We start from the raw sequence: 72089 nt of genomic DNA on the forward strand, positions 1-72089 counted from the left end.
GCCTTAAAGCCTTGGAAAAAGAAGAACAAGGCAAATCAAAAAGTAGTAGACGGGAAGAAATAATAAAGATTAGGGCAGAAATTAATGAAATAGAAACAAAAAGAACAATCCAAAGAATTAATGAAACAAAGAGTTGGTTCTTTGAAAGGATAAACAAGATTGATAAACCCTTAGCAAATCTGACCAAAAGAAAGAGAGAAGAGACACAAATTAATAAAATCAGAGATGAACAAGGTAACATCACAACAGATTCCAGAGAAATTCAAAAAATTATAGGGACATACTATAAAAGCATATACTCCACAAAGTATGAAAATCTGAAAGAAATGGATGATTTCCTTGATCTATATGACCTACCTAAATTAAATCAAAATGAGATTAATCACTTAAATAGACCTATAACAAACATGGAGATCCGAGCAGTTATCAATAATCTCCCAACTAAAAAAAGCCCAGGCCCGGATGGATTCACTGCTGAATTTTACCAGACTTTTAAGGAAGAGCTAACACCATTGCTTCTTAAGCTTTTCCAGGAAATAGAAAAAGAAGGAATCCTACCAAACTCCTTCTATGAGGCCAGCATCACCCTGATACCAAAACCAGGCAAAGATAGAACAAAAAAAGAAAATTACAGACCAATCTCCCTCATGAACATAGATGCAAAAATTCTCAAAAAATATTGGCAAACAGAATACAAGAGTATATCAAAAAGATCATTCACCCTGACCAAGTAGGCTTTATCCCAGAGATGCAGGGATGGTTCAACATACGCAAATCTATAAATGTAATACATTACATAAATGGGTTGAAGGACAAAAATCACATGATCATCTCATTAGATGCAGAGAAAGCATTTGACAAAATCCAACATCCCTTCATGATAAAAGTCCTACAGAGACTGGGAATAGAAGGAACATATCTCAATATAATAAAGGCTATTTATGACAAGCCTACAGCCAACATATTACTAAATGGGGAAAAACTGGAAGCTTTTCCACTAAAATCAGGAACAAGACAAGGGTGTCCACTGTCTCCACTTCTATTTAATATAGTTTTGGAAGTCTTAGCCATAGCAATAAGGCAAGAGACACACATAAAAGGGATACAAATTGGAAAGGAAGAAATCAAGTTATCATTATTTGCAGATGACATGATTCTATACATAAAGGACCCTAAAGACTCTACTAGCAAGCTGTTAGAGCTGATCAAAACCTACAGCAATGTAGCAGGATACAAAATAAATACACAGAAATCAGTAGCCTTCGTATATGCTAACAACAAACACACAGAGGATGAAATCAGAGAATCACTCCCATTCACAATTGCATCAAAAAAAATAAAATACCTTGGAATAAACCTAACCAAGGAAGTAAAGAATCTATACAATGAGAACTTTAAAACACTCAAGCGAGAAATTGCAGAAGACACTAGAAAGTGGAGAAACATCCCTTGTTCCTGGCTTGGAAGAATCAATATCGTGAAAATGGCAATCTTACCTAAAGCAATCTACACATTTAATGCAATCCCTATCAAAATTCCAAAGGCTTTCTTCATGGAAATAGAAAAAACAATCCAAAAATTCATTTGGAATCACAAAAAACCTCGAATATCTAAAATAATACTGAGCAACAAAAAAGAGGCTGGTGGTATCACCATACCTGATTTTAACCTATACTACAGAGCCATAGTAACAAAAACAGCATGGTACTGGCACAAAAACAGACATGTAGATCAGTGGAACAGAATAGAGGACCCAGATGTAAGCCCAAGTAGCTATAGCCACCTGATATTCGATAAAAATGCCAAAAATACTCATTGGAGAAGAGACAGCCTCTTCAGCAAATGGTGTTTTGAAAACTGGATAAATATCTGCAGAAGGATGAAAATAGATTCTTCTCTCTCGCCATGCACAAGAATTAAGTCCAAATGGATTAAAGACCTTAACATCAGACCGGAAACTTTGAAACTGCTAGAGGAAAAAGTAGGGGAAACCCTTCAACAAATTGGTCTTGGCAAAGACTTTCTGAATACAACCCCAATTGCTCAGGCAATAAAACCACAGATTAACCACTGGGACCTAATGAAATTACAAAGATTTTGCACCGCAAAGGACACAGTGAAAAAAGCAAAGAGGCAACCTACAGAATGGGAAAAAATCTTCGTCAGCTATATATCTGATAGAGGATTAATATCTAGGATATACAAAGAACTCAAAAAGTTAACCAATAAGGAATCAAACAAGCCAATCAAAAAATGGGCTAAGGAGCTAAATAGAGAGTTCTCAAAGGAAGAAATACGAATGGCATATAAGCACCTAAAAAAATGTTCTACGTCACTAGTCATCAGGGAAATGCAGATTAAAACTACATTGAGATTCCATCTCACTCCTGTCAGATTGGCCACCATCATGAAAACAAATGATCATAAATGTTGGCGGGGATGTGGAAAAAAAGGAACCCTTCTTCACTGCTGGTGGGAATGCAATCTGGTCCAGCCATTGTGGAAAACAGTGTGGAGGTTCCTAAAGCAGCTAGAGATTGATCTACCATATGACCCAGCTATAGCACTCCTAGGCATATATCCAAAGGACTCATCTCATTTCCTTAGAAGTACATGCTCAACCATGTTTATTGCTGCTCAATTTATAATAGCTGGGAAATGGAACCAGCCTAGATGTCCCTCAACAGATGAGTGGATAATGAAGATGTGGTACATTTATACAATGGAGTTCTACTCAGCGGTAAAGAAAAATGAAGTTATGAAATTTGCAGAAAAATGGATGGACCTGGAAAGTATTATACTAAGTCAGGTAACCCAGGCCCAGCAAGCCAAGCTCCACATGTTCTCTCTCATATGGGGATCCTAGCTACAGATGACTGGGCTTCTGTGTGAGAATGAAAATACTTAGTAGCAGAGGCCAGTAAGTTGAAAAGGAGACATAAAGGGTGGAGAAAGGAAGGGAGGAGGATACTTAATAGGTTGATATTGTATATATGTAATTACAATGATTGTAATGGGGAGGTAATATGATTGAGAATGGAATTTCAAACGGGAAAGTGTGGGGGTGGGGAGGGAGGGAATTACCATGGGATATATTTTATAATCATGGAAAATGTTAATAAAAATTAAAAAAAAATAAAAAAATAAAATAAACTAATTTTAAGCTGGGCAGGGTGGCGCACCCTCCCAGCACTTGGAAGGCAGAGGTAGGAGGGTCAGCGTGAGTTTGAGGCCACCTTGAGACTGCATAGTGAATTCCAGGTCAGCCTTGGCTAGACCTTACCCCAGAAAACCAAAACCAAAACAAAACAAAAACTAATTTATGTAGTTACATGTGAAATTTATAAACACTAAATTCAAATTTAGTAACAAAAGTTATTAATCTTCAGATGCTTCTCAATAATAGACAAGAAGCTACCTGTTGCTATTAATTTCTTGTTTATCACCCTCCATAAAATATATTTAATGATTTTTAAAAGGCTACAAATTAAATTGGATTCATTGGAAGACGGGGCAGAAAGAACCTTGGGGCCACAAGGTTGGGAGATCTATTATGGGTCACTGTCTTCCTGGCACGAACTGACTGGTCCAATCATTACTTGGAGTGATTATCAGTAACCCACAATGCCTGCAGTTCTCTGAGCCCTTAATCATTTTGACATACAGGAAGGAGGAGGATGAAAGGAATGAGACAATACAAGAGAGCAAGGACTCCTGTGAAAGAGTAGGGTCCTCAATAGAATGGGAGTTAAGGGAAGGAGCTAAAGAGGATAATGTGATGCAAAGAGCACCAAATTACAGTGTGTTCATTTAGTAAAGTTCCAAATAAAAGTTTTCTTCTTTTATATAAGTACATGCATATAAGCCTATATTCTAGTCCTGTTTATGTCAATTGTATTCTTTTTCTTCTTCTTTTTTTTTTTTTTTTTTTATGTCAATTGTATTCTTTGATATTAACCTGCTTTTCAACTTTATTAAAGTACAATTTATCAAAAGTAACATTCATTGCAATCATGAGAAAAGTTTTTAAGTGAAAAGGAGAAATATAAAAACAAAAATTATTAAAAGACACCAAAATCATCTTCAGTTGGTAAATAAGCTACCAAATTCATATAATGAAATAGTTGTCCCTAATAAAAAAGAAAAAGCTTATGAGTTGTACACTATCTTGATTCTCAGACAGGTTTTCTTAGGTGGAGAGGCCAGATCAAAATGTTGGCACATGTGAGAAAGCTAATTCCAGATCATTCTGGAGTCAGTAAGGCTTCCTGGCAGAGATAGTTTCACTGCCTGTGAGGTTTGGATTGGAGATGAAGATGAATACCATGAGGCATCAGAGGGAATATTTTGGTTGGATTAAAATTTTTTAGTCTTCCATTTGTGTGACTCCAGTAGTGCATACATGTACAAGAATGTGTAGATCTGCACCTCACAGTGAATATCCTGCATTCAAACTTAAAGCTAAATAGAAAATTGGCTAAATATAAGACAGAGTAGACTTGAATGTAAAGTGAAATCCATTTCACATATAATCATTATGAAGAGGTTTCCCATCACTTCTTTGTTTTGGATATTGAATATATTTGAAATTATTTCCCATTTTAGACAGTTCTGTTATGAAAAATCATTTGTATCCCTCTTCTATTTTTCTCAGTCTCTGGCCGATTTGGAATATATTAGAAATTTACTAAGAAAAGTGGATTCTGAAACTATTGTTTCATACAACTTCTCTAAAGTTGGACTAGTATTGACATGAATCTCATAACAAATACTAGACATAAAATTTTAAAAATTGTGAAATCACTTTAAAATGCTATCTCCATTATATTCTATGTTTTATAAATATATAATTGAAATGTTGTATTTGTGCTTCTGCTCATTCATAATCTTAATTAAAATAAATACTTATAAAATGAGACAAAACTATCATTTTGGAGAGGCTGTCTTTCTAAAAGTTTTCTTACTTTTTTTTTTTTTTTTTTTTTTTTTTTTTTTTTTTGGTTTTTCGAGGTAGGGTCTCACTCTGGCTCAGGCTGACCTGGAATTCACTATGTAGTCTCAGGGTGGCCTCGAACTCTCGGCGATCCTCCTACCTCTGCCTCCCGAGTGCTGGGATTAAAGGCGTGCGCCACCACGCCCGGCTAAAGTTTTCTTACTTTTGACACACATTAGCAAACAATATGTAGTATTGTATGAATAATAACATGCAAATGCTGCTTTCCCCTAATTTGCTTTCATATTAAACTAACTATACATTTGCTTATGAATAAACATACAGTTTGGGTTTGTTGATTTTATCTGCTATATAGTAATAATAATTCCATCAATTGTGCCCTACATTTTATCTCTCTGGCTCATTTTCTATGGATAGATTTTATTACAAAATTTCAAATATTTCACATTAAATGATGTTACTCTAAGCAAGTATTTTAAATTTCTCTCAGGCATATTTACAAGAATTTCTTAAGGCTCTACACTTAGAATTTCAATTTCTGAATTATATCATATGCACATTTAAAAAATACTCAAAATTCCTGATTTGCTCTCCAAAGTTGCTAAATATATTTAAACTGCCATAAAATGTTTATGATATGTGGAGCCCTTCATATGTTCGTTAACACAGAGTGTTTTTATTTGGTTTGATTTTTGCCAGTCTAACTGGTATGAAAGTATATAAACATAAACACAAGTTGGGAAGTGATTTGGGAAGCTAATCAGTAGACAGTTGTTACACCCTAACAAAATTTTCTTGTATATTTCTGTTAAACATTTTCCTAACTAATTTGTTCCTTAATGTTTTAGTGGGATATTTTTTCTGCAAATATATGGTAACCTTTTTTCTTAACTACTATTAAAGTTTTACTTACATGCAGTTTGCAAATTTTGATGTGAGCCTTTTGATTATTTAACTGATACAAAGCCTTCATTATGGGGAAGCAGTGACACATAACCAGCTTTTTAAAAACCTATTTTTGGTTCATTTTTATTTATTGATTTGAGAGTGACAGAGAGAGAGAGAGAAAGAGAGAGAGAGAGGCAGATAGATAGAGAATGGGCATACCAGGGCTTCTAGCCATTGCAAATGAACTCCAGATGCGTGCGCCCCCTTGTGCATCTGTCTAACATGGGTACTGGGGAATCAAGCCTCGAACCAGAGTCCTTAGCCTTCACAGGCAAGAGTTTAACCACTAAGCCATCTCTCCAGCACTAGCCAGCTTTTTTTAATCTTCAGACCCAGCATTCACTCAGGAGCCATCCTCCCTAAAGAGATTCAACTCTCCCCCTTCTCTCACTTAATGTATTAGTATAATGTTAATTATTTTTGATCTATTGTAACTTTTTAAGAATAATGTCATATTATTGATATTGTTGTTAAATAGTCATAATATCAGTATTGCTGGTAAATATTGATCTTGTTTCCAATTTGTGACTATAATGAATAAAAATATGGGCTGGAGAGATGGCTTAGCGGTTAAGCGCTTGCCTGTGAAGCCTAAGGACTCCGGATCAAGGCTCGGTTCCCCAGGTCCCACGTTAGCCAGATGCACAAGGGGGCGCACACGTCTGGAGTTCGTTTGCAGAGGCTGGAAGCCCGGGCGTGCCCATTCTCTCTCTCTACCTCTATCTGTCTTTCTCTCTGTGTCTGTCGCTCTCAAATAAATAAAAAAATTAAAAAAAAATATTAAGAGTACGTTTATGTCTTTATAATCACATAAATATATATTACTTAGAAGTTGGGCACATTGCTAAAGTTATAATGTCCAGGACATGAATATGTTTAACTTTGGTGTGTTCAGAGAAGCCCTTTTCCTAAATAACTGTACTAATTTACAATCATGTAGACAAGTTTTATTTTCTTTATGTATAAATTATAATGTTGTCTCCTTTCTCCAATTGCACAGTTTTTTTATTTTGTGGTACTATTCTCATTTCTAAATTTTGCTAAGGTGTGTTAATAGTTTTCTAACTATTTTCTAATACAAATAAGAACTAAACTCTATCAGATTGGGGGGGGGGGCTTTTTGTTTCTACGTTTTTTCTGCTAATGTAGTAAATTACATTGATTCGTGTTTTATATCTACAATTATACAAGTTATAAATTATATGAACCCTAAGAGAAATAGGAAATCATATGCTACGCCCTCTAAACTTTCCTTCAGCTCCCAAGACTCTCACCAAGTAAACAATTGATAATGGGCATGAAATGACAATGGAACATCCCAATAAAATATACTTAAAAACACATTAATTCTACCCATGTACAGAGAGAATTAGACAGAAAATTGTCTGCTAACAGTAATTACTTTCCTAAAGCAAGCTCACTGTCCATTGGAATAATGTAGATACAAGGTAATGATGTCACTGCTGGTGTAAAATAGATGACACTCTCTTACTGGTACAGGCACTGTGGAGAAGGTAAGGGCTCCTGGTCAGTTTGGCTGCTACTGGACTTTTAGCCTTCTGAGCAGAGGAGGAGGGCCCACGTGTGTTCTTCATGAAGCTGCATTGCTAGAAAGCTCATGTCCCCTGTTAGCTCTTGTGTCGAGAAGTTTCAATAAACATGCATCTCATACACAGCCTCCACCTTGTCTTCAGACTCTGTGACCTGCTCTACTTGCTGGTGTACCTTTGAATTAGCCGAAATACAAACTTTACAGTTATTTATGTGTTCTGTGAGCACAGCATCTACTTTTGCCATACTTTTTCAACTGTATTTTTATTTTTCTTTTACTTTCTTAATTTCTATTTGATCATCTTCCATTTATACATATTTCAGCTTTTTGGTAAAATATTTCTTCATTCCTTCCATTTCTTCAAATATAAAAATATACCATTTGTATCTCACGTACATTCCTATTTTGTTCAGTTATTAGTGATGCTACTGATATTTGTGGATATTCATTGTACATAAATGCTATTTATAAGAATTAAAGATGTTAGATTCAGTATTGTTTTCCGAAGGGAATGGCTAGAATCGGTATCTTAGAAATGTATGTGGATTAGCTCATCTTCCTTTTATGCATTGTTAGTGGAATGGTTCCTTCCCAGTTTGCCCTTGCTTTGGGCTGTGTTTTGCTCCCTGGCATGGTCCAGATTCAAAGGCTCTGGCTTATCTGATGCACCTCTTCCCTGGGAATTGTAGCCTTCATGTATTCTCAAATAAGATCCTGTAGGAGTGCCATGGCCTCTCCCATGTCAGCATCAGAAGACCACTCAGTTCTTTATGACTGAGCCACAGTTTCTTCCCTTTAGTTTGGAGGAACTTCATCTGAAGCACTTTTCCATGTCTTTTCCAATCCGAGATTGAGCCATCATTTTGTATCGGCCAGGCCACTGCTCTACCACCAAGCCGCTAGCCCAGGCCTATTTTGCATTTTAATAGTTTAATACTGTCAACATTACATTAAATTTAATATTATTTAATTAGTTTTGTAATTTTGTATGATTATATATTAGGTATGTCCCTAGCAAGAAGCGAACAAAGCAATACTTTGAATTAAACTCTCTGTCTATTGACAACTCAGTTGAAAAAATTTTCTGGGTTCTCTGACATGTGCAAGTTTAGTGGTATAGCGTTATTGTTCAGGTTCTGATTAACATAATTTCCCTTGACCCTCTTACTGGGTTTCTTCATGATATAGAACTTCCAATGTTTCTTCATTTACATTTTCCCTATTAATTTTATTCATATTATTTAGTGAATGTGGGGGTCTTCTATGAAATTTATGGCTCACAAAATAATCTTTTGCTTCATGTTTAGATCCCTCTGTATTTATGTTGGCACTTTTAGAGGACCAAAGCTGGTAAGCAAGAACTGACTAGCTGTTTTTTAATATAAAGCAACTAGAGGGCTGGAGAAATGGCTCAGCAGTTAACTGAGCTTCTTCCACATGAACGAGGTCCTGAAAGGGCCTGAGACTGCTGGAGGTCACCTTTTCCAGACCCTATACAGAACAGCTGGGTGGAGCCACAAACACCTGTAACCCACAGTTCTTCAGGTCAGTGGAGGCTCAACAATCTTGAATACCACAAGCTCTGGAATGTTTGAAAGGAGAGTTCTGCTCAAAACAAGAATGAGGGCTGGAGAGATGGTTTAGTGGTTAAGTGCTTGCCTGTGAAGCCTAGGGATTCCGGTTCAAGGCTTGATTCCCCAGGACCCATATTAGCCAGATGCACAAGGAGGCACATGCGTTTGGAGTTCGTTTGCAGTGGCTGGAGGCCTTGGCGCGCCCATTCTCTTTCTCCCCCACGCCTCTCTCTCTCTCCCTCTTTCTCTATCACTTTCAAATAAATAAGTAAACATAAAAAAATTTTTAAAAATGATGGAGGGAGGAAATCTGACATTCTACTCTGCAGTGAGCTCCCTCAATTCTGCCACAGCTGAGCATATGGGGACTGTAGGAACCGCAAATGCTTTTAGCATAAATCGATCAAGCTTTCCATAGATCTTGGTTTCAGGCAAAAGTTAAACTCCCAGGTCCCTTTTGAGCTGAGGCCTACAGCCTTTACACAGACCTTAAGTGTTTATCTTTCCAATACAATCTCCTCCAATTTCCTCTGTCTTGTTTGTAGCACCTGATTTTTTCCTTTATGAGAATGTTTGTTCCAACAAAGCAAGTTCATCGTTTTATTATAGTTGTTCTTTCTGTTTTTTTTTAAACTTCCACTTGATCTGTTTTAAATAGGAAGGGTATTTTATATATAATTTAGTATTATGATAGTTAATATCACAAGCATCATTTTCAAATTGAAAACAATGAGTTAATTTTTTAAATTATTTATAGAATTAGTAGTTCATACTTTTCCTTCTTTTTTCCTTTTATCCCATTATCTATCTCAGGTCTCTTCTGAGTTCTAAAATTGAAGTTATCCTTGTCTTTTTGATAATGATTGAGTGAACATTTATTTTACCTTCTTTTGTATGGAAACTTTCTATGTATAAGCCTAATTAAAATGGCAGTACAACCCTTCCAAATATATTATAATTTAAGAACAAGGTGCCAATTGTAGATTTGAATTTTGGGATTTATCCAAAAGGACTGAAAACGGTAGCAGAGATGGCACTTTATTGCTTGAGTCAGTCCAGTCATTTGTTTTAACTTTCCTGAGCGACAGCAGTACACTTGTCAATAAGTCAACCAGGAAACATCTAGAGACTCCCAGTACATTTTGGCTGTAGATGAAGCTAGTTGTGCCCCGTTGGGTCCTTTGTCAATGTTCTTTTTATTGTGAACTATATATCTCTGAGAACCAGAGATGAGTAAAGATTAAGTCATCAAAGCTATCTGTGACAGCAGGATGACCCTGCTTGCTTCCCTCACCCCTTCAGGTGAGCAATGAAAGAGTTGGATCCTGGATTCTGAAGGCACAGGTTTGACAAGATCCTTTGAGAGTGCAACTTCTGTGCTTGGCTGTGATGGTAATTCCACTTCCCCTGAAAACCAAATGTCATCTAGCATAGAACTCATCCTGAACTTGGCAGATGTGGCCTAATTCTAAACAAAAACAGATCATGTGCTAACTGCAGATTGCAGAAAAAGTGTGAGGAAACTGACTGTTGTGATGGCAGCTCACAGAGAATCCTTTTAGTTCCAAAAAGTTAGAAAATCCTTCTAGTACCAAAGTGTTGATAAAAAGCTATAGTCTGAATCGGATGCCCCGCCCCCCCGCAAAAAAAACTCACATGCTTTGAGTGCTTGGTCCACAGCTGGTGGCAATTTGGGAGGCAGAGTCTTGCTTGTAGGTGGGCCTTGTGATATTACAGCCAGCACTCCCTAGCCAGAGTTGGGCCCCCTCTCGCTGCTACCTTTTTCTAACTGTTGTGGTAGAAGTGATGCCCAGTCTTGGTTCATGCCACACCTTCTTTCCTCTGCCATCATCAAGGTCCCCTCATAGACTATAATTCAAATAAATCCTGCTTTGGATCAGATACTTTGTCCCACAAATGGAAAGTAAATTCAATAATAAAGAATTAAATTTTAAAAAGAATTAAATAGCCCTCACCATGTTATTCTACTTATTATTAAACTGCACCTTTTCTGAATTTCTTTTGTATTCCTTTAATACATTCAAAATGATATGGATATTGGATTCTGAATTAGAACTCAGACCTCATAAGACATGAAAGTTTACTAGAATTTTTTTTATGTCTCACACACATTTTTATGTGGCTTATAATTTTGCCTATTTTTACATTGAAAAAAATCCTTATGTAGCCCACAATTCTTTCCTACATACTGTTGCTTGCATTCCTATTTTCCTTTCTTTTTCATATGGAAATATATATACGTGCTCTAGAATGTAACCTCATGGGAGAGGATGGACCATCACTATTAGAATTCCATGTTATTTTGAAAGTTCACAGTGTTTTTAGTTCCTCCGCTGGAGACAGTCTCAAATAGGTAGGCAAAGTTTTTAGTTTGCAATGAACAATGGGCTGTAGTGTGAAGTGAAAAGGCATTTTGTTTTAGGCGAAAAGAAGTTAGCTTTGAAACGCTGAAAGACTCACTTAGCCACCTCCAATTTCTAGCAAATAGTGTGTTGCAGGTCTACAGAAAACACAATTCTGCAGCTCATCTTCAAACATATGCCGCAGTTAAAAGCTACTGCTCTGATGTCATGTGGAGCAGTCGTAGAGGGAAAGTGTCTTTCCTGAGGCATGAGGAAAGAAATACAGTTAACCAAAAAGAAATGTTTACAGGGAAATGTTCTAAGAATAATGAATGCTGAAGAAAAGCAATGATCATTTTCACTTGGAGTGTTTTGTCCTTTGCCTTCCTATCCTAATGTACGTGTGTGGTTTAGTGATCAGAATCTGGAATGGGTGGATTTCCATCGAGTTTCTGAACAAGATCCATAATTGTCAGAGAGGCATGACTGAAGCACTGATAGATAGATGTGCTAGACGCGATTGAGTCACATACAAATTTTATTTTCTTTTCTCATAAATGTTCTTTCTTTCCCCCCAGTTCAGAACTTCCTTCACCTATTACTATAATTTTTATTCATATTTATTAGTTTTTAGAATGCACACACATATATGATATCATATATAAACATATATGTGCTATATTAAGGCAATATTTATGTAAAATATCAAAAGCCAATGACCGGGCTACTTGTTACATAGTGCTTGGCTTTTACTGTCTGGAAGCTTTAAGATCTCCTCTTTGTGCCTAGTATTCTGATAGTTGATGATATTTGTATTTGATTTTGGTGTTGCCTATATCGATGAATATTTGCTGATTATTGCTATGTAGAAATTCACGTCTTTTCAGTTTTGAGAACATTAGCCTCATTCCTTAGCTGTGAATCACTCCTGTCTCCATGGGTAATGCACAGCTCCCCTCATCCCATGGAGCACTTTCTGCACTAGCCCCCTTAATTGATCTCCTATTGTGCAATGCATGTATTTGTATGTGTTATAAGTGGAGGAATTTTTCCCAGTGTTTATCATTCAATGCTTCCATCTTCTATTCCATTTAATTATATCTTACTTTTATTTTAAATACCAATTTTATAAGCTAAATGTACTTCCGTTCTAGGAAGATATTTGCTTTTGCCTGCACGTGTCCTCTTGAAGTGTATGACCATGTTTTGTTTTACATTACTTAACTTGTCTTCTGAATTGTCGGTTTCTTCTGTGTACTTTCTTTCTTTATCTTCTGTTACTCATGATAAGAATCATCCTCCCTCAAAAGAATAGACACTACAAAATAGGATAAACTCTGCATTCAAAATTGGTGGACTTTTCTATGGTGTGAAGTGGCTTGAGCATGGTGAAGTTTCCTTTGAGCTGATTAACTTCTATAGCACTTTCATAACTAAGTATAATATATGTGTATCCAACTAGAGAAATAAGGGTTTAAGTTCCTTTTATTATTTAATTCCATACTTGCAAATTCACTGACCATTTTATAGTATTTCTTCAATTCTTTTTTGTTGTTGTTGTTGTTTTTAGGTTTATGGTTTTTGTTTTTCGAGGTAGGGTCTCACTCTAGCCCAGGCTGACCTGGAATTTACTATGTAATCTCAGGGAGGCCTCAAACTACCTCTGCGTCCCAAGTGTTGGGATTAAGGGTGTGCGCCACCACACCCGGCTCTTTCTTCAATTCTTTTTATCAGATCCATGGTGCTATGAGTCGCAATTCATTTAGAATTAAAATTCATGTACTCATATTTCTCTCTGTGTATGTGTTATACACATGAAAGTACAAACACACACACACACACACACATTCCTTATTCACTATGAAAATCTCCAACTATGATCTGTAAGTCCCTTGTAATTCAAACTTCATGAGGGATACATGTCTCCCTAGTCCTCCCTGTGGGATGTTGGTATCTCACCTAGTCTATGAACATTTCTATAGATACGTTTCACACTGTGGTGCTCTAATCTGCACACAGTGTTGGTCATGAGCTTTCTCTTCTGCTGGCATAATTTTACATTTTTCTTATTTTTCAATCTGTTTCTTTTTTGGATCTGATTTGCAAGTCCAAAATTGTTTTTCTGGCATCTCTAGTCTCATTATATCTGCCCTAGAATATTTTACCTTTTATAGTTATGATAAAATTGTATCCAAGGAAATTAAATGTTTTGCCAATAAGAAATGAAGTTTCATATGCATTATAAAGTTTAATCAGCAACTCAGTAAGTTTGTACCCACTGCATATCATTTTGCACCCTAGTCTCAAGTAACTTACATTCTATTTAGAGAAACACATCTTGAGCTTGAAAAATAAATCTAGAACAGTATACACATACTAATTGGACAGTCAACCTAATTGCAATTCAAAGAAAGAGAAAAATAAATAGGGGCTAATTATTTAGAAGACAGAATGTGAGCCTTAGGGTGATTTTTAAAATATGAAATACACTTGATCTTTATTCAATTTAAGAATAAATTAATAACAATGGAGAATATTTGTAGAATGCTTACAGTTCCAGAATATGTTGACCCTGCATAGAATCATATCTTATCATTGAAACAAATATGTGAACTAGTTATAATCATGATTTGCACTTTCATAGTCAAAATAATATCATTATATTTTATGTTTCATGGTGATTCCTATGTCAAAAGATTTATGTTATTATGTTTCATGATATTTTACTACTGAATTCAAATTTAAGATAAATGACAAACAAATTATAAGACTACGGATGACAATAGATAGATTACAGTTGGATGATGATAGCTAAACCATGACAGGTAAGCAGATAAGTTGAAAAGTCACACATTTGCCTATGACAAACTTTACTCGGTTTCAGTTATTGTTTCTGTGGTAGTGTAATGTTATACTACTTTGCTACCAATACACCTCATGTAGGAACTATGACTTATTTAACTATCCTTTAGTTTATTTCCAAGCATATGAGTGGAGTCATGGATAGGACAGTTCAGAGTTAATCAATTTTTCTTTCTTCAGTAACTTGGAAGAAAGGCAATTGAGTAAAATGTAAGCATGAGGCAGAAAATGTGAAGTTTCCCATAGCTGGCAAAAACTCAGAATTTCATCATATTTAGAGAAAAATGCATTTTAAAGCTCAGGAGACTGGCTCTACCAAAGCCATCCACACCACATATTCTCCAGAATGGCCCTGCTTGTCTCAAGCATAAACATGGCCGCTTGAGGACATCTGTTATAAAGCACAATTCAGTCTTCCTCCCCACCACTCCTCAAAATTACTTTGCCTGTTGACAAGGTTAGGAATTATTGAGTGAATATAAATGGTTTATTCAGAAAGACTTTAATACATCAACACAGTCGCTTACACTACCTGGTCAGGAGGAAGTATTTGCTGATACTGATTGGATTCAGCTGAATTTGATTAACTACTTAAAGGGAACTGTCAGCATCTCTGTGAAACTCATCTGAAAAACCTGTTTCCTTAAGTTGGCTTAATTGTGTTGGGGCCTCAGGGTATATTTTTACTACACTTCCTCCTTTGCTTCATACCCAACGCCTTGTCCAGACAATTTCAAAAATCTGTCCTTCCATACTCTTCCATCAACCCGTATGTCTCACAGAAGCCCCCCCACCCCCACCCCCCACCCCACCCCCCGCCGCCTTTTTTTTTTTGGTTATTCAAGGTAGAGTCTCACTGACCTGGAATTCACTATGTAGTCTCAGGGTGGCCTTGAACTCAGAGTGATCCTCTTACCCCTGCCTCCAGAGTACTGGGATTAAAGGTACGCACCACCACAGCCAGCTACATAGTAGCCTTTTTGAAGATATGAGTGCACAGAAAATGAGAAGCCACAAGTTATACCAGCATATCTCCAGTTAAAACCTATACCGATTTAAATTATTATGGAAAGCATATTTAGGATTGAGAGGTGATGAGAGAGAGAGAAAGAGGGGAAAGACAAAAAAATCAAGCAACATCTGGTTAACTAGAAAACATCCATCAATGCCCACAGCACCTTCAATGTGCCAATCTCATCAGAAAGCTGAAAATCAAGGATCAAAAAATTACTATAAAAACTCCAGTACTGTGACCCATTGCTCTCCTGCCTTTTCTTTTCTCCCATAAATTGATATTACACATCTAAAATATACAACTATCTTAAAATAATAACATGTGCTTAATAACAATTTAAACACAAATTTTGATTAATTAAATGGAATACTATACAAATTAAATCTACTTGACTAAGAATTTCTTATGTCTAATCACATTAATTGAAATATCTTTAAAGGACAGTTCATCACAAAAAAAAAAAATCAATATAAATGAAGATTGACATCCACTGGAAAATTTAAAGCTTGAAAATGTAAACATATACATAATATGCAATTAAAATTGAAAAAAATTGACAAGAATCTATTATTAGTTGAAAACAGATACTACCTATATTTGTATCTAAGGAGGTAATGTGTGCCAGGAGAAATAACTAAGTGTATAAAGTGTTTTCCTTACATAAAAGAAGGCCAACCTCTACATAAAATGCAGGTCATGTAGGCATGCACCTTTATTCCCACACCTGGGGAGAAGGGGATAGGAACATTCCTGGAGCTTGGTGGTCTGCTGATCTAGCCAATTTGATGAGGTTCAAGCTAATGAGAAACCTTGTCTCAAAAAGAGGTCGAGAGCTGCAGTTGAGATCTGGCCTCCCCGTGCATACACACCCACACATGCACTTACAGGTGCCTCCATCCATGTGACCATGAACGCATTCACATACGCTTCATAGGTGCAAGAGGAAAGCAGTGTAGAACAAAGCGATTATGAAGACCATAGGTATATGCGCACACATAGATATGCGCTACCTTCAGTCTGAGGAGCGCCATGGTAACGAGGGTGAAGACTTGGAATTACATTTCCTTATACACAAGATATCTTTAGCATTTTCATTACAGGTACAAGTTTTTGTAACCCAGAATTGTAATCATTGTTTTCTGACCTACATTATCACATGAAAAGATTCACTCTGGGTATGATTTTCTGCCCTTTTGAATGAACTATTGGCATTGTTTATAAGTCTGAATCTGAATAATTTTTAAGTAATGACTTTTGAAAATAGATTATTTCCTCTATTTGATATATATATATATATGTGTGTGTGTGTGTGTGTGTGTGTGTGTATGTATATATGTACATACCTATATATGTGTACCTAGATATGTGTTTGTATGCATTCATATATATATATATGTCCCATGAGTAAACGAGTGTTCATATCTGGCTCAGAACTTGAGACTGTCAAACTTGGAGAGGGCTGTTTGGACTTGGTATAGACATGCCTGTCCCTCCTCAAAGCATCACTGCTATCTGTGGATTTTCATTATCAATCTGATTTGTAGTCATTTTCACCTGTTTCAGCAAGATTCCCTTTTAATGAGCCATGCATGGGTTAGCATAAAATATATTCAAATGCCATATTTTGTTTAAAATGTAACAAATAAAATGACATCATATGAAAACTTGACTTATTGCATTATAGATTATATGTGACATGACTTTTAAAAATGCATATCCTTGCAAGACTCTGATGAATTTATAGTAGCAGAGAATTCCAATACATATCCTACTCAGGTGAACATTTACTTCTATCCATTAGGATAAAATGAATGAAGAACACGAGAGAGCTGGAGAGATTGCTCATTGGTCAATGTGCTTGCCTGCAAAGCCTAAAGACCAGGGTTTGATTCCCCAGTACCCATATAAAGCCAGATGTACAAAGTGGCACATGCATCTGGAGTTTGCAGTAGCTGGAGGCCATTCTCTCTGTCTTTCTCTGTGTGTAAATAAATAAAAATAAATATTAAAAAAATAAGAACACTAGGATCTCTGAGAAGGCGTCACTCTCTGTTTTCTACATTGCACTGTGCGTACGTTACACTGCAGCAGGCGAGTGTTACTCACCTTGACACGTGCTCACTTTCCTGGGATATCCCCTCGCTGTGTTTACTTTCTTTCCAGGAACTAAATACTCCTCAGGATCTGTTCTCTTCTATAGAACTTTACTGCATGAAAAGATGGCTCAGATATAAATGAGGTTTACCTGTTGGTTTCTGACTAAAATTGCCAAGGCACTAATGCCCAGGATGATTGGGCATTGGGCCCACTACTCAGCTTTTCCTGATTACAGTAGTCTATTTTCGCACGGTCTTTCACTTGAACCCAGAGCTCACTGATTGAGCTAGACTTGCCAGCCAGCTCACCTGGATAATCCCATCTCCTGCTTTTGATCCCTGGGATCACAAGCGTGCCAGCCCCTCCTCCTGGCACTGATGTGGGTGTTGAGTTTCTGAACTCAGTTCCTTATGCTTCTGTAGCAAGGACATTGCCCACTGGCCCATCTCCACAGCCCCCAAAACATCTTATACCTCTACAATTAAAAGTTAATCTAGTCTTATATGTCATGAATAAGATAAAGTTATAAATGCTACAATGCAAATAAATGTTTTCTGTAGCTTACTAAGCTCTGAAACTGAAATTTCTTTTAGTCCATAAGAAAATGAAGAAAAAAAAAAAAAACTAGGCTGTGTGTATGCCCAGTGGTTATGAGCATGTGCCACGCAAGCATGAAAGTCTGTGAAGGCCTGAGGCCATCTGAGTTGACCCCTACATAAATAGCTGGGCATGGCCATGCGTGCCTGTAACCTCAGTGCTGTGGGGATCAGAGACTGCAGAAACATCGGGGCATGGGAAAGCTGTAGTCTATGGTTCAGAAGAGAATCTATTTCCAGAAAGCAAATATCTGAATGGTAGAGGAGGAAATTCAACATTTTCCTCTGGCAGCCACACTGCTGACCACATGCATCTTCACACATGTGTGTATACAATGCAATACGCATACACACACACACACAAAGAAACCAAACAGAAATAACCTGGAAATAATGAGAGATTTCCTCACACTGGCAAAAAGTTTAGACATTTTTTTCCCCTGGTATAATGTCATCAATTTCATTAGACTGAATGAGTAACTACTGAAGTTCTTCATGTCAAACTCCATAGCTTAGCAACACGCCACACTGAGATTTACTCCCACTACTGGTTTGGTTAGCTGGGAGCAGGACTCAGTACTGCTGCCCAACATCAACAGAATTTATTTTTTATTGGATCACTAGCAAGGGGGGTAGGTTAAAAATATCAAAATGTAAGCCAGGCATGATGGTGTATGCCTTTAATCCCAGCACTTGGGAAGCAGAGGTAGGAAGATCTCCATGAGTTTGAGGCCACCCTGAGACTATCTAGTGAATTCCAGGTCATCTTGAGCTAGAGTGAGACCCTATTTTGAACAACCAAAAACTAAAAATATAAATAAAAATTAAAAAAAAAAAAGATTGAAAGAAATACTTAAGAAGCATTGTAATCGCAATGAAAACGTATGTGAGATGGGATGAGAAGGAAAAAGAAATTAGAAACAACAATTAACACAGTAGTAGCATATTATTAAGTATAAACAAGACTTGCATAATTCCATTTTAAAAAAGTACAAAATGTAAAATATTTCAGAATGCAGTGAATGAAAGTTGGAACCAGGCTGGAGGGATGGCTTTCTGATTATGGCATGTGCCTGCAAAGCCAAAGGATCCAGGTTTGATTCCCCAGGACCCATGTAAGCCAGATGCACAAAGTAGTGCATGCATTTGGAGTTCATTTGCAGTGACTGGAGGCCCTGTCACATCCATTCTCTCTTTCCCTTTCTCCCTTTCCTTCTGTCTCTCTGTCTTTCACTCTCAAATAAATAAATAAATATAAAATATATATTTTTTTAAAAGTTGGCACCTTGAACATGATGCTAACAAACCATTATTTAGGGAAATAAGAAAAGCTTGTGGTAATAAAAGGTATTTCATGTCCATGGACTGGATGGCTTGATATTTAATGTGGAAATTCATCTGTGAACTGAACTAGTAAGTTCTATGTAATTCCTACCAAAATTTATCAACCTAATTTTGAGGTGAACCAACCAACTCTAATATTGATATGTTAATAAAAACGAACGAAGCTAGAGAGACAGCCATGTTGATCAGATGCCAGGCAAGCACGAAGACCTGAGTGTGAAGCACGTCCAATGCCCAGTGTGAGGGAAGACGCACGTAAGCCCTGTGCTCAGAAGGTGAATGCTGGAGGATGCTTGAGGCTCACGGTCACCTAGACTTGCAGCTCCCTGAGCTCCTGGTCAGTTAGCGAGCCTGTATGAAAGGTGTTCCTACGGATGACACGTGAGGTTGTCCCCTGGCCTCATACACACACGGGGCATACACACCTGCACACACATGTGCAACTGCACACACACACACATAAATACACACGCAATAGTGATAATACTAATAATCAATAATAAAATACTTAGATCTGCTCTATAGGTATTGCATTAAATATATGTTTTTTTCTTATTTCACAATATGTAATTCACATAGTGATACAATGTATTTATCTCGATTATACTGTTAATTAATTTCCTTAATACTTATTCTAATGATATTTGGCTAACTTATTGTTTTCTAGATAATTATCCAGTACCTTTTCCCCAGGGCCTTCAATATTAATGTAGCTGATTTCAGTTTTCTTAAAGTTTATGACTATATGTGCACTAGTTTTACTTTCTTCACCCTTATATAGAATCATATATACAGTAAATGACAGTTCTATACGTTTTACTAAATGTAAAAAATAACATAGCAGGGTTGGAGAGATGGCTTAGCAATTAAGGCGCTTACCTGCAAAGCCAAAGGACCCAGGTTCTACTCCCCAGGACCCACGTAAGCCAGATGCACAAGGGGGTACCCACGTCTGCAGTCTGTTTGAAGTGGCTGGAGGGACTGGCAATCCCAATTCCCCTCCCTCCCTGTCTCTCTCTCCCTCCCTCACTCTCTCTCTTTCATGTGTGCACACACTATTTCTCTCAAATAAATAAATGAAAAATGTAATTTAAAAATAGCATATTAACCACAAGAACCATATAGAATGTTTCATCATCCCTGTGACCAGTTTTTATAGTCAATCTCTCCTCTTTCTTCAAACCCGTGCCAAATACCGATCTTTTAATTTTTGTTACAAGAGACTTTTTTGAGTAACAAACATGAATAATATCGCAAGATATGTTAACCATTTAGGTTTGCCTTTTGTTTCCACTGTATGGATATACCATGAATGACTCTCGGTGTTGAAAGGAAAGGATTGCTTCCAAATTTTGAATTCTATGAATGAAGTTGCCATAAGTTTTTGAACAAGTGCATGTTTTCAGTGAATTTGCATAATGACTAAATAGTATGGTTCTCAGATCATACTTTAAGCTTGTTTTTAATCTCCGAAGATAATACCTCGCCCCAAGCTTGCTGAAGTATTTCATAGGGAAAGGAAATGTTCAGGATGCTGTGTGCTTCATTGCGCTTGGCATGGTGACATCACTGCTCTTGGCTATTCGAGCTAAGCCTCTTTGTACAATTGTAATGGGAAGACTTGACCACTGATAGTACCAGTATCTACTCTATCTATCTTCCCAAGTGTGTATTACATTTTCACACCAGCCTAAAAGCCAGAGATTGTCTATATGTGCTGCTTTATCTTGTTACGTGCCCAGCTTGACTTTCCGTAAGTTGCTTTCCTTCATGGTTTGCATCGTCATTCACTTCAGGACCCTTCTTTAAGCATTTCTCCCACCACATTGTGTTTTGTGTTTTCTTCCTGAGATGTCAGTGACGTGTGTGATAAGAATCCCTGGCATTGTTGCGCAAGTTCAGATGTTCTGCTCTGTTCGTACTCGGCTCTGGGTGCCAAGCTGAGCATTCGCCAGCTGTGCCCTGAGCACACGGGCATCTTGCTGGGCGCCCAGCAAAGATGATGTGGTGTATTCTATCTCCTCCCCAGAAAGGCTGTGCAGTGGTCAGAGTCGGGCATTCTGGGAAAATGAGGCAGTGGGAAAAGTCTCCGTGGAAGGTTTTGCGGACATTGTCATCAACAGAAGCATCCTTTGAAGCCTGGTTGAGTCACGCATGGCATCAGGGCCTCCCTGTCCTGTATAGCCATGATTGCTTTCAGCTTGCCACAACAGGCTTCAAATGTCTCTAACTGCCAGCTGTGGTTTAGAGAGAACGAGAGGACTATCTGTGGCTCCTGTTTAAGTGTTAAGGTTCTGACCCAGAAGGGACTACTGCTGGGAAGAAGCCATAGGCCTTCATCTTAAGAAGGATCCATCTGAATGCAGTAGATTTCCAACAGTATAAAAGCAGTAGTCTATTTTTTATATATATACATAAATGTCTTTTCTTTGCTGATTCTTTCTCCATAGGAAGGATGATGAATGTGGATTGAGCTGAGCCGAGCCATAGAGTTGGTCTTTATTTTTCTCTCCCACTCAGCACAAGAAGATTTTTTTTCTTTTTTTTTGGAGGGGGTAGGATGCGGGGGTCTGGGTGAGATTCCATCCCATCTCTCCTGTGAGTAGCTTCAAGGGACTCTGAAGAAAAAATGTCACAGAAGAATATGAACCTGGTTCTACCTATACCCTCAGGACAACCCGTTCTACCACTTCATCAAACAACGGTTTATTGGGAAGTGTGGCTGTGATCTCAGCCGGTCCCGGCAGAGGCTGCAGGAGGGTCGGGATGTCCTCAACTCCATAGCCAATGGCTTCCTGGACATGCATGAGACCCAATCTCAGAACAACCACCAAAAATATTAGCGGATGTCGCCACAGACTCACGCAGCATTCGGAAATGCCTGCTTCTGGTAAACCAGAGCTGAGAACAGCTTCTCCATGCTGGTGTGCCCGCTCACTTCAGGTACCTTGACTGTCTGATGACTTCAGTTACTTACGTGTCCAGAACAAGCCACTGGTTCCCTTTATTTATTATCACTACATCTACTTCTTTATTTGAAACATTATAGTGACACTTCCAGTTCCCGACTAAACTAAAAATTCCAGTTTTGTGTGGAAGTAAAACCAAGAAAGTTATTTTCAATGTAGATATTTACTTTTTCTGGTGATTTTGATTTCATTTTTCTAAAATTAGTTATGCCACTGACAAACATCAATGGATTAATATTTAGTACTCTTGTTTAAAATACTATGATTAATTTTTAAACTATTTTCTCTGTTGTAAAAGTTAAATTCCCTTTTCCAAAAGTTTGGCTTTGCACTTTTGGATTACAATTAATAATTTCTGATTTGGCAATTAGTATTGTCCATCTACATTTAAGCAATTGGGGTTGTAGAGATGAAGACTGGAGGAGCAATGATTAAAGGAATACCTAAATTAAAGGGGGAAAAAAAGACTCTTGGAAATGATAACTGTCCTTTTCAATTTGTATTCTGCTTGAAATTTTCTCAGTATGGACCCAAATGTTCTCATTTTATTCAATAGTCAATATATCAATGCAGAAATTATACATATATACTAAAATTTTACAAATATGGATACACTTGCATAGAGAGAAAAGAGTGAGAAAGATGATATTCTGTCTCATAAAGCCCATACAAATCACTTACATCTTTCCTTTCTCCACTATTCATGAAAATAAATTTTCATCTTAAACATAATATTTTGGGCTGGAGAGATGGCCTAGCAGTTAAGGCATTTGCCTGTGAAACTAAGGATGAGTTTTGATTCCCAGGACCCACTTAAGCCAGATGTACGAAGGGCACATGCATCTGGAGTTTGTTTGTAGTGGCTAAAGGCCCTGGCATGCCCATTCTCTCTCTCTCTCTCTCTCTCTCTCTCCCTTTCTCTCTCTCCTCTCTCTTTCTCTCTGTCTCTCTCTCTCTCCCCTTGCAAATAAATAAATAAAATAAAATAAGAAAGAAATATAAATTACCATGAAGGAATTTGTTAGTTTTTCTAGGAAAATAAAAATATCAAATTCTTTTTATCACATATTTAGGATGTTTGTAGTATCCATTTATATACCTAGCAACTTCTTTGTGTAGGACTGACTGATCTGAACATTGATTTATAAAGAACCCAACTTTCCCTGTTCCCTGGCTGTGTTATCACTCTGCACCAACAGATCCTCTGAATTCAACAACTGCAATTTGTGTATGACAACGGCCACCTCCTCCTCTCGGAATATTGCTGACACTACTGTTCTGATGCAATACTATCCTCAACAGATCCTTCTCCTCCTCCTCCTTGTTCTCATCAACAATATTTTAGACAAAAATCATTTGACCAATCTTCCCACATAATAGGCTGTCATTTACCTTTTTACTAACGTCTTTCATATCTTCAGGACTTCAGAGTGATAGGGATTCAGATTTCATATATAACAAATACATTTGATTTATGGAACTGCTTTCTGTGACAATATTCCTAGTTGAGTTAGGCCCATCCAAATACTAAGTCGAGACCAATCATTGATTTGCACATGTGATCAATCATGTACACAGTGAGAGAGAGGGAGAAAGAGAGAGAGAGAGAATAGAAGAAGAATGCATACAAGACATTTTTGTGCATGTACCAGAGATGTTTTTATAATAAATGTAGTTGGTATTTAAACTACAAACCATCTCCCTGAAGATTAACACCAAGCGGCCTTGTCAGACTTTTGTGGCCTTGCTAAGTCATTTCCTCTTCTCTGGCCCACCCATTCCTTCAGAGGCGGAGCAACCACATCTACAGCAACATCAGCCTCCCTCTTAACTCCTGTAGGATGAAATGCCCCTCCCTTTGTCTAGTTCTCTCCTTTCAGTCTTTAACTATAAACTACACCAACTTATTTATCCATATAGAAATAATTCCTTCTTGGGCTGGAGAGATCGCTTAGATGGCTAAGTGTTTTCCTGCAAAGCCTAAGGACTCAGGTTCAATTCCCTAGTACCCACATAAGCCAGATGCGCAATGGGGCACATGCATCCAGAGTTGGTTTGCAGTGCCTGGAAGCCCTGGCAAGCCCATTCTCATTCTCTTTCTCTTTTTTTTCTCTTTCTTCTCAAAAATAAATAAAGTGGCCTGGGGAGATGGCTGAGTGGATAAACGCTTGCCTGTGAAGCCTAAGGACCCCAGTTCAAGGCTCAACTCCCCAGGACCCACATTAGCCAGATGCACAAGGGGGCACACACATCTGGATCTTTTTTGCAGTGGCTGGAAGTCCTGGTGTGCCCATTCTCTCTCTGTCACTTTCTCTCTCTGTTGTTCTCAAATAAATAAAAACAAACAAGAAAAAAAAATAAATAAATAAAGTACAATATATAAAAATAATTCATTCTTAAAATCAATTTATAAAAAGCATAAGAGATATGAGCATTTAAATACATAGAGATTTATGCTTTATTAAGTATGCTGCTCAGATGAATTACATCTAAAAGTATCAAATACATTTTCCATACTATTTTAAAAAGCTATTATTTTAACTAATTTTAATGACATTTTCCTTGAACAGAAAAACACAAACATTAATTGGAAAATTTGTTAGAACCGCTTGTCATTAGATTCCTAAATTACTTGTTTCATCTTATCACAATTTGGTGCTTACAACATATCCTATCAACTTTTAAATCTCAAGTAATTGGAATAATCAACATATTGTTATTCTGCATAACTAACAACATGCACTAAAACTAATTGAAGGTTATATTAAAATTAAATTGAAAACTACCAAAGATTACAAGTGGAATAATAGTGTAGGTATTGGTGGAAGAGGCAGAGTTAAAATTTCCTTCTTGATAAGAATCAACTAATAAAGTTGTTTTCACCTATGAAAGTGTTACTGATGTAATTCAAAACATTTGCCCAAAACAACAAGAAGATTTTACTTCAAGTTGAATCATGGATTGGACAAGGTGCATACATTGAAAGACAATGGGAATCTGTGAAAAATTACCTATGCCTTCCTCCACCACTACACAGAGACAAAAATCAGTTTTAAGTGAAAACAAGACCAAGGGACCATGACTGATGAGTAATAAGGCTGAAGAAAATGAGACAGCTAGAGAACACTACAATGTCAGTAAATTTACTCTGCACCTTGACACATAAGCTGGACAGTTTAATTTTACCTGGACTTTTTCTGCTATCTTCAAAGAGGCTAAATGTACCTCAATGAATACCATCACTTTTATCTGAGAAACTTTAAATTGAAGGCTTTCCTAAATTAGGGGAATTACCTGGATTCATGCATTCAAGATGCTTAATCCTAAAAACAACCAAATATAAATTTAAAATCATGACTCAAGCAAGCTACCAAGACAAAGGTTATGGCAGAAATGAACAAACAAAATAAATGTATTTTACGGTTATTGTTATAGTATATAATAAGACGTAAATAGTATAATTAAATTATATCAAATAGTTAAATAGCCAAGACTTGGTCTAAGAAAACAACCTTGGAAACTATAGAAAATGCAAATAAGGGCAGATGATGGAACACCGAGGGGAAGTGCTCTCCTAGCATGGGTGGAGCCCTGGTTTAATCCCTAGCACTTCAACAATAAATCACTTAACCATTATGCAGTAACTACTGAAACATGTATGAAACAGAACTTCAATAATGAAAAATTGTGGAGTAAGCTTCATATGGCTGATGCGTGAATGTCATCAAAGATATTTATTAGACAGAACCAGGAGGATTACAAGTTTGTGGCAAACCTGGACAACAGAGCAAGACACAAAATTTAAATAAAATTTAAAAGAGAAAGTATATAGATAAAGCACAATAATGGGTCTTTTGCTGAGAATGTAAGGTTCCCCGTACTCGAATACCAGAACCATAATCAATCAATCAATCAATAAAAAGCATCAATGTTTTAAAAAATGGCAACGCATACTTTAAAAAGTAAGAAGGAAACAGAGTCAATAAAGCATATTTCTTTAAAGTGTGCAAGTCAGGGGATATATGGAAAGTGAATGCTGTAGTCAAATTTAAGATTATGAAAACCAAACAGAGGTTTTAGAGTGAATTGGAGAAAATGATAGCATAGGAAAGCCAGGAAAGTGCTCCAAGATCCTCACATGTTGCATGGAAATAACTCTCAACTCAAAATCCAAGTCCAGTGAAACTTCCAAGGAAGGCAAAACACAGTGAGCTCAGATAATGGGACTACTTACTGCCAACAGATCTCACCCAAGAGCTTATGAAGGAATTGCCTTTCAAATGATTAAAATCATAACAGCCAACAAATGTGGTTACCAAAGGATGGTTCCAACATGTTAGACAAAATAGCAAGACATGAAGACAACCGAAGACAAGTATATATACATTTTTGGAGTCAATGGAGATTTTGAATGAGTGTAGGCATGATGAGAAACTATTATAAGAATTCAAGTATCATATTTGCTCACAGAAATAGAATATATTCCTTCCAAACATGTAATATAATATCTTTACTGGCCGTGCTGGACCACATCTGTAATTCTGGCACTTATAGCACTGAGGCATAAGAAGAACTGAGAGTTTGAGGCCAGCCTGGATTATGTAGTGAGACATCATTTCAATCAATCAGTCATTCAACTAACCAATAAAAAGAAGACAACTTCCTTTAATGTAATAAATGAGAGAAATCTTATAAGAGTGATGTGAGGAGAGGAATAAAAATCAATGAAAAGAGCAAAAATAAAATAGTTTAAAGAATCTGACAGTATAGATTCATTTTTTAAAGTCAGCACATGACTGCGCTGAGCTTTAAAAAGATTCACATAATCCAGGCATGGTGGCACACAGCTTTAATCCCAACACTCCTAAGGCAGAGGTAGGAGAATCACTGAGTTTTGAGGCCAGCATCAGACTACATAGTGAATACCAGGTCAGCCTGGGCTAGAATGAGACCCTGCCTCAAAAAATAAATAAATAAATAAATAAACTATGCCTCACACTTCAGCCAAGCTACAGCTGAATCCACAAGGAATGGGGAGATGAGCAAGAGAGCTGCTTCCATGCTGAACCTGATAATCAACACCAGGTGAAGGAGACTGACCCCGAGGATACTTAACACCTACCTAAGCAGAGATCCAGAGGCTCCTAAGAGCTCATTACTGAAGTATTTTTAAGACTCACCCACCATGGCTCAGGCAATTTTGCCAAAGAGGTGGTGGAAAGATTATAAGAGCCACTGGTTGAGATATCATGCCCAGAGGCATTGCTTTCCCCAAAATACCTGTCTGCTGCTCCCACAATGCATCAACCACAACCCCATAGGGAATACCTGCAACCCCATTGAGGAGCATCCCCAACAGAATGGGGGCAGGGTACCAATAGATGATGTATCCATACAAAACATCTTGTTAATAAAAATAGTAATAAACATAAAAAGAAAGGGTAAGAATTCAAATAAGTCTAATTAAATTATAAAAAATAAAAATGATAATATTTTAAAAAGCAAAATAAATAAACAATAAAACAAATAAATAATAAAATGAAATAAATAAATATATATATATAAATATTCACATAAAACATAAGGGGTAAATATGTTGATTGAAGGGGACAGTAAAAATGCAGGTGATATTAATAAGTATTTACTATAGATACATTAATTTTAGGAAGTGAACTTCATAAAATATACATTAGAAATGACAGATGATTATGAAATACACATAACTCAACAATGCAATAATGGTTATTGCTTATGCAATAAATATTGAAACTTAGAAAACTTAACAGTAAATATAAAATCTATATGGAACAATTTTTAAACATTTTTTTTATGATTTAAGCAAACATAATTATAAACGTATAGCTGCTTTAAACAATAAATTAAATTAGGAATATTTAGTAGAGATAGCAGAACTAAATATCAAAAGTAATTCTGGCTAGGGGGATGCCTCATTGGTACAGTAGTTGCCTAACAGATGTACGGCTTTATGTTCAATTCCAAACAGCCCCAAATGATATAAAATTATAGCAAGGGGGCTGGAGAGATTGCTTAGCGGTTAAGTGCTTGCCTGTGAAGCCTAAGGACCCCGGTTCGAGGCTCGCCTCCCCAGGTCCCACGTTAGCCAGATGCACAAGGGGGCGCACGCGTCTGGAGTTCGTTTGCAGAGGCTGGAAGCCCTGGCGGGCCCATTCTCTCTCTCTCCCTCTATCTGTCTTTCTCTCTGTGTCTGTCTCTCTCAAATAAATAAATAAATAAAAATTTAAAAAATTATAAAAAAATTATAGCAAGGATTTCATACTCATACATAGATAGAACATTTAAAATTGATCATATATTAAACCATACAGCATGCTTCAGGGCACTTCACAGCATTAGGACCAGTTCTTTCACACATTTTAACAAACTGTTTCATCTTTTTATTTGTGAGTAGAGAAAGAGGTAGATAGAAAGATAACGGATGCTGCACGGCCTCCAGCCACTGCAAATAAACTCCAGATGCATGCTCCGCCTTGTGCATCCGGCTTACGTAGGTACTGGGGAGTCAAACCTGGGTCCTTATGCTTTGCCAGAAAGCTCCTGAACCACAGAGCCACTTTTCCAGCGCCATGCATGTTTGTGTCTACGTGTCTGGGCTTACAGTGAAATTCAGGGAAATGCTCTGAACAGCTGAGCTCTCTCTACAGCCATCTCCCCAGCACTGCTGCAGGAAAATCCAAAAAGACACTACAGGGACATGAAATACTACAATATAAATTTCTAAATATTGTCAGTCTTTTGGGTCTGTTTCCTTTAAGGTGACTTAATTTTTACTTATAATTAGGACTTTCCACATTTCCTGCAGTTAAGTCCTTTGCCAATTGAAAATATCACAAGTCTCTTTTCCCATTGCATAGATTTTATATATATATATGTTGAAATTTGTGACTTTTAATTTTAATATGTGCTAACTTGAATCTTATTGTTGGTGCTTTAAATGTACCACATAAATAATATTTTCCAGTCAAAATTGTATACATTTCCTGATATTTTTCCTTATAGGCTATTTATCTATTTAAATCTATGATTGATTTCTAATAATCATGACCATTAAAACTTTCATATGGCTATCTCATCCTCCTCAGTACTGTATATTGACAAACTCAGCATTTATATATTGTTTCCTTGACTAATGTCACCTTGTCACGAGTCATGTGGGCTATCTGTGTTGGTCTGATTGAGCCTCATTTTTGCTCCATTCGTGTACCTGTCCTTCCTTGCAAAGCATAATAATGTATTCGCTCATATACACTTATGATCTTAACATTGCATCTGTGAACCCTACAGCTTCCCTTCAGCTTCTTAAACTGTTCTCTTGCTTCCTTCCCTTTTCTTCCTATGAGAATCTTTTCTAAATTACATAAATAGAGGCTGTTCAGCCAGAGATGTGCATGACATTGAAAGTGCAGGTGGGTTTGGGCATAATTAGCATGTTTACCATGCTGCTTTGCTCCCTATGAATGTGTCCCCTTTCCCCGCCTTTCCACACACTCTTACTTAATCTATGTAATCGCGGCACTTTATTAGGTTTAAGAAAGTTATCACATTTAGGCTGCACAGATGTCTTAGCGGTCAAGGCACTTGCCTGCAAAGTCTAAGGACCCAGGTTCAATTCCTCAGTACCCAGGTAAGCCAGATATACAGGATGGAGCATGAATCTGCAGTATTTTTTTTTTTTTTCCCAGTGGCTGGAGGCCCTGGGACTCTCTCTCTCAGAAAGAGAGAGAAAACGAGAAAGAGAGAGGGAGAGAGGGAGGGAGAGAAGAACAAAGGAAGGGAGGAAGGGAGAGGAAGAAAGAAAGGTTAAGTAACACATTTGCAAATGTTTACAATTTGTTTTATATTGTGTTCATCTTTTGCTTCATGTCTGAGCCAGCTTTGTTGTCACTTGCAAAACTCTGTAAAAATTAGTATACAAAGCAAATTATCTTTTCATCCTTTCCCTACTTAGCTTCTGTCTAGTCTGTGAACAGTTAACTTTAGGTGTCAGCTTTACTGATGTAAGGTACCAAGAAGAGTTAAGGTACAATGCATTATTTATGAATACATCTGTGCATGCAGAACCACTAGAGTGAGGGTGACTCTCCCTCACCAAAGGGAAAAGAATCACTCCCTCAGTCCTCTGAGCGCTGGGGTTACAGAGAAGGATGACTCCTCTTTCGTCTGGAACTGGAGTGTGCATCTTTGCCCTGGGACAACAGAAATCTTGGCTCTGTCCCAGGCATAATTTGACTCTCACCTCTGCATTCTCAGAGTTGACCCTCAGACATAAAGGAGCATCTTCCATCATTCTCACCTTCAGGTCTTTGGTCAAGCTTCCATGGTGCTCTTGCCAGCAGATGGTCTGTCACGGGTCTTCTTGCCCTCTGTAAAAATGTGAGCCAGGGCTGGAGAGATGGCTTAGCAGTTAAGTGCTTATGAAGCCTAAGGACCCCAGTTCGAGGCTCGATTCCCCAGGAGCCACGTTAACCAGATGCACAAGGGGACACACGCGCCTGGAGTTTGCAGTAGCTGGAAGCCCTGGCGTGCCCATTCTCTCTCTCTCTCTCTTTCTATCTCCATCTGCCTCTTTCTCTCTCTGTCTGTTGCTCTCAAATAAATAAATAAAAATAGTTAAAGAAAAAGTGAGCCAATCCTCATAACACATCCCTCCATGAGTGACTGGACAGGAGCCCTGTGAGTTCTATTGCTCCAGAGAAGATTGCTTGCTGCTTTTAATGACAAAGCTTTGTTTTACTTACTCATGTGCTGCCTGTAAAATCTCAGTCACTTTAGAATTCTTTACACATTCTTATACATCTACAGGTAGGAATGTCAAAGTTTTCATGTTCGTGAACCTTAAAGAAAAAAAAAAAGTTTATGCTGCAGTATAAAAACAAAATCAGGCCAGGCGTGGTGGTGCACACCTTTAATCCCTGCACACAGGAGGCAGAGGTAGGAGGATTGCTGTGAGTTTGAGGCCACCCTAAGACTACATAGTGAATTCCAGGTCAGCCTGGGCTGAGTAAGACCCTACCTTGAAAAACAAAACAAAACAACAACAACAACAACAAAAATTAGAGTATCTACTTTCTGAACACTACAAATGAGTAAAAGTTAAATGGATTTCCTTTTCCTACTTTGCCATCTTATTCTCCTTCCACAATCAACAGCCAATTTCATTCTGTGCCTATGTTAATGGCTCATTCTATTCACTTACCAAACTATTTAAAATAATGTTTAGATATTTTAATAAAATAATAATTTCAAAAGCATTACTGGCCACAAACAAAAACAATTTCTATTTCAATGCCCATTGAAAAGTATTACCCCAAAACTTTTCATCTCTGTAGAAGTAAATACACATGCTTTAAAAATTCTTAAACCTTAGTATATTTCATTTCTAAGTGTTTGATGTTTCGTAGCTGAGTCTTAGATATAAATTGAGCTCTCAAAGTAGACAAGCAAGAGAGAAAACCAAACAAGGATGAAAAATAATTCCAAGGAGGAATAAAATGGAAATCCTAATTATGGATGAAACATTGAAACTTTTAATACAACTTAGCTTAAGAACTTGTGTGGAGCAGAGCATGAAGGTGAAAACATGAGTCAAGCTGGGGAGACAGGAACCATGTAACCTAAGCTAAATAACGTATCTCCCTGTATTTTTTTGTGTATGGTGTACATGTATGTCAATATGTGTGCATGCATGTGTGTTTGGGCGAGCATGTGGTGCAATTGCATGTGGAGGCCGGAGGTTGACTTTCACGTGTCTTCCTCTATTGCTGTGATTCTTTCAGTCGCAGTCTCTCACTGAACCTAACATTCACTGATTTGGCCAGAGTAGCTGGCTGGGATTACACGTATGAGTCAACACAGCCAGTTTTTTATATGAGTTTAGGAATCTGAACCCAGGCCACCAGGCATGTGTAGAAAGCACTTTCCTGACTGATCTACCTCCCCAAACCCAATTTGACTCTCCTTTTTAGTTGTATTATTCTAAATGTTTTTATTGAAAATTTCCATAACAGTTTGCCTCTCTTTAAATCAGTAAATAGGAACAAGAAAATAGTCTGAATAGTCACAATATAATTGTCTAGAAAAGAAACATTAGAAATAACATATACACAGGCACTCAGAGGCAGATGCAGAGTGGAGGGCTGATTCAGCAGTTCAGGAGAGATCAGATAGAAGCATCCATAAAGAATCCATAGTGTTGGGCTGGAGAGATGGCTTAGTGGTTAAGCGTTTGCCTGTGAAGCCTAAGGACCCTTGCTCAAGGCTCGATTCCCCAAGACCCATGGTAGCCAGATGCACAAGGGGGTGCACGCATCTGGAGTTTGTTTGCAGTGACTGGAGGCCCTGGCGTACCCATTCTCTCTCTCTGTTGCTCCCAAATAAATAAATTAAAAAATGAACAACAACAACAGAAGATTCACAGTGTTGCTAGGCATGGTGGTGCACGTCTTTAATTCCGGCACTCAGGAGGCAGAGATAGGAGGATCACCGTGAGTTCGAGGCCACTCTGAGACTACACAGAGGATTCCAGGTCAGCCTGAGCTGAAGTGAGACCCTACCTTGAAAAAAAAAAAAGAATCACAGTGCACATGAAGAGGAATGATATCTAAAGAACAATCTATTAATTAGTACTAAAACATGTGGTTTCTAATTAAACCTAGAATTATGAGCTTAGAAAATAGGCAGATGATAAAAACCAGAAATAACTAATATCAAGCTTAAGGATGGGGTGGAGGACCTGGGACACTATCTGCTGGACACAGAGATTGTGACATTATGAGCTCATACCAGCTATTGCTGACTCCACAAGTCCTCCACAAAATTGACCTCATCAACCTCTTGACATGGTTGGTGGAGGCCAAAGGGGGGAAAAGAAGTTATCAAAACAGCAAGGTCTAGTTGGAAAAAAGCTCAGTGAAGGAGAGCGAGTGAGGACAAAACGACATATTAGGAAGGGATGATGATCTAGTTGACTTATGTTCATGTATGAAAACCGTAAATAAAAATTTGAAAAAAAAATAGACAATGTTTAAAGAGCAATTTTTTCTCTTTAAATGTAGTCATTACCAGTTATTACCTGACATATTTTATAAACACTATCATGATTTTGCTTTGAGGATATTTTTAGTTTGTCTTGAAAGTCTATCATTTTGTTGTCACTTCGGCTAGCTCACTAGTTTCTAAGAGCTTCTTATGATATTTTGTTCCGTCTGTACTATTCTATCATGCATTTAAGTCAGGATCCACTATTTTCTTATCCTTCTGAGAAAATTCAATGAGGTTATCTGTGAACTTTCCTTCTGCACACTTCATTCTGCATTTCTTCTGGGACTCTTGGTTACTCATGGCTTCACTATTTTATTTAATTTTTTTTTCTTATTCAAACTGAATCTTTTCCTTAAAATTATGTTTATTCCCAGATCTGTCATCATTCTTTAGAATTGTAGACTCAAATATGATTTAATTTCCTTGTTCATAGAATTTTTGATGAGTCACTGGCCTCATTATAAGTGTATGAAATGAAGAAAAAAAAGAAAAAAGAAAATGTATGAAATAAACACTTCTTTTTTAAGGGTCTACATCTCTACTTAGAATAATTTCTCTGATTCGGTTTACTCAATTTTTCTAAAAAATTATTATCCAAAATCATACCTGACAGCATGTTTCCTGGACATAAGAATTCTCAGAGAAAGTTGGGAGGGGTTTGTCTGGCATAAGTCATCATACGTAGACTTTGGCCAGTCATCACTTTAGACAGTTCAATGTTCACTTTTGTTATGAGGACACAAAAAATAAACTCACTTGTTTCTTATAGCTGTCTCAATAGCAAAGAACTTCTATTTGGAATTGACTGCTTTTTAAAATAAATCACTGATCCTTCTTCCTCCATTTTCCTTTCATTTTTGCTAAGATTTTTTTTTTCTGTTTAAATTATTGATATCAGGCTGGAGAGATTGCTTAGTGGTTAAGGTGCTTGCCTGTGAAGCCTAAGGATCCAGGTTCAATTCTCCAGGCCCTACATAAGTCAGATGAACAATGTTGTACATGTATGTGGAGCTCATTTGCCATGGCTGGAAGCCCTGGTGTGTCTATTTTCTCTCTCTCTCTTTAATAAATAATGTTTTTAATTTAAAGCCCAAAATTATTGATATTAAAATCTTTGTTAATCTATATATCTCCTACTAATTATCTACCATTTAATGCAATTCAGGGAGGAATATGTAGATATTTATAGATAATACAAGCTCACTTATTCAGGAGATGACATTTAATATTGAGTCATTTATTTTCCAGTTAATATCCCAAATAAACCTTTAAAAATTGAGACTGAAAGTATCTTCTCTACCTATCCTGGAGGGCTATTGCCACTTGTAAGTGTACAAATAAAGAGATATTTGCTAGACTTTCAATTTAGCATGACCATGATTTAATTAGAAAGACACCCTTCACTTTTTAATAGATGTGAGTTAAGCTGCATTCTCAATTTGTGAATAAAAGTATAACTTATTTGAGAATGAAATGTTTATTGGTTGTCACAGAATATGTGTGGTCTATGTGGTACCCAAAGAAAGTTTTCCACTGGGGATATATTACCAGACTACCCTCAGAGTTTATGCAATAAATTCCCCAAAGCATTGCACATTGCAAGGATGAAAACAAAAATATCTACGACTTTATTACTTGCTGGCATTATCCAGTTCTATCATAATTCAAGCTTGAACTTCAAAAAATAAAATTAGTCTTCACATTTTGAAAAAGACAAACCCTAATTTTGCAAAAATAATATACATGAATATACACCCTAGGAAAGAAAAAAAAAATCTTTCCCTTTACCTATTATAAATTCTCCCTGAGATAGTATGCAAATGGGATTAGACAAAGATAAATCAAGAACAGAAAAATAGAAGATTATTAATTTGTACCTTGCACAGATAACAGACAAGAATATTCAAAGATGAACTACTCATATGGAGTGTAAAATTTATTCTTATATAATATTGAGGGTTAAAAGAAAAACAATTTTAGAATTTGAGGCTAATAAGGCAAGATTCAGGATAGTAAACAGCAGGTTGGGAATTGTTGCATAATGTTAAGCTGTTTTGGGCAGATTTATGTCAATGCCTTCTGTAAGCAAGTAATATGTTAAGAGTTGCTAAGTACCCTCAAATTCTTGTTACACAGAAGGGGGGCGGTTCTCTGCAAATATAAATTTCCTCTGGAAGATATAAATTTGCTATACAAAAGGAAAGCTTGTATCTCAGGGCATATTTTTGCTATTGGGGAGTGTAGATTGTGTAGTATGTACCACTTTGTGCAACTAGATTTATGTGTTTATGAAGAATCTAGTCCAGGCTGTCAGGTTTTGCAAGCAATCATCTTTAACCACTGAGTCATCTTTCTACCTGTCTATCTTGGTTTTTACAGGCAAGGTCTCTCATTGTTCTATTTCTAGTCCCTCGGCACTTGGCTTAGGGCATGAACCACTCAGGTTAACATTGGTGCTTGGATCTGAACTCAGATCCTATGCTTTCAAGGTTAGCACTTTAACCAATGAGCCATTTCCCCTGTCCATGCATCCTGTTTTTAAGGTTCTACCCATGTAACTTATTTTTTAATGGCCTTTTGCAATAAATAGTTGATATGCCAAAATGACAGACTCTAAGAGGCATATTCTCACTCTTCCTAAAACACATATCCTTTAGTGTCTATGCATATGTATGCTGTTATATCCATTAGTTAACTGAGAGTAACTATCCATGTGCCAACCCATGAATATTACTTAGGACAAAAAAGGAAGGAAGCTATCAATATTTAACAGAGTTAGTGTTACATACATTTGATAGGCTTCACATATACAACCCCAAATATAACATGATTTGCTGAATCTTGAGAAATACAAGGAAGCATGAAAATCCTTCAGACTTTTCCCTGCCTTTTTCTTCTCTAACTGGCCAAAACCTTACCAAAAAGGAATGCCCAAATCAGGGGCTGTGCTTGAAGAAGGATGGGCTTTCTCCTCAAAGCTGGGTCTGCGGGTGGGCATCATGGCAGGAACTTTGTAGGGAAGGAAAGGAGATGTTAGACAGAAAGGTCATGTGCTAGGAGAGGACTCTGTCTTCCAGTGTACATAAAATCCTTAGGAATGTTTGAAGACACAGGATCACATACAACCAGAATTAAAGTCAAGTTTTCCCACTATCTAAAGGTTTGTAGAATAGACATGAATTTGTGGGAAGGAATCAGGGCTTGTCCTCGAAGGAGAAGGACAGGCTGTCTCCTCAAAGCTGGGCCCGCGGGGGTGTTGCGTGACAGAAACTTTGAGGGGAAGTGAAGGAGAAGCAGGAAGGAAAGGTTATATGCTAAGAGGATTCCATCATCCAGGTGATGACAGCGCGATTCCTGTGCTGTTTTCTCTGGAACATCACAGGAAGTGAAATTCTGTAAAGAAGTGCCTCTACTGAAGATGGGGCAGATTGACTGAAACTGCATGATTGTGGAGTGACAGAGCACTGGACAAAATTATGTTGGAAAATTATTGGCCTCCTTGAAGAGTTGTTTACTGCCAACATCTTTGCCTGACAACACACCTTTGTAACTATATGAAGCATCTTTGAATGTATGATTAGACTTAGAAGACCTCTAGTTTTTGCCAAGTATCTCAGAACGTTAAAGAAACACACAAGAAATCTTCAGATAAAAATTGTTTAATTGAAGAAGGGTTCATCTTTTACTTCAAGGTTATAGGGCATCGTGGGAAGAAAGGCATCATGGAGGGAGTTACTGGTAACATTCAGCTCAAGAGTGAGGAAGCAGAGCTGAGTGATGGTTGCTGCATGCTCACCTAGCTTTCTCCTTTTTATACAGTCCAGGAATCCAGCATGTGGGATGGCAATGTCCACCATGTCAAGTTGACAACCAGAGATTTACCAGCACCTGTGATTTCTATGTTAATTTATATTTTGTTATGGGACCTCATCCATTGTAGCAGTTAGCCTCATGTTCCTGGGATGGACTTCCAATCCAGGCACAATTATGGGAGGAAGGGATTTATCAAAGCTTGCGTATCAAGGGAAGAAGAAGTTGCTCCCCTTCCACAGATCCAAGCAGAGAGAAAAGCCATCTCCAACAGCACCATCAGCAGCACACCCCAGGAAATCCAAACCAGCAGAACGCTGGCACACTGCAAATCTTTGGCCGGAATTCAAATCCACCCCAGAATACACTTTAGGGTTAAAAACACTAGGATCTACCCACAGAGGTACTTCCACCAGCCAGGTGGCTGGAGGTCTAAATTACAAACTTTAATAAAACTCCCGAATCTATTGGGGAACATCAGTTCCAACCATCACATTCCATCCCCGGACCCCAAAAGATTCTTAGCCATCTCACATCATAAATTATCTTCAGGGCTTCCGGTTAAGTTGGCGGTGTAGGAACCATGCCAAAGCAGCCTAGAGGAGAAAAAGACAAGAAATAAAAACAAAAAACTAAAAACAGCAAAACACACTCTTCTACTAAGTAGTGAGGTGTATGTATAAGAATTACCAATGTCAGCTGAGAACTAGGAGAGATCCCGAGCCCACAGAGGCAGGCAGAAGCGGTTCCAGCAGCAGTTGCAGCAGGTCTGTGGGGCCACAGCTGCAAGACTTGGCTTGAGCTGAAGGAAAGGCTAGGTGAGGGGATTTTACACTCACACCTGAGCTCCTCGAAAAATCAAGAAATGTGAAGGTAGGACCACAGTGAACAATGGAGGAGCAGATCACAAGGTAGAGGATCATGTGGACCAGCAGAAGAAGTAGAGCCATCATCCACAGCCTCCCCTCCCCCACCTCCAGCACAAGCACCCAGCAAGTACCAGAGACCAGGGGAAGGGAGCTCACAGCACCCAGCGCCAGGTGACCAGAGCAGTAATCCAGTGACCCAGCCAGCCTACCTGAACATACAGTACATCAAAGAGGGACCCAAGCAGGAAAGCAGCACAACTGAGCCCCAAATCATCCCAAAATGTAACTGGGATTACACCAGATCAGTACCTGCCAAATAAGCCTGATATATAGGCCTAAACCTGAAGTGCTAATTGCACCTTCCATATCAGGATAAATTATATGTTAAATCTGATAGATAGTCTGATTTGCAATTCTTAAATAAGCTATATTTTGGGCTTGTTATTTGTTGTTTCTTGATTTATAATGGCTTTTGTTTCCTCTTCTGTTGTTCACTTGGTCACAAGCTGACTTGGGACCCTCAACAGACCAGAAATCTTAACTAATTAATTAAGGGTGTGGAGCAACATACACCCTAAGGGACAGAGACCTTGTTAGAGGATCTGGTTGTCATAATCCCTACTCTTCCATAAATACTCTGGGTTGTTTGTCATTGAATGTGTATATTGTTTGGTTAAATTTTAGAATCTTCCTGTATTTTGTTCCACTCAGCCTACTTGGATACTCTCATAGCAGGCAAACCTAACATCTAGGGGACAGTGAAAAGTATATGTAATGTTTAATTTCAAATGATTTGACTGGATTGAGCCACTTAGGAAATGAATAAAGCACTCTGGGCATGGCAGCAGGGATTAACTAAGAAGTCAGTCAGTCTCTCCCTTTCTTTCTCTCCCCACCCCGTCTGTCTTTCTCCCTGCCTTCTTCTCTCCCTATTTCTCTGTCTCCTTCTCTGTCTTTCTCTGCCTCTCTTTTTCCTGGACATCATAACATGATCTGCTCATCTCATGACTGTGGGAGTGACCTGACCTTAGGGGGGAACTGATCAACTGGAAAAAAAAAAATCACTTATGTGACTTGAAGGTAGGTGCTTTAAGATCCATCACACTGGCCTTACCGCAAAGGACAATGGCTGAGGATTGAGCTGAATTATGCAGTTGATGACTTATTCAGTCATACTCAGACATTGAAGTCTCAGTGGAGTCCTCAGAAGAAGTGTGTATATGCTTCATTGGTTGGCAATAATCTCCACATCATCATAGATCTGTGGGTCCAGAAGGGAGAGCATGTCTGGGAATCATGAACCACTCATGCTGTGGCCCTCCCCAGACCTGGCCTTCTGTGCCTCTTCCTTTGACTGGCATTGATTTATATGCTTCACTCTAGCACAACTAGTTATGTTTTCTTATATTTGTGTGATTCCAACAAATCATCAAATCTGAAGGCATAGAAAGAACTTCCACGTTTTCAACGAATATGTGGCTGATTTCTGAACTAAGGAAAGGCATGTAGAAGACTATATCCTTAACCTGTGAAATTCGACCTTGTAGCTCGTTTTGGAAGTCACTGCAGACAGAGGTCCAGTATGTATTTGAGACATCACAAACTATCTCCTAAGTTCTCCTTTTTGTCAAGATACAAAGTGTTGCAGTCCAGTTTGTATTGCTGGTAGAAATCACCCAACCAAGAGCAGCTTCTGGGAAAAAGAGGTTTATTTTGGCTTACAGGCTCGAGGGGAAGCTCCACAATGGCAGGGGAAAACGATTGCATGAGCAGAGGGTGGACATCACCCCCTGGCCAACGTAAGGTGGACCACAGCAACAGGAGGGTGTGCCAAACATTGGCATGGGGAAACAGGTTATAAAGCCCACAAGCCTGCCCCCAACAATACACTCCCTCCAGGAGGTGTTAATTCCCAAATATCCATCAGCTGGGGAGCTACCATTCACAACACCTAAGTTTATGGGGGACATCTGAATCAAACCACCACACTAAAGATTCTTCTAGATTTCTATTTTCACTGGTAGATACATCACATTTCTTAATCTGATTTACTAATAACTAAAAATCTTTATTCTAAACAAGTGTTAAGATTGAAGGTCAGGATTTCTGCCTCTTGAAATGGTGTGTAGATGTTTAGCCTCAATGCAACTTGATATTTTTCAAACGCTAATATTTTCCACATTTTCTCCAGCCAAGCAAGGTATGGAAAGAAAAGAAGCCCAAGGGGAAGAAGGTGGCCCTTGCTGTCATAAAGAATCAGGAAGCCAGGATGGAGGGATGGCTTAGCGGTTAAGGCTTCGCCTGCAAAGCCAAAAGACCCAGGTTCGATTCCCCAGGATCCACATTAGCCAGCTACACAAAAGGCTACAAGCGTCTGGAGTTCGATTGCAGTGAAACCAAAAAGATGTTGAATGGACTGTTTGAGAAAAAGCCCAAGAATTTTGGCACAGCACATGCCGCCTAAAAGGGATGTCACTGGCTTTGTAAAATGGCCCTTTACCTATGGCTGCAGCGGCAAAGAGTTCTTCTGTACAAGCGCCCTGCTCTGGACCACCAAGACCACCCCAGATGCTCAGGCTGGTGCCCTAGTGCAGGCTGGAGACGAAGCAGGAGAAGCAGCAGAAGCTGTCTGTCGACCGCGCTGAGGAAAAATCTGCTGGCAAAGGGGGATGTCTCTACTAAGTGTTCACCTGCCCTTCGAAGAGGTGGTCAACACTATCACGACTTCGGCGGAGAACCGAAGGCTCAGCTGGGGGCGATTGCACGTGCCGTGGCTCCCACGGAGCTAGGAGCGTTCCCGCCTGCCCTATATGGCAAGGTGGAGAGTCCCACACTGCCCACAGGAAGACTTGTACCACCCTTGCCTTCACACAGGTCAACTCGGAAGGCAAAGGAGCCCTGGCTGAACTGGTAGAAGCTATCAGGACCAGTTACAACAACGACAGATATGATGAGATTGGTCGTCGGGGAGGAGGCGACATCCTGGCTCCAAAAATCTGTGGCTCACATTGCTGAGCTGAAAAAGGCAAAAGGCCAAAGAACTTGCCACAGAAACTGGGCTGAGTGTATATTGCTGAGCCCTCTGTACATACGAATAATAAGCACTGCCCTTCGTCCTGAAAAAGAAAGAAACAAGGAAGAGAGAGAGGAAGAGAGGGAGGGAGAGAGGAAGAAAAGAAGGAAGGAAGGGAGGGAGGGAGTGAGGGAAGGAGGGAAGAAGGAAGGATGGATGGATAAGGGCTGGGGAAATAGCTCATGAATAAAGAACTTGCCACACAAGCCTGAATGCCAGAAAGCAAGCGACCTCCCTCATTGGTTACTACTATCTGCTAATACTGTAAACCTGTCAATAATTTTTAAGCAAGGCAGTTTCAAAACTAAATGCCATTCAACTTAATTAGAAATAACGAACTTAGAAGTAAAGAACATTGGTGATTTGAGCTTGTTGTTAACCACATTAGTACCATTATAACAATACTGCTATCCCAACAGCAACAGTCCACCCCCTTCCCAAGAACAATTAGGAGAGTTCTTAAGAGGGTTCTGTTCTAGATTCAGAACAGGACAAAAAAGGGAGGGGAATCTTGTGTGGGAGGATAAAGTATGGGGAAAGATGTAGAATTCAGCTCTAATACTATTAGTAAGTAATTTGTAGTTACAGGAGTCTTATTGGTCCCAAAGCAGAAGCCTTTTTTTTTTCAATTTCCTTTTTTTTTTTTTTTTTAATTTATTAGTTTTCTTTTCAGCACATACAGGCAGTTTGGTACCATTGTGTTGGTTCATCTATGATCTACCCCCTCCCATTGGACCCTCCTTGTTGATGTAAATGGGTCATGCATTGTGGAGTTAGCCCACAGTTATTGGTATGATAAATGTCTCTGCAAATCATGACCCAACATGTGACTCTGACATTCTTTCTGCCCCCTCTTCTGCAAAATTTCCCTGAGCTATGTTGGGTTCATTTTTGGCCTGCTTCATTGCTGAGATGTTGGGGGCCTCTGAGGCTCTGGCTTTCTGATTTGTTAGGAGTTGATTTTTCTCTGTGTTGGTCTCCTTCCCCTTTGTGCTGGTATCCGGTTCATCAGGAAAACATCACCCTTGCTTGTTTCGCCAATTGTCCTTAGTTTCAGTCAGGGCCCCTTTTGAGGTATGTTGGGGCAGCTCTCTTCTTAGGATCTGCATCTATCTGAAAAAGAGAAGCAGATTCTCCAATGGATTGTAAGTTAGCACCTGGAAAATTGAGATAACACTTACTTTTTTGTTAGAGAGTTTGATAGGTATAGGCCCTCTTGTACCCCATGATTGATGGTAGCAGAAGCCATTTTAACTATGAACTATGTTAAGGACAATAAGTTGAACTATTGTCCCTGACCTTATAACTCCAGGAGAGAACATACTTGAGATAGCAAATGTTAATATATGGCTTAGAATCATTTGAATTGTGCATAATTATATATCATTCAGAGTCTTCATCACAAACAACTTTTATTGTCACCCAGAAATTTAACATTTCCCTGAATTTATTATTTTTTTTTACAGAAAATTCAACAGGATGAGTAGAATGTCATTAATTGTCAGTACAACCTAACATTTGAACAGATGGTGATGACCACCACTGTGAGTCTGGCAGCTGGACAGACTTAGGAATCTAAGCACAGTCTCAGGAAGGCTGTATTACACAGAGGACTTTTAGTATAACACATGTGCATTGTGGGGGTTTTTGCCAAAAAAATAAAGAGAAATAGCCAATCACCTCAACAACCTATCATTTAGAAATTCTTCCCATACATACCAAAGCTTTGGCTCACTACTGATAAATTAGGTTTAACAAGGAGAAGATTAATCTTTGGGCCCTTCCATTTCTGCCTCTTGGTACCAAATTCCACTCTCAGATAAAGCATACATATTACTTTGCACTTTTTCATGTAGAATCCTAAACCAACAGTGTGAATTATTGAAAAGAACAAGCTTTCTCCAAATGTTCATTTCCTGGTGTGTACATTCTGTCCTGCAGTACTCAGATTACCAATTTCCCTACTTTGGGTATAATCTATTTTACTGACATAGGCAATTGCTTGGAAAAAAAATCAAACATTAATTGAAACATCAGTCCCTCAACTCTCCATAGATAGCCACTTTACATAGCTAGTTGCTGTAAAAAAAAAATAATAATTAGTTAATCATTGGTTCTGAATGATAAAAATTAAGAACTGCTCTAATGTCTAATTATACTACACCCTTCTTTATGTCAAAATAAAGGTAATAATTATTTTGTGTGAGAAAATTCACTTATTTGGATTTGGTTAGCTTACCAGACAACTCCAAATAGTCTTCAATAATTTTACACAAGGATGTCTAATGGAAATCTCTGAATTTATCACAAAATACAGAGCATTCTTCTTAGCTCATCTATCACACACTTTATGAAGGTGTCCATATTCTGAAGCATCACTATGCCAACAACCTCATCTTACTCGTTTCTCCTCTTTGGATCGTGTATGAAACAGCTATATGCAGTTGCATAAACGTGTCCTGCCTCCTCATGTGTGTAGCTGCAAAATCATTACTCTCAGTTCATTAGATAGTTTGCATCAAAAATTATAATGAAGTATATTTGGGTATCAGAAAACATGAGATATTATAATCATTCATGTATTGATTGATAGCCTAAGGGATTTAAATATCCTGGTGAAATTGGTTGTAGTGTTGGACATGGTAAGGATTATCAGCAACAGTTTAGGATATTTCATGGACCTTTTTCAACATTTGATGAAGCCTGCTAGTCCTGGGAAATCCATTACTTGGTTTGAGAAATGTGTTTCATGGCAATGAGCCACAGCTAAATCTATTTTGCTCTAAAGTGAATGGTTTGTTCCAAATGGGAGACGTAAGGAACTGAATATATTTCATACACTCTATCAGTCCTTGGGGTACAATGTAGGTAAACTCTGTGCAATAAAACACAAGGATTGGTGAGACTTAGTGTGCATATCAACGAGATCAAACTCATCCCTAAATATTTTATGTATTGATTTTTGTGGTACTAAGGATTGAACCCAGGACTTCACAAGTGCTAAGCAAGAGCCCTACCACTCATATGTATCCCCTTCCTTCAAGGAAAGATCTTTGATATAATAAGCTACCATCATACTTTCAGCTGACCTTTGAGAATGAGGACACACTGGAGACTCATAGTGCTTTTTGCTATTGGTAGGTTGGATCCTACCAGTGAAAAGAATGAAATTAACCTCAAAGAGGAGGGTCCATCTTGTTTAGTAAATGCATTGTTTATTTTTACTGCCAAAGTCATTTATGGATGAACTCATAAACAATAATTGGGGATAAGGAAATTGGTTAACTGAAACCTACAGGATTGTCACACTTTTTACTGGCTTTCATCCCATAAGGTAGCATTATCTATACAAAAGATATGTGTGATACAGAGATCATATGCTTTGTGATCATTCTGAAAAGATTTTGAGCCAGTTCCCTGAATTGAACACTGAGGCATACATCAGGCCCAGTCAGTATGCACCCACATTAGACAAGATTCCCTCGATAGGCACGTGCCCTTGAAGACTTATTCCCTCTCTTTACCATCTTTAAGGGCCACCTTGAGCTGCTGTAGTAATATTAGAGTCAAGCTTTTCTGTGTCTGTCAGAAAATCATGCGTAGTCTTACCTAAGTCAAATTGAAGAATTTTCTTTCCTCAGTCATATAGTAAAATGGAACTCAGCATAAAATCACAGGTATGGTGCTGGAGAGATGGCTCAACAGTTAAGGTGTTTGCCTGCAAACCTAATGACTCAGGCACGGTTTCCCAGTGCCCACATAAAGCCAAAGATACAAGGAGATACATACATCTGGAGTTTGTTTGCAGCAGTTGAAGGCCCTGGCACACCCATTCATTCTGTCTCTCTTCTAACTCTGTCTGCTTGCAAATAAATTAATAAATACTAAAAACAAGCATAGGTGTGGCTTAAGAGAATGTATACCACTTTTCAAATCCTACCCAACCTTCCAAATGTATTTAGGCTGTTTTCACAAGTAGACTGTTTTGAATAAGTGTCATGAACACAGAAAATGGAATTACTTTCATGATATTGACTTAACTTCCCTTGTGTCCCAGAAGTGGGTTTCATAAATCATGTAGTAATTCTCCTTAAAATAGTTTGAAGAGGCATCATAGTCTTTTCTACATTTTACACTTCTACCAACAGTATACATTTGATAAAGTTGAATACATTTACATGATAAAACTCTCAGCAAGTTAGATTAGAAAGATATGCCTCAACACTCCCTATCAAAATGTATGTGCAACTTTTCATGGAAATGGGATAAACAAATCTTGAAATTCACCATGGGAACAACAACAACAACAAAAAATCCCAAATATCCTAAAAAATCTTGAGAAAGAATAAAACTAGAAGCATTTCATGTTGTGATTGCAAAGCACATTAACAATTATACTATGGCTGGTGAGATGGCTTAGTGGGTTAAGGTGCTTGTCTGTGAAGCCTAAGGACCCAGGTTCAATTTCCCAGTCCCCACGTAAGCCAGATGCATAAGGTGGCACATGTGTCTGAAGTTCGTTTGCAGTGACTAGAGGCTTGGAACACCCTTTCTCACTCTCTCTCTCTCTCTCATAAATAAATAAAATATTTTTATTTTAAAGAATATATTAATCAAATCAGTATGACATAAAATCTAATACACAGACTAATGGATCAGAACACATACATATATGTTTATAAAGAGGACAAATATGGATAAAGGTCATTTCAATGAAATGCAAATGTAATGAAAAAGTTTTTTTTTTAATTTTTAAAATTTTTATTCAATTTATTAGAGAAAAAAAGAGGAGGGGAGACGCACTGCAAACAAACTCCAGACTCATGCATCACCTGTGCATCTGGCTTTCGTGAGTCCTGGGGACTTGAACCTGGGTCCTTTGGCTTTTCAGGCAAGTGTCTTAACTGATAAGCCATCTCTCTCACCTGGTTTTTGTTTTTTAATAAAGAAATAACTCTCAGTTTTAAACTGTTCTCCAGGTAAAATTTACCTGTGATGCACAATTAATTTTAATGTGGTTTATTTATCAAGATATTATACTATATATTAAAATAAATTCTAATATATATTTAGTAAACTGTGACAAGAATACCAAAATGCACAAGGGAGAAAAAAGCTTCTCTAAAAAATGGTTTGGAAAAATCTAGAAAATTGGACTCATAAAATATACAAAAATAATTTCAAGTATACTAAACTCTTAAAAGTGTTGTAGTTATTTTCCCCCACACAAGAACCTATTGCAATAATTATTTGTTGTTTCATAGCCTGGTTTTCACTTGGTATCCTGTCCCAAGAAGAAGTAGGTCATCAACAAGATAATGCTTTGCTTACATTGATGCACCCCAGTTTCCACTAGTAATCAGCATATTACCATGTACAAGTTAAGGAATGTTAGAAATTCAGGACAGAAGGTCATGTTTCAGAGTCAATTAGTCAGTACCTATACTCCTTCCTTTACAAGAGCAGCCTCATGAATTTCAGTGTGGCTACCATGATGATGATAAGAGATAGCGAAACAAGAGAACCAAGCCACACGATGTCTGTTTTGCTAAGATGGTGTGACAATTTGAATGAGCTTTCCCTCACAGCCTCATGTGCTTCCAGTGGTGGTCCTGGGCTAGAGCAACGTGGAAACTGGAGCTTGATGAAGGAGTTGTGTTGATGGAGTGAGCTTTGGGGTGTTATAGTCTGAGAGCTCCCCCCTTGCCAACCAACTCCCTCAGGCTACTTTCACCTGGAGATGTGAGTCAGCTGCCTGATCGGGACAGGCTTTCCTCCCAAAGCAAGTGATGAAGTTGTAAGCCTGAAATAGACTGCTCTCTTCCCACCAGCAACTTTAATCAGGTGCTTTTTTTCCCCCTAGCAACGATAAGGTAACGACAACAGATGGGTCTGGACTTCATTGAAAGATGAAATAAAAGTGCTGAGGTATTTTCAGTAGAGGGCCCAGGAGCACTGTGAGGCACGAGCTTTAGAAGCACCATCGGGTTGATGTAGCAAGCAGTGTCCCCACGTTGTACTGTGTGTCAGCCTCTCCTGAAGAGCTGCGGAGACAAGTCTGTTGTGCCATCATGCCCTCTAGTATTTCTGGGGCTGCATCTCCAGTGAGTTTTAAGAATTTTCAGCAAGTCCCAGGCAATGCTGATACTGCTGTTGTGAGAACCATTCTTTGAAAATCCTCATGCATGAGATGGAGAGAATAAAGGAAGTGACTGCAAAGCTACAAATAGCTGGGATGATCACAGTGCCATCCACAAGCCAGACACCAAAAATAAGGTGATGACATCAAAAGTGATTCATTTATGTTGTCCATAAAGAGACAATTTCTTAAGATTAAAAAGAAAGAAATACTGTTTCATAGATCCCTGAGAAAGTCAATGTATATGATATAAACAGGAAGATTTACTGTGTGTAATTCACTAAAAATATTCCATTATTGGTGGAAGGGATTAAAAAAGAGAAGCGTCTTTTGAGAAACCATGAAGAAGACAAGCGTATTTTAGGGGAGAGAAGGTCATGTGAAGACCTGGGTTTAAAGCAGCAAGCATGGACTGCCTGCATTGCTGCTGGAGGTAGCAATATGGCTTCCTGCAGAGCCACTAAGAGAGGTTGAACAGCCAATATTCACATCCTTAAGTGGACTTCCACTCATACAAACAAAATGGTTTCTTTTTTTCTTTCTGATATGTTTCATCTTAACAAACCTAAAAGAAAAGTGGCTAGAAATTGAAATTAGGGGCTGGAGAGATGGCTTAGCAGTTAAGGTGCTTACCTGCAAAGCCAAAGGACCTAGGTTTGATTCCCCTGGACCCACAGAAGCCAGATGCACAAGGGGCACACATATCTACAGTTCATTTGCAGTGGCTGGAGGCCCTGGCACGCCCATTCTCTCCCTCCCCCCCTCTCTCTCTCTCTCTGTCTGACTCCCTCAAATAAATAAATAAACAAAACATTTTTAGAAAGAAATTGAAATTAGAACTATAGTCTGCAGGTTTCTAATTGGAACAACACAGATCATATATGTAAAGGAAAGCCTATATCAGAATGGGAAAAGATATATCATAAAATATGAAAGTGATCATGTGACTAGAATGAAGATATAAGAATTTCATCTCTGCCCTAGTGAAATGGTAAGTAAAACTTTTGAAGGCCAATAGGTTTGTATCAAAATGCTCTGTCTTAGGCACACAGATGTTGTGAGAATGGGTCGTGATGGGGCGGTGCTAGATTCATGATACTGAGTATCCCATAATAATTGTTGTTCCCCATAGAAAATTATTCAAAAATACTAAATTTACAACAGGACAGAAAATTGGGTCAAAGACCTGGAGAAGTAAGATAATTCTCACTAAAAAGTACATAAATATTCTACTTTAAAACCATCGTGATAATACTTTTGATTATACTATATGGTTGTGTGTAAAGATGAACCAGTCTCAGGTGTGTGTGTATGCAGGACTCTGAAGGGAAGTAAGAAAGAGTTGCTGACATCTTAATTGGATGGCATCTGTAGAATTGCTTTTCCAATAGCCCACATTGCCTGTAGGTGAGCACAGCTGTCTCTCTCCATGAAGGAACTTCTGCGATGATTTTGCTAGTGTCTGTACCATCAAATCCCCATAAAGCTGGAAAAAGTACCCATAAAGATAATTTCAATGCTATGCAAGGGTGTTTTGAAGATGTTACAAATGAACCTAACTTCCCAACTGTTCTCTTGAGTGAGAGCTGCTGATGGCATGTCACCAACCTGCCTTGAGTTACATTTGCCAAAGTATCATACTTGAAAACCTGAATCCTTATTTTTTAACATCTGCATGATACATTAAATGTCAATGAAATGGAATATCCAACTCAATTCTTTGCTAGCTCTCTATTTCGATCCTGACATATATCCCTCCTTTGGTGACCTTCTGATGGCATCCTCCAGCAATATTATTCCTTTGAACATGGAACGAGCCGTTGACATGATATCAAGCAAGGTGAAGTTCTCTGTGCATATCGTCTATATTGGAACCTCATTTCTACTAAACTGTGTGATATGTGGTAAAATAGCCAAGTGTTTCAAAATTCATTATTATGGGCTTATAAGTGCATATGTTTAGTATTTTGGGCAGCCTTTGGAATTATAAAAACTGTAGAATTTAACTAGCATGTTAAAACACCCATTTACCAAGAAAAAAATGTGTATTCGGGAAGACCCAAATACTAGCAAATAGGGTCATTAGGGGAATATCATATATTCTTGTGTTATAATTTGGAATATATATTGCCTTAAGGTTAAAAATAACATGTAAAGTTCACTAGAAGTTGGCCAGTGTGGATAAATGCAAAGAAACATGTCCATGCAGAGCACACTAGGAAACTTCCACTGGCTGCCATCATGTATGGCATCATTTCCATGTATCTGTTCTTTACCACAAGTCTTCTTTAAGCATGATGATAAAACTAAGGGTTGCTGGGCGTGGTGGCACGTGCCTTTAATCCCAGCACTTGGTAGATAGAGGAAGGAGGATTGCCATGAGTTTGAGGCCACCCTGAGACTCTGTGGTGGTTTGAATAGATGGCCCCAATATATGCATTATTGTTTGTAGTTTGCATCTGCTGGCTACCTGGCTGGAGGCAATGTCACTGGGTGATCTTAAGGTGCGGTGGTGGGTTTCAGATTTCAGTCTAAAGATATGCAAAGTATGTTTACCAGGAGTTCCTGAAGTGTGCTGTGCTGTGTGGCTTATGGCTTTTACTTTTCTCTCTCTGCTTGGTCCTGTGAAGGCAGGCCAGCTTCTTCTGCCATTTATGGAACTTCCCCTGGATCTGTAAGCTTCAATAAATATCCCTTCCTCCATAACTGTGTCTGGCCTGGAAGTTCATCTCAGCAAACCTGAATCTGTCTGCTACAGACTCCATAGTGAATTCCAGGTCAGCTTGGGCTAGAGTGAGACCCTACCTTGAAAAAAAAAAAGAAAGAAAGAAAAGAAAACTAAGGGTAAAGACCACCCATGTCTTAGTATACTGTTTCTGCTGATTAAAAAGAGCCACACATTGGATCACGGTACACAGTGATGTTGCTTCCTACCCATAACTGATTCCTAACCCCTCAATGCATGACCCAAATTCCCCAACAAGGAGGGTCCCTGTGGAAGGGGAAGGACAAAGATGAGGCTAACAATGGTGCCAACTTGACTGTATACACTGAGTAAAAAACAAATTAAAAAAAAATAATAGTTGTAACTCCAGCACTTGGGACAGTGAGGGCAGAAGAATCTTAAGTTGGAAGTTAGTCTCAGATAAATAGCAAATTTGAGGCCAGTCTGTCTTGTAGTAAGACTCTGTCTCAAAAAAAGAGAGAGAAGAAAATTAAAAGCATAAAGTGGAAACTGTGCAAACTTAATTGACATGTGAGTTCCTCCTCAGTTCAGAACATGACCATGCTATGAGAGATCAAGCCAAGGCCACTAGAGTCTCCCAGCAAACCTCCACATAGGTTAACCCTTCTGGGTTTTAGTCTTCTCACATGTAAAAGAAGACAGCCAAGTTCAGTTCATCACCCTGAATATTCTGAGGTTACAAACCTTCTTGATGAGGTTCAAAGTGTGATAAGTTAGGCTGTCATTGCAGACTCAGCACAGCCCAAGCACCCTAGTACCATCCAAGGGGAGAGAAGACCACGGAAGTAGCCGGTGAGTTCTAAGCAGGAATGGTAAGAGCTAATGAAGAGACCTTGAAAAGATGCTCTACCCTCTAAGCCTAAGAATATATTTTTCATTAGTGATGAAATCTGACAAATAAAAGAGGAGGTAATTAATCAGTGTCTGAAGAACCACGAGTGGTACCGTGTGGGCTAATCACTGAGAAGGAGGTAAGCACAGCTTGGCCCACAGACCAATAGAAATTCAGTCAAGGAATGCAAATCAAGCATTCCCTCTTTGTCCATTTATAATAATTTGACTGCCAATGAAGAGATAGTTGTTTGTTGTGATTTGGAAGACACCAAAATGTCACAAAATAACCTCAATCCTAGCGTAAATAAAATTTTAATTAAAATATAACATCTTATTTAATAACCTTTTATAAGGAAACCATCTGCAGAACTGAATATACACAAGTATTTATGATTTCCATGAAATCATAGCCAGTTGGCCTATAAACTTGGACTTTCATTGGAAAAAAATATGTAAAAAGAACAACTGGTATAATTTCTAGCTTGTATCTCAGGACTGCTCACTGGGGAGATCCTTAGAATATTTTAATGTTTAATGCTTTGCATCTGCCATTCATTCAGATCAACATATATTTTCTACATGACAAATTTATGACAAACATTGGGAACATGTTACCTAAGAACAGTACATTCTGTAACAAACACCAGAGGCAACCAGCTTCCCATTACAAAACATTTACTTCAAGTAAAATCATCAGAGGCTTCAGACAGTGGTCACGAGGCCTTATGCCTTTAGGCCGGTGGAGGAAGGAATGTGTGGCAAGAGGCTTAGTCACCTCATGGTGGCCACAAAACCAAAAGAGGAAGAGAAAGAAGAAGAGGAGGAGGCAGAGTCCCCACATCTCCTTCAAGTGAAGATCCCCCAAAGACCAGACTCACTTCTACTTCTCCCCTTTCACAAATAATACAGCATTGGCTAAAAACCAAGGTTTAGCAGCAGGTGGGCATGTGGGTCATTTAAGATTCAAGATATGACAAACACAAAAATAAAAGGCAAACCTCTGCCCTTAGAAAACTTTCAATAGAGCACCATGTTGTGTGTGTGCATGTGTGTGACTGTGTTATTGTTTCCCAATGAAAAATGCACACAACAGAATATTGTTAGTAAAAATCATTCAGTAAGCAGGTGGATAGTTTTTCTAAACAAGTGGTAATTTTAATGGAGTGAAGGATAGAAATAATTTAGTTTTTAATGGGTAGGATTAGAAAAGTGCATTACCTTTCGTCTACCCCTATTAGAGTAAAGGTCAATATTTCTATAATAATGTTAGCTTAACAAGAGAAGAAGAGAGCTTATATACTATGTGTTCTGAATGACACATGAATCTCAGAAAAAAAAAAAGACTTAGGGAAACATGATCCTTTCATATGCTGAGATTTGATGAAGAATTGGCAGCTATGTAGAAACAGGATTAGAGGAAAGCTATGCCATCATAATAACAGACATAAGACACACAGTGTGATGGATGGCATGTAAGATACAACTCCCAACACAGAGGTTTATGTATTTGAATACCTAACCCCAGTGAATGGCACTGCTCTGGAAGGCTGTGGAGCCTTCACGAGGTAGAGCTTTGTTGGAGGAACTGTGTTACTGAGGAAAGGCCTTGAAGTGTTATAGCCCAGTTCACTTCTCATTTGCAGCCTGCTGGTGAAACGAGATGTGATTGCAGCTTCTTTCCCTGGCATGTCAAACCTTCCTGGCCATAACAAAACTTCGTGTTCCTTGCTTAAGCCACTTGTAGTTGGGTGCTTTGTTCCAGAGAAGAGAAAGTAACTGGCATAGACAATTGGTACTGAGGTGTGGAACCGTTGTCACTACGCTTAATCTTAGCCAAAAGGCCGAGAAGGGATGGGACCATTGTTACAAGAAACCTTGATATTCCTTGGCGTTTGCAACTAGTTTGTAGGAGGAATGTGAAAGACTTTGAAACACTGGGCTACATAAAGACCTCCAGTGCTGTAAATAGAGCTTAATGGGCTATTCTGGTGGACATTTGGAAGGCCAGAATAATAAAACTGTGGTCTGTGGAGGTTTACCTCATAAGGTTTCAGAAATGATCAAGGACTCTATTGAATACAGACAGAGTAGGGAAAGCTTATGTCATATTCTGGCAAAGAGATTGGGCTGCATTTTGTCCACATCCTGAGAACTAGAGTGAGGCTGAATCTATAAGTAATGAACTATTGTGTTTCTTAGAGAAGCTTCAAGGCTAGGGAACATTGTGTCCACGGAATAACTTCTTCTAGCTGCCCTGATTCAGATTTACAATGAAAGGGAGTAAAATACAAAGAATAAATATATGGAAACTGCAAAGTTTAGCTTGCAAAGTAGGGTGAGCAAGTTTAAAGTCCCAGGCAGCAGACCAAAGCCATGCTGGCTTTAATTATTAAAGAAATCACCTGAATTGAAAAGAAATCTACTGCTCCACACTGGGACAAAAGGAAAGATGAACTGTGGACAAGGCTCAACATGTTGTAGATTATAGCTAGAAATAATGAGAATTGTGTTTTGAAAGGAAAAGGCCTGAACGAATGCTGTCAAAATTCCCTGTTCCCTACAGTCAATTAGCATACAGAAACTGCTACGACCGTGGTCCAAATGTAGGCTTCAGTCCCTATCTGTCAGCAAAACTTGGTAGAATTGCCAATGTTGTACGAGATTTGGAGGCACAAAGCTTGATTGCAAGATGGAGATGTTCATGGAATGTTTCCCCACAGTTCTAGAGAGACTGAGCTTAAGACGGGAGGCAGGGTGGAGTCCCTGGCCAGTGGTCCTGAGAGAAAAGTTGATATTGGACATGCCAGGATCATGGAAATTTTTCCAAAGAAAACTGTGGGTCCAGGGGTTCTTTCACAGAAGAGAGACTATGCATAGCCCAACTGGAGGGGTGGAGCTATCCAAGTTTTTTGGATCCCAGATGGTTTAATCATGAGTCCAGGCCTGTAGGATTTGATATACACCCTGCTGGTCTTCACTGTTGTTTTGGGATTGGTATTCTGTGCCATGATATGTGGAAGTATATAACTTACCCATTGAGACTGGAAGTTTGAAGTGCTGGGTTTATTAAAGACGATAGATACCTTTAGGATTTCATAAATTCTCTATCATGAGATGGCTGTGTAGCCTATGGGGTTCATAAACAGGATGTGAAGGTTTGAATATACGGTACACTCCCAAGGCTCATGTGTTGGGGTATTTAACCCACTGTTGATGATACTGTTTGGGTTGACTGTGAACCTTTAGGAGATCAAGCCTTGCTGGAGAAACTGTCATTGGGGTCCAGCCTTGAGATGTTGTAACAGGGTTCCACATCATGTTCACGCTCTGCCTCTTGACTCTGGTGAGATAGATACGACACAGTTTCCTGCATTGGGCTACAACACCTCCCCTGCCATGCTGAACTGTCCCTTAGAAACTGTAAGCCCTGCTGTATTAGTCAGGGTTCTCTAGAGGAACAGAATTACTAGAATGAATTATTTTAAAAAGAGAATTTATTGGATTAGCTTACAGTAGTCCAATAGCAGTTGCAGGCCCGAGAATCACCGAACCTGGTAGCTGCTCAGTCCACGTGGCCAGATGCCTCAGCAGTCCCGACCCGGCACTGCAGATGGCGCCGGAAAGCCTGGAGGCTTCCTGAGGAGCCACTGGGTTTCGATCCAGGTGCTTCTTCAGTTGATGCTGGTCTTTAGTCTGTACTGGTCTTCAATCCATGCTAGAAGGTAGGGAGCAGCTCCGGCTGCCAAGTGGAAGGAAGGAAGGAAAAAAAAAAAGAGTACTCCTTCAGTCCCCAGACAGTCAGTGTGTCTAGTGCTAGAAGGTGCTACATAGGCGACTGGGGGAAATGACCAAGATCTGTCCAAGCAACACATTGTTTAACCTAATTAGCAACAAATAACCGGATGTGGTGCCCACACAAGTGCAATAGTGGTACACAGTCATGGTGAGGAATCAATTGCTCTTGATTTGGCTAACTGATCCACTCAGTGGTACTAGACCCATAGCTGGAGCTGGGAAACAAGTCAGAACCACACCCAAACACAAGCCCACTCTACAATATCAAGCTACCATCAATCACGGGGTATAAGAGGGCCTACACCTATCAAACTGTCTATCAAAAAAGTAAGTGTTATCTCAATTTTCCGGATGCTAACTTTACTCTCCGTAGGAGAATCTGCTTCTTTTTTCCAGATAGATGCAGATCCTAAGAAGAGAGCTGCCCCAACATACCTCAAAAGGGGCCCAACTGAAACTAAGGACAGCTGGCGAAATAAGCAAGGGTGATGTTTTCCTGTGAACCGGATACCAGCACAAAGGGGAAGGAGATCAACGCAGAGAAAAATCAACTCCTACCAAATCAGAGAGCCAGAGCCTCAGAGGCCCCCAACACCTCAGCACTGAAGGAGACCAAAAATGAACCCACATGGCTCAGGGAAATCTTGCGAAAGAGGGGGCGGAAAGAATGTCAGAGTCACATGTTGGATCATGATTTGCAGAGACATTTATCATACCAATAACTGGGGGCTAACTCCACAATGTACGACCCATTTTCATTAACAAGGAGGGTCTAATGGGGGGGGGTAGATCACAGATAAGCCTAAATAATGGTACCAAACTGCCTATATTTACTGAAAAGAAAACTAATAAATTAAATTTAAAAAAAAAAGAATTAAAAAAAATAAAATAAAAAAAGAGTACTCTTCTACTCAGAGCTTCCTTATATCAAGTCCCTCTCTGAGCGGGGCAAGGGCTCACCCTGGGAGAAAGACCTCCTCCTTTAGTTGATCCTTCCTAAAAGGAGCCCATGGGTTACTAAACAGATCAAGTTGACAACACCTTAACTATCACACCTGCTAAGTGCTTTTCCTGGCTGACTGTTTTTCCCTAGCAGTAACAATGGAACTAATACACAGAGAATAGCCTTTTAGTTGATATTCCTCTCGATTTCTCTGGGTATTATACTCTCAAACAGAGCAAAGTTACTTCTAGAATGGGTTTTATGTTGTCTGCTCTCAGAGAAAATGGGTTAGAGAATTCCCTTATGTTCTGCTCCTGCAAAGAATGACAGTGGAAACTGGCAGAAGACTTTTTCTAGTGCATAGGTTCGTTTTGTGAATGAATGAGATCTCGGGTGCTTCTCACCCATATTTTCAAAATAGAAATTCTACTTTCTGTGTTCTGCCTGGGAGAGAGAAGGAGGCTGAAGAAAGTCAACAAAGAGACATTGCTTCTAATAACTCTTCAGTGTTCTTCAGCCCGAATGATCCAGGGTGCCCAAGTATTAAATCTCCTGAGGTGTCATTTCTGAACCATGCCAACTAGGCCAGAATGAACTATGTCCTCAAAGGGTGTGCCAACATAAACACTTTCTTAGGTTGTTTTCTCTCACAATGATGGTAAAAGTAACTAATACCACTGGTATTTTAGTTTTCTTCAACAAAGTCAGAATCTATGGAGGTCATTACCTTGTGGAATAAGAGTTTGATGGACACACCACAACATGACCCCATGATGAGCCTCATAAACAAGATGGCTAGAAAGTGATTAACCACTGGATACTGTGTGCAGTGTGGAAACACAAGACAAAGGAATAATTCATCCCTCAGGAAAGAAGGATCGAGACAGCACAAGAATGCATCTGCTCAAAATGGCGAAACATCACTATTGATCTCTGAAAGTTTCATCTGAGACTACACGCTATAACAGGCTGTAGGTAATAGAAATGACAGGGCATGAAAACATGGGCGTGAGGAAAGACTACCGTGATGCATCCATGGATTGTGTGTTTAATTTTAATAGCTATGTGACAGACAGTTTATCCTAGCAATAGTTATTTCTTGTCCGTCTGACTTGTCTTTTGATCTGCTTGTTTTGCTGCTTCTCGCTCTACCAAAGCACTTGCACGGCATGCACATTGCATGTATTAGAACTCAGGAGCAACCACTTTAAGAGGCTTCACCGCCTAAGCCAAGGAGGCGTTGAATGATAACCTTCCTTTCTTACCTGGTGCCCCTGCCTGCTCCCCTGTGTCCCCTGTGTCAAGAGTAGTAGGAATTAGATAACAGGGCAGCAGAGATGTCTTTCTCCCTTAAAGACCTTGACGGACCACAGTATTCTCCATTTCCCACGCTCTCTGACATTACATCAGTGACTTCTCTCCACAGAGATTTACTTTGTCCATGGATCCCCCCAAGCCTCCTGCCTCTCCTCTCTCTTTCTCCCCCTTCCCCTTACCCCTTCACTCTATCTTTCTCTTCTCTTTCCAGTCTCCTTCTCTCTTCTCTCCCTTCTGTTTCTATCTGCTTTCAGACGTCACCAAGCCACCTATTGTATAGAGCTATAAGTCCCTTAATATGGCTCCACTATGAAAGGACATTTTTGTTCCACCATTTTTCATTGGACAAGCCTCCCTTTTCCCTGTTCTCTTCCTCACTTACCTATTAGTATAATTTCTCTACATATTTCTAATACATTCCCGAATCATGGAAAATGATTCTCTTTATAAGGACAAATGGCATCAAAAGTTAATATTTTTGCCAATGTTCTTTTTAGAAATGTGAACATTTTCCTCTGGGATCAAATGTGATATTTTGATAGGATATACAAACCAGGTTTCTCAAGTTCTACCAGATTGATCTCCTGATGGTTCTGAACATTCTGTTGTTGGTCTTTGGTGCCCTAGAATGTTCCTCTCTCATTATTATAAAATCTGCCAACAATAACTTTTTAGTAAATCAAAAGAAATACTACATGATTTTCCTTTCTCTCGTTTCTGTCATATCTTTACAAGTCTTTTAATCCTATCTGCATAGCATTGACTATTCACAACATCTAAATTTATTTGTTTGATTTTTGTTGGTAACATACAAGTTTTTTTGTATTCTGGATGTTTAACTCTTACCAAACTTGGTTCTTCCCTCAACTTTTCATCTAAAAGTAGAATGTGTTAAATGGAATTTCTTAATTCTAATGGCAGTTAAATGTAAAGATCTCTGGAATAGAGACACTTAACCATCACTAGGACAAAATTTATTATTTTTTAGTATTTTATTTATTTATTTGAGAGAGAAAGAGAGAGAATGGGCACACCAAGACCTCTAGTCACTGCAAATGAACTCCAGATTCATGTGCCACCTTGTGCATCTGGCTTACATGGGTACAGGGGAATCGAACATGGGTCCCTAGGCTTCACATGCAAATAGTTTAATGACTAAGCCATCCCTGCAGCCCCAAAGTATATTCTTTAACATGTTCACAATCTTACCATGTTTTGTCTTGTTTACATTCCTTTAGACTCACTATTCTTGGCATTCTCTTTGTGACACTAGTTTGAGAATTCACAACACTATCATTATAGACATTTCTCAGCAGCGCTCTCTTTCTGTATTTATTTCTTCTTTTCTCTTCTACTATAATAGCATTTAATTTCATCCTTCAAAATATCTTTTCTTTTCAATGCTTTTATTTCTCTCTACCGAAGAGTTAACAATTTGTTTCACCTTCATCCTCCAAGTCATTCTATGTGATTGTAACTAATGAACCATTAATTTTACCCAGTTTTGCCAGTTTCAAAAACCAGGTATTTATTCACTTTCAAATAGTTCTTTCCATTGTTTACATGTAATCATGATATTAATATATTATACATTTTTTTCTTTTCTCTTGTACATTTGTAGGCACATTAAACTTTTTAAAGTCTCCAATATTTTGTTTCTCTAAGTTCTTTAAGTGTGTATTTTCACACTGGCTAAAATGACAAGCCTTCTATTACACTGTTTGAAGTAAAAAGAGAGGTTTTCATTATATTAAATTTATCATGAAAATTTTAGAATATTTTAATACAGTGAATATTTTGGTTTTATCAATTCACTTGCTATAATGCTACTTCTGCTTTGAGAACTTTGCTATCATTTATTCTTCCAAAATGTGTTAAAATTAAAAATAATCAACAGAAACTTTAAAGGAGTTTTGCCCTTCTAATTTCCACCAGCATATCCCTACCAAACTTTCCCAGGAAACACAGGTAATTGTGCTCTGTGTATCTGCCAGCTCTACTCCAGAGAAGTAAATAAAAATTAGAATAAATATTCATGGAAGGCCTACCCATTTCCTATCCTCTGGGTATGAGTCATACTCTGCATCTTGCAATTATTTTTCAAGCTTGTTGCACTTATTGAAACTTTGCCAAAACATATACAGAGTCACTGGCAAAGCAACATTACATAATGATGCTTACTTCCTGTACTCTTATTATTATACTGAATTCCAGAAACCCAGTATTTTTTCAAAGAAATCTTCTATAAAGTAGAAGAAAATATGTTCTTTCACATTAATTGAGGTCTTTCAAAATGTTCCTATTTGTAGTTTCAAGCCTTTATCTATCTACTTTCAAAACTGACAGTTAAATTGAAGATATTGCCATGTCTACATCTTATAAAGGTGAGTTTAGTGCTAGAGACAAGTATTTATATTTCTTTTCTAAATATTTTTATATAAACTTGCGATAAGAGAAAGAGAGACATAGAGAAGGTAAAAGAGAGTGAGAGAGAGAGAAAATGGGCACGACAGGGCATCGTGCAACTGCAAACAAACTTCAGATGCATGTGCCACTTTGTGTGCCCTGCTTTGTGTGCATTGTTAGGCTTTGCAGGCAAGTGTCTTGACTACTGAGCCATTTTCCCCACCCTCTATTTATAGTTCTAGACCATTGGTGTATTGTTAATATGGTCTCAATGTACCATTTTCTTTTTCTTTTTCTTTTCTTCTTTCTTTCTTTTTCTCACTCTAGCACAAGCTGATCTAGAATTCACTATGTAGTCTCAGGGTGGCCTCAAACTCATGGCAATGCTCCTACCTCTACTTCCCAAGTGCTGGGATTAAAGGCATGAGCCACGATACCCAGCCCATTTTCATATTTAATCACTTTTAAGTCTTCTGTCCAAATCAGAATTTTAAACATGCAACGCATATGTTACCTCTTTTACTACCTGTACAGCAATCTTCACAGCCACAGTCCAATCTATTATCTAAGAAATTAGCAAATTAACTTGAATAAATTCTGATCTTTTGTGCTGTCCTATTAGCTCTTCCTATTCTTTACAGCCTATTATGTTGGTTTCACTTCTGTATTCAATGCCACATAAGTAAACAACTTAATCTCTACTTAGAGCATTTTCTCTGTTTTACATTTGTCAATGCATTAAAACTATTTTCAACATAAAACTTTAAAAGTAAATGTTTTCCTTAATGAATATTTTTAGATGTGATATCTCCATTGATGCTGAGGGAGAGGAAATTCCACAAAGCATTATTAGTCAGGGTGATATACCTAATTGTATTAACATCTGCTCTGAGGAAATATTGATTTTAAAACATAGTGTATTTAACATTTGAGTCTAACCAGAATAAAGTCTTGTTTCGGCAAGAATCTGCCAGGCGTGGTGGCGCACACCTTTAATCCCAGCACTTGGGAGGAAGAGGGAGAAGGATTGCCATGAGTTTGAGGCCACCCTGAAACTACAGAGTGATTTCCAGGTCAGCCTGAGCTAGTGAGACCCTACCTCAAAAAAAGCAAAAAAAAAAAAAAAGGAATCACACAAACTCTTCCAAATTACCATGGAGTTCATATATCCTTGATGACTAGGGAAAAATCACTGAGTATACATATTTCAAAGGAAGTTGAAATTGGATTTTTGTGAGTTTAAGGAATATAAGAAAATATATATTCCTTCAAAATAAAATGATGCTTCTATATGGAGAGTTCTGTTTCCAATGATGAATATATTTTGCCTACTTGGAGATATTCCCCAGATTACAATCTCGTCTTTGACTGAGAGAAGGGTTGATCATATGGAGAACATTTTCATTGATTTTATGATTTATTTTATTGTATTTCATATTCAATTACAGATGCTGTCCTTGATAAACCTAAAAGAACATGATGAGGTGGTTGTTGCTTTTTCACATTTAACAGACAGGATAACTGTACCATAGTAAAGGGGAAAAGTTGTCAATAAATAATAGGTCATCCCTGAAACTATTCCTTGCTTCCTACTCTCATTTCTTCTTAACCTCACTTAGGTGATTCATATGGAAAGTAGTCAGCCATCTTTCTTTAAGATTCAGAACACCTGATTGCCCATTAGTTCCATAGCAAATTCCATCTGTTATGCCATCAACTGACTAAAATACGCACACTAACTTGCAGGACAATAATAAGTGTGAAAAGCCTGGTTGAGATGGGGAGGGGATATGATGGAGAATGGAATTTCAAAGGGAAAAGTGGGGTGGGAGGGAGGGTATTACCATGGCATACTTTTTATAATCATGGAAAACATTAATAAAAATTGAGAATTTTTTTTTTTTTTTTTTTTTTTTTTTTTTTTTGGTTTTTCAAGGCAGGGTCTCACTCTGGCTCAGGCTGACCTGGAATTCACTATGTAGTCTCAGGGTGGCCTAGAACTCACGGCGATCCTCCTACCTCTGCCTCCCAAGTGCTGGGATTAAAGGCGTGCGCCACCACGCCCGGCTTTTTGAGAAAATTTTTAAAAAAAGAAAGAGGAGAAAATAAAAAGAAAATGTAGGTACTAGCTTCTGAAAGGTTTATGACCACTGAAATGTCTGGAGAGAAATACAAAGGATATAGTCACCTTGCTGATATAGACTCCACCCAGCTCACAATAGTTCTGCCCATTTGAATACAGTAACAAAAATTACACAACTAGAGTCCAATATGAAATAAAGAACATAATGGTAAAATATTGATGATAATATCTTGGTGGTGGTCATATGCCTAGTGATTACTTCTCTACCACAATGCTTTTGTTACAAATATTGAAAGAGCTATAATTAGGAAACTAAGCATGGTCATAACACTCAAGTGCCTCAGAAAATAATCATGCTATGACAACAGCGCTCTCCATTTTTAAAATTTTCAATGTAATCTAATTTTATTTCATGCAAGAAAGAGGCAGATAGAGATAGAGAGAATGGATACCCCAGGGCCTCTAGCCATGGGTACTGGCGAATCAAACCTAGGTCCTTAGTCTTCACAGAAAAGTGCCTTAAACACTAAGCCATTTTTCCAAGCCACTCTCCAGTTTTGAAAGAATATCTCTATATAATATAAAGTCTGTCTTGTGACAGAAAGAAGACACATTTGGGGAACAGAAGATTCCAATATATACCAGCTCATCTCTGCCTTTCCCTGCTCTGGTCTGACTAATGAATAACTAAAATTTAGAATACTTCCAACATATACCATGTTCAAGTGTAATTGTATTCAACCACCATAAGAAATAAGTTTAATATACCAGTGGCTTAAGAAGCTACCATTCTCTTAGTACTATTTCTATTTTCAAAGCATTACACTTATTTTTTTCCCCAGAAAGAACTTTAAGAACTTCTTCAGGAATGGTAAAAATCATTTTGAAACTAGCCCTCTCAAGGAACAAAAGCCCAATATCAGTTATGAGAATAATAATAAAAAAAAAAAACAGAGTAAGAAAATTATGGATGGTGAAAGAATTCCAAACAAGGGAAGGGAGAGTTGGATAATCCGGACTCTGTTTTGGAAAGTGTTTGTGGACAATGGGTTAAACAGCCACTGTGGAGAATGCTGAAGTCAGCAGTCAAGAAGTTGGGTACATGGAGGTTTAGTGACTCAAAGCTCCAAATCTGTGGATTATTGTGGACTCAGCCTTGGTCAGTCCTTTCACTTTAAATGGCCTTGAGAAAAATAGTATAAATACAGCCACTGAATCATGATATAATTGTCAAATAGAATCTGAAGCTCATATCAATGACTTCTAGAAGCTCTCTCATATTTGACCATTAGACATCTAATCCACTTTATAGGTAAGCAAACTCAATGAATATGCAAACAGGTCATTGTACCAGCACAGTCAATAGCTAAAGAAACTGTATGAAATGTTTTATAAAAGTGAAATGGAATATAACATAAGCTTCCCTTCCATTGTCACTAAAATGAATGCATTTCTACTTCTGTTTAAATACTTGACTAAGATGACATGTTAACTCTTAGCTGACTTAACTTTGTACACATACTTCCTCATTATAGACTCTGTGGAGGTTTGATTCAGGTATTCCCCATAAATGTAGGTGTTCTGAATGCTAGGTTCCTAGATGATGGAAGTTTAGGAATTAATGCCTCTTGAAGGCAGTGTATTGTTGGGGGCGGGCTTATGGGTGTTATAGCCAGTTTTCCCTTGCCAGTGTTTGGCACACTCTCCTTTTGCTATTGCCCACCTGATGTTGGCAAGGGGGTGAGGTCCACCCTCTGTTCATGCCATCTGCCATCATTTTCCCTGCCATCATGGAGCTTCTTTTTCAACTCTGTAAGCCAAAATAAACCTTTTTATCCCAAAAGCTGCTCTTGGTCGGGTGATTTCTGTCAGCAATGAACCTGACTGCAACAGGCCTGTCTTCCTTTTTTTCTTTTTTCTGTTATCAATTTTCAATTCTTTGTCCGTTCTTTTGAGACATAACTATTTCCCTAGGCAAGTGCTGTTTCACAGTCAGAATTTCTATCTGAAAGACTTAGTAGCCATCTAAGGATCCATCCTTCTGCCAATCAAGAAGTGCCCCGCCCCCACACACTGCCAGACTTGGGAAGAGATGGAGCCTGGCTTCATAAGCAACTGCAAACACTGGCCAAGCTCAGGCTCCATCCCATTCTTTGTCTGAACTCACCACAGCTTAACACACCGCAGTGCTTTGTTCCAGCAGAGGTAAATTTTATCTCTGTCCTTTATTGCAGTAATCTTGTGTATAAATATCTCCCTTGCCTGTTTAATATGGCATATCATACACAGAACTTGAACTAGAAACTCCCCAGTGTTGAATAATTTAATGAGCTTAAGGGTAAAATGAATTTCTATTTTCTAATTATTGATGTTTTCCATTGGATATTGAATCACAATTTGATATGTTGAAGAGAGCCTTAAAATAAAATGCTAATGTACACATTAGTTTCTTAGATCTTTTATAAATCTCCTGTGAAACTCAAGGAATGTGTCTTCTCATGATTCATGCTCTGATTTAAAGAAGCCACCTAGCATCAGGAAAGTTGGAAACACACTGAGTCTATAAGAAGGAAAACATAACAGGTTTTACTAGATTAGTGTCACTCTAGATTTAAGTTATCCATTCCTTCCTTGTTGCCAGTTATTATTTTATTCTGCATTATAGTTCCATCAATAAAATATCAAATATTTTGAGAAATAACGAAGAGGTACACACATGTATTTTTTTAAATGTCAAGATGTTGTAAGGCCTATGACTACATACCTTTAATTTAATCTCTCACTTCTAATCCAATTAGTTTGATTATTTTGATTTTCTGAAGCAAGTAGGCCATTTTCTCTGTTAAAAAATAATAGTGGAGGGCTGGAGAGATGGCTTGGCGGTTAAGCGCTTGCCTGTGAAGCCTAAGGACCCCGGTTCAAGGCTTGGTTCCCCAGGTCCCACGTTAGCCAGATGCACAAGGGGGCACATGCGTCTGGAGTTCGTTTGCAGAGGCTGGAAGCCCTGGCGCGCCCATTCTCTCTCTCTCCCTCTATCTGTCTTCCTCTCTGTGTCTGTCGCTCTCAAATAAATAAATAAAAAATATTTAAAAATAATAATAATAATAATAGTGGAGCTTGGGAGATAACTCAGTGCGCAAAGTACTGGCCACACAAGCATGGGGACCTGCGATTGACCCCTAGTGCCCATCTGAAATATCAGGCAAGCTGGTGTGTGCGCCGGAAGGCAACGAAGAGATGGAGACAGGGGCCCGCGGCTTGCTGGCTAACTCCTGTGTGGAAATCAGCATGCTCTGGGTTCAGGGAAAGACCTTTTCTAAAACAAAAAAAAAATACATAGGTTGGTAAGGTGGGGAGAAATTGAGCAAGAGCCTGCAATTACAACCATAAGCACATACATGTGTGCCCACATGCATATGAACAGGCATGCATGTGCACACCACACACATATACTCACAAAGGAAATTATAAAAAAACTGCACATTTAAAAAGTGATGGTTTTGTGTTTCAGAAATATCTAGAATAAACAAAACATATATATATACCTCCAAATATAAGTGCACATTTCCCACTTATACAAAATCGGAGAGAATGTCTTTTATCTTTTATTCTTTTGTCATGGCCTTTTGCTACCAGCACAGATACTGATTTCAGGTGTGTGTTCAGTCTGTAGTCTAGATACGTCACAGTAAGGACATGATTGGTGATGGGTGACTGAATCCCCAGAGGATTTCCTAACAAATTAAACTCATTGTTGAAGCTCTTTCTTGCAAGCCTCTTAAAATTAAACTTAAAAATAAAAAATTTCCTGATCCAACTACAGTTCTGGAGTTATTTGAAAATCAATAAAGTTTTAAGTAATGAGATAGTTAGCTATGTATGTGGAGTCTCTATTGGGTTATTTAAACTCTGATTAGCTGACTGTAGTGATGGAGAATTATTTCAGATTTACTACATTTGGTTGTCTGTAATGTTCACTAAGAATAAGTTTCTAAAACATTTTAAAAAGTATTTTTATGTACTTATTTGAGACAGAGAGAGAGAAATAGAGAGAACGGTTTGCCAGGGCTTCTAGTCAATGCAAACAAACTCCAGTCACATGGACCACCTTGTGCATCTGGCTTACGGGTCCTGGGAAATCAAACCTGGGTCCTTGGCCTCTGCACGAAAGCACCTTAACCACTAAGCAATCCTTCCAGCTGTAGTTGTTGTTTTTTTTAACTTTTCAATTGCTGTAATATAAATCCCAAAGTTTTCTGTTAAATCCTAATGTTTTCTTTTTGTTTTAGGTCTTCTTTTGGTTCAAAACAACATAAGGCATTCTGTCATGCCACTAATATTGCTTCATCACACTCTGCGTGAAATTTCAATGGTCACCACAGCCTTTGGGGAGGTATCATCTCTGCGTCCACAGATGTTTCTCTTCTTGTGAGGAAAGTGTCAGATGTGAGGGAAGTATAGGTTGTGAGGGAAGTGGAGGTTGTGAGGGAAGTGTCGGTTGTGAGGGAAGAGTAGGTTGTGAGGGAAGAGTAGGTTGTGAGGGAAGTGGAGGTTGTGAGGGAAGTGTAGGTTGTGAGGGAAGAGTAGGTTGTGAGGGAAGTGTAGGTTGTGAGGGAAGAGTAGGTTGTGAGGGAAGTGTAGGTTGTGAGGGAAATGGAGGTTGTGAGGGAAGAGTAGGTTGTGAGGGAAGTATCAGTTGTGAGGGAAGTGTAGGTTGTGAGGGAAGTGTAGGTTGTGAGGGAAGTGTAGGTTGTGAGGGAAGAGTAGGTTGTGAGGGAAGTGTAGGTTGTGAGGGAAATGGAGGTTGTGAGGGAAGTGTAGGTTGTGAGGGAAGAGTAGGTTGTGAGGGAAGTGTAGGTTGTGAGGGAAGTGGAGGTTGTGAGGGAAGAGTAGGTTGTGAGGGAAGTGTAGGTTGTGAGGGAAGAGTAGGTTGTGAGGGAAGTGTAGGTTGTGAGGGAAGTGGAGGTTGTGAGGGAAGAGTAGGTTGTGAGGGAAGTGTAGGTTGTGAGGGAAGAGTAGGTTGTGAGGGAAGAGTAGGTTGTGAGGGAAGTGTAGGTTGTGAGGGAAGAGTAGGTTGTGAGGGAAGTGTAGGTTGTGAGAGAAGTGGAGGTTGTGAGGGAAGTGGAGGTTGTGAGGGAAGTGTAGGTTGTGAGGGAAGAGTAGGTTGTGAGGGAAGAGTAGGTTGTGAGGGAAGTGTAGGTTGTGAGAGAAGTGGAGGTTGTGAGGGAAGTGGAGGTTGTGAGGGAAGTGTAGGTTGTGAGGGAAGAGTAGGTTGTGAGGGAAGAGTAGGCTGTGAGGGAAGTGTAGGTTGTGAGGGAAGTGTAGGTTGTGAGGGAAGTGTAGGTTGTGAGGGAAGTGGAGGTTGTGAGGGAAGAGTAGGTTGTGAGGGAAGAGTAGGCTGTGAGGGAAGAGTAGGTTGTGAGGGAAGTGTAGGTTGTGAGGGAAGCGTAGGTTGTGAGGGAAGTGTCAGTTGTGAGGGAAGTGTCAGTTGTGAGGGAAGAGTAGGCTGTGAGGGAAGAGTAGGCTGTGAGGGAAGTGGAGGTTGTGAGGGAAGTGTAGGTTGTGTGAGAAGTGTCGGTTGTGAGGGAAGTGTCGGTTGTGAGGGAAGAGTAGGTTGTGAGGGAAGTGTAGGTTGTGAGGGAAGAGTCAGTTGTGAGGGAAGTGTCAGTTGTGAGGGAAGTGTAGGTTGTGAGGGAAGAGTAGGTTGTGAGGGAAGTGGAGGTTGTGAGGGAAGAGTAGGTTGTGAGGGAAGTGTCGGTTGTGAGGGAAGAGTAGGTTGTGAGGGAAGTGTAGGTTGTGAGGGAAGTGTAGGTTGTGTGAGAAGTGTCGGTTGTGAGGGAAGTGTAGGTTGTGAGGGAAGAGTAAGTTGTGAGGGAAGTGTAGGTTGTGAGGGAAGAGTAGGTTGTGAGGGAAGAGTAGATTGTGAGGGAAGTGTAGGTAGTGAGGGAAGTGTCAGTTGTGAGGGAAGAGTAGGTTGTGAGGGAAGTGTAGGTTGTGAGGGAAGTGGAGGTTGTGAGGGAAGAGTAGGTTGTGAGGGAAGAGTAGGCTGTGAGGGAAGTGGAGGTTGTGAGGGAAGTGTAGGTTGTGTGAGAAGTGTCGGTTGTGAGGGAAGTGTCGGTTGTGAGGGAAGAGTAGGTTGTGAGCGAAGTGTAGGTTGTGAGGGAAGAGTCAGTTGTGAGGGAAGTGTAGGTTGTGAGGGATGTGTCAGATGTGAGGGAAGTATAGGTTGTGAGGGAAGTGGAGGTTGTGAGGGAAGAGTAGGTTGTGAGGGAAGTGTCGGTTGTGAGGGAAGAGTAGGTTGTGAGGGAAGTGTCAGTTGTGAGGGAAGTGTAGGTTGTGTGAGAAGTGTCGGTTGTGAGGGAAGTGTAGGTTGTGAGGGAAGAATAGGTTGTGAGGGAAGTGTAGGTTGTGAGGGAAGCGTAGGTTGTGAGGGAAGTGTCAGTTGTGAGGGAAGTGTAGGTTGTGAGGGAAGTGGAGGTTGTGAGGGAAGTGTCAGTTGTGAGGGAAGTGTAGGTTGTGAGGGAAGTGTAGGTTGTGAGGGAAGTGTAGGTTGTGAGGGAAGAGTAGGTTGTGAGGGAAGCGTAGGTTGTGAGGGAAGTGTCAGTTGTGAGGGAAGTGTCAGTTGTGAGGGAAGTGTAGGTTGTGAGGGAAGTGGAGGTTGTAAGGGAAGTGTCAGTTGTGAGGGAAGTGTAGGTTGTGAGGGAAGTGTAGGTTGTGAGGGAAGTGTAGGTTGTGAGGGAAGAGTAGGTTGTGAGGGAAGCGTAGGTTGTGAGGGAAGTGTCAGTTGTGAGGGAAGTGTCGGTTGTGAGGGAAGAGTAGGTTGTGAGGGAAGTGTAGGTTGTGAGGGAAGTGTCAGTTGTGAGGGAAGTGTAGGTTGTGAGGGAAGCGTAGGTTGTGAGGGAAGTGTCAGTTGTGAGGGAAGTGTAGGTTGTGAGGGAAGTATATGTTGTGAAGGAAGTGTAGGTTGTGAGGGAAGTGTTAGTTGTGAGGGAAGTGTCAGTTGTGAGGGAAGTGTAGATTGTGAGGGGAGTGTAGGTTGTGAGGGGAGTGTAGGTTGTGAGGGAAGTGTAGATTGTGAAGGAAGTGTGGGTTTTGAGGGAAATGTCAGTTGTGAGGGAAGAGTAGGTTGTGAGGGAAGTGTAGGTTGTGAGGGAAGTGTAGATTTAGAAGTCTGAAACACTAAAGCTCCACTAATGTAATGATGACTTCACATTGACAGCATGGATTATAAAAATGGGAAATCAGTATTTTGTGCGTGCAGTAACTCTGTTTATAATTGAAGTATATTACTTCCCAGGTGAATAATGTTGGCTGAGGTGATCAGAGATTCCATGTGTAGTGATCATTGCAGTTTTCAGGAAATGACACCTTATCAAGGTGACCTTCTTCTGGCAGTCTTATGCTACAAGGTGTTTCTTGTTGTTAGGCGGATTAAAAACTGAGAGGAGTTTGTGGTTGGATTTCCTCATGTAAAATAAAAAAGACACATTGAAATATCTTGTTCACATGAAGACACTGGATGAAAGAAGTACTTATTAAACCCAAGGAATAATTGAATTTACAGAAATGTAGCAGCAATCAAGCAAGTAATGACAAACATGCAAATTAATATAGAGGAGCATTGTGTGAATAAGAATTAAGAGGGTATGCAGAAATTTGTGATCAAAACTATTTCTAAGGACATTTTTCTGTCTAAATAATTGTTATGGCATAATTAAATGACAGAATTTATTTAATATTTTTACAGATACTCAGTCTATGTTGGCATTGCTAGTGACTTTTACAATGCAAAAGATAAATGTGAATCTGTTTTAAAACTCCAAGTTACTGATATTTTCCTACCAGCTGTGAGGTCATATACAATATAAATGGCAATATTGTCAGTTATCCAATATATGATTTTATAACTGTATAATTCTTTTTTTTTTATTTTTTGGATTTTTGAGGTAGGGTCTCAGTCTGGCCCACGCTGACCTGGAATTCACTATGTAGTCTCAGGGTGGCCTTGAACTCACGGCAATCCTCCTACCTCTGCCTCCACAGTGCTGGGATTAAAGGTGTGCACCACCATGCCCGGCTTTAGCTGTGTAATTCTTGAAAAGAAATTTTTAGACCATATCATCATGCCTTTTATATTTATAACATACTTATCCTAAGCATGCACATACATATACATTTGAAAATAAAAGTTAACACTTTCTATCAGCAATTGGAAAATGCTTAGGTCTAATTCAGAATGTTATATCTTTAAGATACAATGCACATTGAAAATTATTGCAGTGTTTTGATAGTTAACACGTTAAATAACTCTATTTTTTCCTTCATGATTTTAAAGATTCTCTGATCATTAAATCCTACCAACTATATACAAACTTTAGCTAAACTTCAAATAGTTGTTGATTTAAAACATTATGTGGCACTAGATATTATACTATGTATATAGCAGATAATGATAAGGCGAAATGATTGTGTGAATATACTTAGATTTCAAACATTTAAGTATACCAGTATTCAAATATTCCAAAGGTAATATTCTGTATGGTATATTACCTGCTATATACTACTTCCATATTTATTGTTGTTCTCAGCCTTCTGGGCAACAAAAAAAAAAAATTATTCAGTTGTCTCTACTTACAACCTCTAATTCCCTAACTTATTACACAACTCAGCTAGGCTGCTTGCTGTAACGTTCACTGTTTGAACCAAATGTTCCTCCTAAACTCAAGTGTACTGTGCATCTGGGTATAGTGGGTAGTGAGGAATCAAATCCAGGCTGTCAGACTTTGCAAGCAAGTGCCTTTAGCCCTCTGTGCAGCCCTACAATCTTATGTGCTGAATGCTTGGTCCCCATCTGGTGGCAAAGTAAGAGGTGTGCCTTGCTGGAGTAGGTATGTTCCAGGGACAGGTCTTAGCATATTATAGCCAGCACCCCTTTGATGGAGCTAGACTCACTGTTTTGCTGATTTCCTCCACTACCGTGGCGAGGTGGTGATGCTCAGCCTCAGCTCTTCCATCTTTCCCAAGCCATTAGTAATCTTTCCTCAAGACAGTAAGCCAAATTAAACCCTTTCCTCCCACCAGTTGCTTCTGATTGGATGTTTTCTCTGAGCAATGTGAAGGTAACTATGACAAGCACTCTGATGGATGACTCCCATGCCTCTGATCCAGCTGGAACAGGGGGTATCTTTCCTAATTCACCTTACAGCTACTTACTGATTGTCTGCTTGTGGTCTAGAAAACCATCAATAAAGGTGTGTTCAGTGTGAGCTTATTTAAAAGTCCTGCACATCCCTTAAGAATGAAAGAAATCTTTGTGCGTACCCTATACTTCTAAATTAAATTGATCACTGTTGAATATTACCTTCTCTTAGGAGAATTCTGTACCACTCAAGGTATGCTAAAAACACATTCTTTTTTTTTTTTTTAATTTTATTTATTTATTTATTTATTTATTTATTTGAGAGCGACAGACACAGAGAGAAAGACAGATAGAGGGAGAGAGAGAGAATGGGCACGCCAGGGCTTCCAGCCTCTGCAAACGAACTCCAGATGCATGCACCCCTTTGTGTATCTGGCTAACGTGGGACCTGGGGAACCGAGCCTCGAACCGGGGTCCTTAGGCTTCACAGGCAAGCGCTTAACTGCTAAGCCATCTCTCCAGCCCTAAAAACACATTCTTGAGAAAAAAAAAACAAAACTGCTTTTATAAGTTTCATGAACTTCTTGTTTGGCCAGTGATTTTGTTGCTGTTTGTTATTAGTATCAGGGTCTTACTCTTAGCCAAGGCTGCCTTGAAATGCACTATGTAATCCAGGTTGTACTCAAACTTGCAACAATCCCATTGCCTTTGGCTTCCAGGTCATTGGGATTACAAACATGAGTCATTATACCTGAAGCTGGGGTAAGGACTTTTTGGACCAGTAAAATTACAGGAATCCCAGGCAGGCTCTGGCAAGGGCTTCACCAGTTGCTGAATAAGCCTCCTGTAATCCTTGAACGGTATGTACACTGTATATTATTTCTACCTTCTTCTTATTAGCCACTTGATCTTGATCATGAGTAAGTGCCATAACATGGACAAATGTGTGTATGTATGTGTATGTATATATATATATATATATATATACACAGATCCATTTCCAACTTAGAAAAAAATACTTTTTCCAGTTTACTTTTCCTTCAAATATTTCTGATGTTTCTCTTTTATTTGTTGTCTTACTTATAGTTTGCATAGCAACTAAAACACTCAATATTTTTCTCAATATGCTTTGACTATTCCCTATTAAAGAGAAGGTTTTTAAAGATTTTTTTTTTTTTTTTGATTTGAGACGGAGAGGGGGAAAGAGAGAGAGGGGGGAGAGACAATGAGCACGCCAGGGTCTCTAGCCATTGCAAATGAACTCCAGATGCATGTGTCCCCTTGAGCATCTGGTTTACTTGGGACCTGGAGAATGGAACCTGGGTCCTTAGGTTTCACAGGCAAGTGCCTTAAACACTAAGCAATCTCTCCAGCACTTTTTAAGTTTTTTTTTTTTATTTAAGAGGTTATTATTAAGAATTAGCAGTCCCTCTTAATAAATGCATATTATTCTTAATTTTAGAAATAAAAAAACAGATGTCAAATAGAAAGTATATTGGACAGATAATTGTTTTACAAACAAGTGATCAATGAATTAAGTCATAATAAACAGCATAGTGATCTGTTTTTGTTTGGAATGATT

The 72089-nt window shown here is 38.7% G+C and overlaps 1 pseudogene; it reads left to right on the forward strand.

The window, feature by feature from the left end:
- Nucleotides 1–22182: 22182 nt before the first annotated feature.
- Nucleotides 22183–41047, forward strand: LOC123455763 (annotated as a pseudogene).
- Nucleotides 41048–72089: the final 31042 nt, after the last annotated feature.

This window comes from Jaculus jaculus, chromosome 18 (assembly GCF_020740685.1).
Source record: "Jaculus jaculus isolate mJacJac1 chromosome 18, mJacJac1.mat.Y.cur, whole genome shotgun sequence".
NCBI classification, from domain to species: Eukaryota; Metazoa; Chordata; class Mammalia; order Rodentia; family Dipodidae; genus Jaculus; species Jaculus jaculus.